The 72089-nt window shown below is 42.5% G+C and overlaps 4 protein-coding genes across 4 annotated transcripts; all 4 read left to right on the top strand.

Annotated features, from left to right (window-relative positions):
* The first annotated feature begins 15173 nt into the window (after window positions 1–15173).
* Window positions 15174–16466, top strand: LOC138802127 (gamma-crystallin-3-like). The gene is made up of 2 exons (XM_069985281.1): window positions 15174–15428; window positions 16191–16466. The coding sequence occupies exons 1-2, from the start codon at window positions 15174–15176 to the stop codon at window positions 16464–16466; spliced, it is 531 nt and encodes a 176-aa protein (XP_069841382.1).
* Window positions 16467–31657: 15191 nt separating this feature from the next.
* LOC138802126 (gamma-crystallin 1-like) lies at window positions 31658–33950 on the top strand. The gene is made up of 3 exons (XM_069985280.1): window positions 31658–31677; window positions 32549–32791; window positions 33667–33950. Exons 1-3 carry the CDS (start codon window positions 31669–31671, stop codon window positions 33940–33942), a joined length of 528 nt encoding a protein of 175 aa, XP_069841381.1. The 5' UTR covers window positions 31658–31668; the 3' UTR covers window positions 33943–33950.
* Window positions 33951–42806: 8856 nt separating this feature from the next.
* Window positions 42807–45046, top strand: LOC138801775 (gamma-crystallin-3-like). The gene is made up of 3 exons (XM_069984873.1): window positions 42807–42815; window positions 44136–44378; window positions 44771–45046. Exons 1-3 carry the CDS (start codon window positions 42807–42809, stop codon window positions 45044–45046), a joined length of 528 nt encoding a protein of 175 aa, XP_069840974.1.
* Window positions 45047–62151: 17105 nt separating this feature from the next.
* LOC138801774 (gamma-crystallin 1-like) lies at window positions 62152–63858 on the top strand. The gene is made up of 3 exons (XM_069984872.1): window positions 62152–62199; window positions 62990–63232; window positions 63583–63858. Exons 1-3 carry the CDS (start codon window positions 62152–62154, stop codon window positions 63856–63858), a joined length of 567 nt encoding a protein of 188 aa, XP_069840973.1.
* Window positions 63859–72089: the final 8231 nt, after the last annotated feature.

Here is a 72089-nt window from a genome sequence, read left to right as displayed (position 1 = left end):
GGATTGTTTTAAAATAATAAACCACACTTCAAGGACTGAAGCTTCCTTATAATATATGTTTCTGTTAGAATATTTATCTTTTTGTGATTGTTCTGGGTGAACCAATGTAATTTTGGTCTTCTTTCAAAATTTGTGTGTTCACAAATCTGATCTCATACCCCCTGGCATGTTATAAATACTATTATCTCAATGATATATTAACCCCTTAACTACCCATGAAGTATCTAAAACACGTCGCGACCCCGCTCTGAACCGCTGTGATCTGCAGCCCAGGACTGCAGCTATTAGCAGGCACGGCTGATCACCACACTTACTAAGTAGGACAATTAAATGCAGCTGTCAAACTGAAATGTCAGAACGTGGCTCAATATTCTATTGATCTGGTCTGCAGCAGCCCAGACCAATAGAGCACTGATCTCATTGATCAGTGCTGTATAATGTATACTACACTGATCCCTATGAGGGACCAGTGTAGCTATATTAGTTACCCGGGGGGACTTCTAATTAATATATAATTTAAAGAAAGTTTTTTTATTAATAAAAAATTCCCTCCCCTAAGAAAAGTTTAAATCACCCCCCTTTTCCCACTTAATAAATACATAAAAATATTTGGTATCGTCACATGCGTTATCACCTGAACTATTAAATTATTATTATAAATTATATTATAAGTAATGTTATTATAAATTATTTTTGATATTGCATGGTAAATGGCATAAGCGCCAACTCGTTTTTTTTTTTTTAAATAAATAAATAATTAAAAAAAAAAACCGCATAGGGTCCCCCCTATTTTCATAACCAGCCAAGATAAAAACCAAGCAACAGCAGCCTGGTAACACCAGGGTGGGAAGAGCCATTGGTTTAGGCCCTCCCCAGCCTAAATATTACCAGCCTGCTGCCGCCCCAGTCCAGGAGCGCCAATTGTGACGCTCCGGGACCACTGGCACCTGGCTCTTCCCAGTACCCCTGGTGGCATTGGGTACTGGGGTAATAATGGGGAGGTTAGTGTTAGCCATTTTATACCGGCTAACAATAAGCCCCGACTTAGTAATGGATTCCGTCTATTAGACGGCTTCCACTACTAAGTCTATAAAGTAAAGAAATAAAGACAAGACACAAGTGAAATTTTTTTTCATTCAAAACACCCCCACACCCCTCATTGACCATTTTATTTTAAAAAATCCAAACAACCGCTGGTCATTGTCGTAGTCCATGGATACCGATATCTGAAAAACAAAAAGGGAGAAACACACAAAAAAACACACAAACAGGAGCACAACACCCATCATTGTGAGTGGTGTTGTGCACCTTACAGTATGCAGCATCTTTACAGATCGCTGCTTACTTTGTCGACATATTGAATCAAAACAACTTAGGGATGCATTTTACTCATGAAATACATAAAAAATCCATCAACTTCCTGGACATAACCATCAGTATTGATGATAATTTCATGATTCAGACAGACATTTACCGCAAACCCACAGCAACTAACAATCTGTTGCACTGGTCCATTTGCATCCTATCCCACTTAAAAGTGGGATAGCGACGGGGCAATATCTCCGTGCCAAACGGAACTGCTCCAGTGAACAGGATTTCCAGTGAGAATGTAAGAACTTATATACTCGCTTCACTACTCGTGGATACCCTAAAAAGTCCCTTAACCCCTTCAAGACCAAGCCTATTTGCACCTAAAAGACCAGGCTCATTTTTCAAAATCTGACCTGTCTCACTTTATGCGCTTATAGCTCAGTGATGCTTTAACGCATGCTAGCGATTCTGAGATTGTTTTTTCGTCACATATGGCACTTTATATTAGTGGCAAAATTTGGTCACTACTTTGTGTGTTTTTTGTGAAAAACATCAAAATATCATGAAAAATTGAAAAAATTTGCATTTTATGAACTTTGAAATTCTCTGCTTCTAAAAAAAGAAAGTTGTATTACATAAATTAGTTACTAAGTCACATTACCAATATGTCCTCTTTATTCTGGCTTCATTTCATAAACATATTTTACTTTTTAGGGTGTTACGGGGCTTAGAAATTTATCAGCAAATTACCACATTTTCGTGAAAGTTTCCAAAACTGATTTTTTTAGGGACCAGTTCTTATTTTAAGTTGATTTAGGAGGTTTGTATACTGGAAACCCCCATAAGTGACCCCATTTTGGAAACTAGACACCTTAAAGAATTAATCTAGGGGTATAATGATCATTTTAACCCTACAGGGGCTGGAGGAAAGTATTCACCATTAGGCCGTAAAAAAATGAAAAATTTAAATTTTCCAATAATATATACATTTAGATTAAAGTTTCTCATTTTCAAAAGGAACATGAGAGAAAAAGCACCCCAAAATTTGTAACACGGGTTCTCTTGAGTACTACGGTACCCCATATGTGGGCGTAAACCACTGCATGGGCACACAGCGGGGCTCAGAAGGGAAGGAGCGCCAATTAGCTTTTCCATTGCAGATTTTGCTGAAGAAGTTTCCGAGCGCCAGGTGCATTTGCAGAGCCCCTGTAGTGTCAGCAGAGAGAAAAAAAACCCATAAGTCACCCCATTTTGGAAAGTACACCCCTCAAAGAATTCATCTTCAGGTAGGATGAGCAATTTGACCCCACAGGTGTTAGAGGAAAGTATTCAAAATTAGATAGTAAAAATGAAAAACTCTAATTTTTTCCAATAATATGTTCGTTTAGTTTGAAATTTTTCAATTTCACGAGGAAAAAGAGAAAAAAAGTACCCCAAAATTTGTAACGCAGGTTCTCCTGAGTAAAAAGGTACCTCATATGTGAGCATAAACCACTGCATGGGCACACAGCAGGGCTCAGAAGGAAAGGAGCGCCAATTAGCTTTTTCAATCCAGATTTTGCTGAAGAAGTTTCTGAGCGCCAGGTGTGTTTGCAGAGCCCCTGTAGTGCCAGCGGAGTAAAATCTCGCCATAAGTCACCCCATTTTGGAAAGTGCACCCCTCAAAGAATTAATTTTGGGGTGTGGTGAGCATTTTGACCCCACAGGTATTAGAGGAAAGTATTCAAAAGTAGACAGTAAAAATGAAAAACTAGAATTTTTCCAATAATATGTTCCTTTAGTTTGAAATTTCTCAATTTCACGAGGAACAAGAGAAAAAAAGTACCCCAAAATTTGTAACGCAGGTTCTCCTGAGTAAAAAGGTACCTCATATGTCGGTATAAACCACTGAATGGGCACACATCAGGGCTCAGAAGGGAAGGAGCGCCAATTAGCTTTTTCAATGCAGATTTTGCTGAAGAAGTTTTTGAGCGCCAGGTAGGTTTGCAGTGCCCCTGTAGTGCCAGCGGAGTAAAATCTCGCCATAAGTCACCCCATTTTGGAAAGTGCACCCCTCAAAGAATTCATCTTGGTGTGTGGTGAGCATTTTGACCCCACAGGTATTAGAGGAAAGTATTCAAAAGTAGACAGTAAAAATGAAAAACTCGAATTTTTCCAATAATATGTTCCTTTAGTTTGAAATTTCTCAATTTCACGAGGAACAGGAGAGAAAATTCACCCCAAAATCTGTAACGCAGGTTCTCCTGAGTAGAACGGTACCCCATATGTGGGCATAAACCACTGTATGGGCACACAGCCGGGCTCAGAAGGGAAGGAGCGCCAATTAGCATTTTCTCTGCAGATTTTTCTGAAGAAGTTTCTGAGCACCAGGTGCGTTTGCAGCGCCCCTGTAATGTCTACAGAATAGAATCCCCCCAAAAGTCACCCCATTTCGGAAAGTACACCCCTCAAAGAATTCATCTTGGGGTAGGATGAGCATTTTGGTCCTACAGGTATTAGAGGAAAGTATTCAAAATTGGCCAGTAAAAATGAAAAACTTGAATTTTTACAAAAATATGTTGGTTTAGTTTTAAATTTCTAAATTTCACAAGGAACAGGAGAAAAAATGTACCCCAAAATCTGTAAAGCAGGTTCTCCTGAGTACAACGGTACCCCATATGTGGGCATAAACCACTGTATGGGCACACAGCAGGGCTCAGAAGGGAAGGAGCGCCAATTTGCTGGAGCAAAACCGCAGCTAGTAACAGTTATTAAAATAGCGCAGTTACTAAAATACAATAAAAAAATTAGATTACAGGTAATGTGTGGTGGTTACGGACAGTCTGGGGTGGTTACGGGTAATCTAGAGGTGGTTACGGGCAGTCTGAGGTGGTTACGGGCAGTCTGAGGTGGTTACGGTCAACATGGGGTGGTCACAGGCAACCTGCTGTGGTTACGACAACCTGGGGTGGTTACAGGCAACCTGGTGTGGTTAGAGGCAACCTGGGGTGGTTAGAGGCAACCTGGGGTGGTTACGGGCAACGTGGGGTGAATACGGACAACATGCTCTGGTTACAGACAATCTGGTATGGTTACAGGCAACCTGCTGTGGTTACGGACAATCTGGGGTGGTTGCGGACAATCTGGTGTGGTTGCGGACAATCTGGGGTGGTTGCGGACAATCTGGGGTGGTTACGGACAATCTGTGGTGGTTACGGACAATCTGGGGTGGTTACGGGCAACCTGCTGTGGTTACAGACAATCTAGGGTGGTTACAGGCAACCTGCTGTGGTTACGGGCAATGTGGGGTGGTTACGGACAATCTGGGGTGGTTACAGACAATCTGGGGTGGTTACAGGCAACCTGCTGTGGTTACGGATAAACTGAAGTGCTAATAGGTAATCTGAGGTGGGTACCTGTAATCTGGCGTGGTTACGGGCAATCTGGAGGGGGTCACTGGCAATTTGGGGTGGTTAAAGGCAAGGTGCAGTGTTCAGAGGCAAGGTGCGGTGGTCAGATGCAAGGTGCTGTGGTCATAGGCGACGTGCGGTGGTCATAGGCGACGTGCGGTGGTCAGAGGCGACGTGCGGTGGTCATAGGCGACGTGCGGTGGTCAGAGGCGACGTGCGGTGGTCATAGGCGACGTGCGGTGGTCAGAGGCGACGTGCGGTGGTCAGAGGCAAGGTGCGGTGGTCAGAGGCAACCTGCGGTGGTTGCGTGCAATCTGGGGGCTTACATGTAATCTGGCATGATTACGGGCAACCTGGGGTGGTTACGGGCAACCTGGGGGGGTTACAGACAATCTAGAATTGTTACGGATAGAGTGAAGTGCTTATAGCTAATCTGGGGTGGTTACATGTAATTTGGGGTGGTTACAGGCAATCTCGGGTGATTACGGACAATCTGGAGGGGGTCACTGGCAACGTGCGGTGGTTGCGGGCAACGTGTGGTGGTTACGGGCAACGTGCGGTGGTTACGGGCAACGTGCGGTGGTTATGGGCAACGTGCGGTGGTTACGGGTAATCTGGGGGGTTACGTGCAATCTGACGTGATTACGGACAACCTGGGGTGGTTATGGGCAACGTGCTTTGGTTACGGGCAACCTGCGGAGGTTACGGGTAATCTGGGGGGGGGGGGGGGGGGGGGTTAGGGGTAATTTGGGAGTAAACTGCAATTATTACTATAATAAAAAGTGTGTGTCTTATTTTTTTGTATGTTTGTCACTTTTTGTACTTTATACATTCATGTTCACTGTATTACTATGATTACTGTGATATTTTCTATCACAGTAATCATAGTTCAGTGACAGAGACCAAATTGGTCTCTGTCACTTTAAATTTTCAGAGCTTGGCTGGTTGTGGAGCGCATGCGCACTTCATAACCAGCCAGGACACGGAAGAGGAAGGAGCTCCAGGAGCAGGTGAGTATATGGGATAGGGGAGGGTGACTCGGGGACGGGGGTGACTGGGGGGGTGGGGGGCGACTTGGGGGGTGGGGGGGACATCACTTTTTATCCCCTGTCACCAATCATTCATGGTGACAGGGGATAAAAATTGCCGGCGGCACATGGCACAAGCGATCAGCGGTATATAGTATATACCGCTGATCGCTTGTACCGGGACCCCACAGGGGGGGTCCCGATGACTGCCCCATGCTCTCCGCTACCTCCGGTGGCGGAGAGCATGGGGCTTTCATTCATTTTTCTTTTTTGATCACTGTGAACAGACATTAGTCCAAGATGGCCGCCGCGGGAGGGGGGGTTAGTGACTGGGGCACTAGGGGGCTGATCTGGGGTCTGATTTTTACTTATTTCATCTGTGATTCACGGTGGGGGGAGATAAAATACAGCGGCGGCACCGGCCCATTAGTGACCGCCGTTTCGGCGGTCACTAAGGGGTTAATGGGGGTCAGCTGCGGAATCGCAGCTGATCCTCATTATCTCCGGTGCTGTACACAGATGAGAGCGGGATCGCTGTCCCTGCAGCGATCCCGTTCTCATCACAAAGCCCCCTCAAGTCAGGAACGTATATGTACATTCCTACTGCACGGAGCATGTGCAATAGGAACGTATATATACAGATGGCTGACGTGAAGGGGTTAAGAAGGCCTATCATAGAGCTTGCTCAAGTGATCGGACGATCCTGCTGGAAGACTCTATAGGTAAGAAAGAGACTAATAAGGTCATTAGATGCATCGGATCTTACGATGCAGATACTGTGGAGGTAAAAAGAATCCTTCAGAAACACTGGAGGATTCTTACATTGGATGAGGACCTGAAGGATGTGGTGGGCCAAAGGCCTAACATCACTTATCGGTGAGATAAGAACCTTAGGGATCTACTCGTCCACAGCCATCTTTCCAATAAGCGGATTGGCATTAATCCATCTATAGTTGGCTCGTTCCCTTGTGGGCATTGTGTCTTTTGTCAGTACATGCCTAAGACTAGTGATTTTGCGAACCCAGTGGATGGAAGAATTTATACCATTAGACAGTTTATAAACTGTTGTTCCAAGGGAGTGATATATGCCATAAAGTGTGGCTGTAATAAACTTTATGTCGGTAAGACGATTCAGGAGCTAAGGAGACGTTTGTCTAAACATCTAAGCTCAATCCGAACATGTCAAGACACACCCCTGTCGAGACATATACAGGCTTTTCATAAAGGTGACTATAGTCACCTAAGAATGTGGGGTATATGTCAGTTGTTTTTGGGTTCCCGTAAAGGTGACTTGGACAAGCTACTACTCCGTGAGGAAGCCAGATGGATCTTTCGGTTGCGTAGTCTTAGTCCTAATGGACTTAACGAAGGTTTTTCTTATGCCGCTTTTTTGTAGATTTATTTTTCAGCATTTAAATTAATTTATCTAATGTGATATCAGTTATACATTAGTAGATTTATGAGTTTTGTCTTTCCCTGGTCTTTTTTAATATTTGATTACTTATATGCTATGTCAGCTAATTTAAAGATTTTAGCGGGTTATTATGTATGAATTGTGTTATTGGTTTCATCATTGGGTTTCATTCTATCATTAGTTATATATATTCACCTACATCGTTTTATTTGTGGTTTACACATACTTACCTTTACTTGTTTATTTTGCCATATATTAAGTCATCCCCTTTTGTATTATTTGTTGTATATTTACTTTGTTTACTGTTCATATTCTTGGTAATTTATATAGCTATGTTCACATATCTATTCCATGTTGGCTTCTGAGTTGACGCGCATGCACGGAGTAACATACTGCTCGTATATCTGTTGTAGCACATGGAATATGGATAAGGCTCTGTTTTTAAGTTTGAGCGCATGAGCCCTTTGCTATTCGGCTAGTGAATTGGATACTTTGCGCAGGCGCATTTGTGTACAATATTGGTGTATTTTTTCCTTCTAAGTTTCGCGCGGTAGTGTTGTGAGAAGTTGTATTACTTCTAAGTTTGTGCGCCTGCGCCGAAAAGGATAGATGCGATAAAGTATTTCTCTTGAGACAAAGGAATGAGATGATGAAGTCTGCTCACCCGGTACTATTGGCCGTAAGTCTGCGCTTATGTCACTGGTTGGATCGGTTGGGAGTCATCTATTTGAGGTTCTTTTGTGGAGGTGGGTCTAGGTGATGATGTCACTACAGGTGTTTTGTATGTGAGTGGTCCCTCAACACGTCATTTATATGGATAGGTGTGTTATTCATCTGAGGATTTTAGGACAGACGTCCCGATAGGACACTATATATCCCCGCTTTTACTTGCTGATTGCTACGTAGCTTATTTAAGACCAAACGATGCCAGGGACACTGCCATTTGCCTTACACCTGAAGACTGTCGGTTTAGGAGTGAAACTAGTTGTGGAGGCGGTGTTCAGTTTTTAATTCTACTACCACAGTCCTATGTAGCTTAGGTAGTCTGCAGCTATCCTGAGTGTTATTTAGTACCACTGGCTAGTGGACTCGTAATAATGTTGTGGGGGTCTGTGGAGTAGTGTTTTTAACATCACAATCTCACAGTCTTTTATACATGATAAAATAAAAGTTACGTTTTACTTTCTATTCGGGGATATTCAGGCTCATTTGGGCTTTTGGCCCTCTGTGTTGCCAAGTTATGTGTTTATAAAAGGCTTAAATCCCCAATCAGTAAGGCACGTTTTCTTTCAGCTGCTTACAGTGTGGCACCCAAGGGGTTAAGGGAGGATGCATTGCATCCCCCTTAACCCTTTGGGTGCCATACTGAACAATCTTAAACCCTTGGGGGCCAGACTGTTGTCAGACTGCACCCATACCAGCAAGGAAGGAGTTAAGTGACCCCCCTTCCTTGCTGGGAGGGGTGCAGTGAAGGGGAGGGGGGGGAGTTACTCACGCTCCCAGGTCTTCTATCTTCTTTCTTCTTCGCCGGAGCCGGCACACTGAGCCCAGTGTGTCGGCTCCGGCAAATTCACACGGGCGGATCCGCAGCGGATACCGCCCCTGTGAATTCCAATATAATTACATACTGGCAGCGGGATTGTCATCCCGCTGCCAGTATGTAATTACCGGCCCCATTAACCCCCCGGGATAATACATTACCGGCAGTGCGATCCGGCTGCATCTGAGGCTCCCGGCTCCCGCGCAGCCAATCAGTGCACGGCCCTGCTGCAGTCACTGATTGGCTGCGCGGGACCTCCGGGAGCCTCAGATGCGGCTGGATCGCGCTGCCAGTAATGTATTATCCCGGGGGAGGTAATGGGGCTGGGAATTACATACTGGCAGCGGGATTGTCATCCCGCTGCCAGTATGTAATTACATTGGAATTCACAGGGGCGGTATCCGCTGCGGATCCGCCCGTGTGAATTTACCCGAGCCGGAGCCGACACACTGAGCTCAGTGTGCCGGCTCCGGCGAAGAAGAAAAAAGATAGAAGACCTGGGAGCGTGAGTGACCCCCCCCCCCCCTCCCCTGCTCCCAGCAAGGAAGGGGGGTCACTTAACCACTTCCTTGCTGGTATGGGTGCAGTCTGACAACAGTCTGGTTCCCAAGGGGTTAAGTGGGGACCCTTACTTAACCCCCTGGGGGCCAGATTGTTCACTATGGCACCCAAAGGGTTAAGGGGGATGCAATGCATCCTCCCTTAACCCCTTGGGTGCCACACTTTAAGCAGCAATCTGTAAAGATGCTGCATACTGTAAGGTGCAAAACACCGCTCACAACGATGGATATTGTGCTCCTGTTTGTGTGTTTTTTGCATGTTTCTCCCTTTTTGTTTTTCAGATATCGGTATCCAGTGGATTACGTTGGATTCGGTGGACTACGTCGATGACCAGCGGTTGTTTGGATTTTTAAAAATAAAATGGTCAATGAGGGGTGTGGGGGTGTTTTTATTTGAATAAAAATTTTTTCACTTGTGTCTTGTCTTTATTTCTTTACTTTATAGACTTAGTAGTGGAAGCCGTCTAATAGACGGAATCCATTACTAAGTCGGGGCTTAGTGTTAGCCGGTATAAAATGGCTAACACTAACCCCCCCATTATTACCCCAGTACCCAATGCCACCAGGGGTACTGGGAAGAGCCAAAATTGGCGATCCTGGACTGGGGCGGCAACAGGCTGGTAATATTTAGGCGTTTTTTTTTTTAATTATTTATTTATTTTAAAAAAAAAACCGAGTAGGGTTCCCCCTATTTTCATAACCAGCTGGGTTAAAAACCAAGCAACAGCAGCCTGGTAACACCAGGGTGGGAAGAGCCATTGGTTTAGGCCCTCCCCAGCCTAAATATTACCAGCCTGCTGCCGCCCCAGTCCAGGAGCGCCAATTTTGATGCTCCGGGACTACTGGCACCCGACTCTTCCCAGTACCCCTGGTGGCATTGGGTACTGGGGTAATAATGGGGGGTTAGTGTTAGCCATTTTATAACGGCTAACACTAGGCCCCGACTTAGTAATGGATTCCGTCTATTAGACAGCTTCCACTACTAAGTCTATAAAGTAAAGAAATAAAGACAAGACACAAGTGACGATTTTATTTAAAAAAAAGAAAATCCAAACAACCGCTGGTCATCATCGTAGTCCATCGAATCCGACGTAATCCACAGGATACCGATATCTGAAAAACAAAAAGGGAGAAACACACAAAAAACAAACAAACAGGAGCACAACACCCATCATTGTGAGCAGTGTTGTGCACCTTACAGTATGCAGCATCTTTACAGATCGCTGCTTACAGTTTGTCCCCAAAGGGGTTAAGGGAGGATGCATTGCATCCCCCTTAACCCCTTGGGGGCCAGACTGATGTCAGACTGCACCCATCCCAGCAAGGAAGGGGTTAAGGGACCCCCCTTCCTTGCTTGGATTGGTGCAGTGCTGGGGAGGGGGTGGGGAGAGCTGTATACTCACCCCCATGTGTCCTATTCGCTGGTCCGCAGCACAATGAAGTCACTGTGCTGCGGACCTGCTAATTATATGTATGCTCAGCCGATCAGCTGATCAGCTGAGCGCACATATGATTCAAAATGTTTCTTCTAATAATGCTATTGTGATAGCATAATTAGAAGAAACATTTGATGTTTCAATTAAAGTAAAGTATTAATTATGACAGAAAATAATGATGGGCGAATACTGTTCGATCGAATAGATATTTGATTGAAGAGTGAGATATTCGAATATACGATATTTGTACGAATATCCCACGAATATTCGATAAATAATCGATAAGCGTTCAAATCCCTCAGCTTCCGGTTTTATCCTCCAAATGGTCGAATAGATGTTTTTCACTAATCGAATACTTCCCATAGACTTTAATGGGATCGAATATTCGTACAAATATCTAATATTCGAATATCTCACTATTCGCTCATCGCTAACAGAAAACTCTATTGCCGGCAATATGAATTAACGGCTTTAATAGAGTTTCCTGTAATAATTAATATTTAATTAATAAAACACATTTTTGTTGTAATAAAATTAGTTTCGTTGTTCAATAATTTAATTTGAACGAATCCATACATTAAATATACTGTAGTAAACAAAATAAATATATATATAAATATACATTTATTTATATATGTATTTATTTTAACAGTATATTTAATTGCACAATGATGGAATCGTTTTAATTAAATTATTGAACAACGAAAGGGACTTTATTACAATGAAAATGTGTTCTATTAATTAAATATATTAACCATTAGAGGAGTCGGCATTATTGTCTATTTGCCGCCTATTTTTATTTTTTTTCACTATTTTTGCACTTTGATTTTTTCCACTTTTTTCATTGTAATAGCAACTGCAACTACACAAAACTATACCCTATCACACTCCCACTATTGTAGCTGCAATTATTCAGCCGTTATTGCAAGGTTCGTTTTCGGTTCGGTTTGTCAGAACCCGAACTTCAGGAAAGTTCGGGGGATCGAACCGAACCGAACTGTTCAAAAGTTCGCTCATCCCTAATTTTAATTTTTTAAATGCTGTCAAATAAAATAAAAGTTATGCAAGTTGTCTATCATTGTAATTATACTGACTTTAGGAACATATATAACATGTCAGTTTTACCATATAGTAAACGGTGTAAACACAAACCTCCCCAAATAAAAATTTTGTCATTGCATTGCAAAGTTGCATTGTAATTGTGGGTCTGTAGGTGAAAAAATACAAGCACTGTGGCCTTTTAAACACGAGGAGGAAAAAAATAAAACACAAAAATGAAAATTGTCTCAGACCTTAAAGGGTTAAAATTCTTGAGGATAAGATTGGATTTGTTATTTTGTTCAGAATGTTTATGTTTGTGTATTTTATTAATAAAAAATTTATAAAATATTTGAAAAATAAAATAAATCACACTTACCTATCACTATCCTGCCACTCTGTCTGATTATTCACCTGCTTCCGGGTCCTGGGCTGTGACATTGCAAGCCTGCACAGACACTGATTGGCTGGTTTGGGCCTGCAATGTCACAGCCCTTGGACTCAGAAGTGGCAAAACAGCTGATATGGCAGGATAGCAGCAGCTGCGCTAGATAGAGCCAGAGAGGTAAGTGTGATTTATTATTTTAAAACAACCCATCCCCGGCATATGCTAAAAAATGTCCCTTGCCCTGAGTACCCCTTTAATAATTTGAAAACAAGGGTATATTTGTGTAAACAAAAGAGGCTCTGCTCAAAACCCTGCCACCATCACAAAGTTTAAAGTGGTTTCCCGATTTAAACTTCACAGGATAGGAGACAAGTATGAGATTTTGGGAGGTGTGACCTTCTTGCCCGCCCCCCCGCAGCTCCATCCATTCTCTATGGAGTGCTGTACTTGGCTCTCTCCGGCAGCTCCATAGAGAACAAATGGAGCTACGGTTCACACGCCAACCCACAGCTCCATTCAAAACAAAGGAGTCGGGATGCAAAACTAGAGATCCCCAGGGGGGCACAGAGGTCAGCCCCCAAGCAATCTAATACTTGGCCCCTATCCTGTGGATGGGGGACATTTAAGCTTAAATAAAAACCCCCCTTTAAGAAATATTGTGATGCGAACACAGCCACATAGTAATATATTATGTAATAAAAATTCATCAGAGAATCATTTTAAATATTGTGTATGGGGAAACAATTTAAAAACAATTGAGAAAATCTGTGGCATAATAGATGTGTTACTGTCCAGCTCAGTTCTATTAGTTCGTATATGACAAACAGACAAAATTCAGAGTAAGCATTTGCAAACAATAGAATGCAAATCAGTCACATGAACTGCACAAAAGACCTATACATTTTCTATAGTGAACACATAAAAGGTCAGCTGGACACGCATTGTGCAGACATCAGCAGTCCACAAATATAAAAGGATTTGCCCTCCAACACAGAAACAGCTTAGAGCTCCTGTACTAGACGCCCAGGCAACATGGTCAAGGTCAGTTATGTTTATTTAAAAATGTGATGAACTAGAGAAATGTATGGGTTTTTTTTTTTTTTTTTTTCATGTCAAGAATAAATGTGTTTTTCTGTTGATACAATAGTTATATTCACTCACAATGAGCAAATGCCTGGATATTTCCAGGTGAAAATTGGTGAACCCTCCTCAGAAGATCACAATTATTGTGATTGATTTGCAGTATCATTAACATGTTGTTGATGATAAATTCTCCCCAATTTATCATTTGATTACTCTCTGCACTGCTATGGAGGAGGGAGAAAGCAGAGTAGAAGAAGTTGCTAAAATTTCATTACAATACAGGGAGGCATTACTGGAAGATGGATTTTCAGCAACCACCTTCTGCAGCCAACAAGGAAGAATGGCCACAGGAGAGTAGACACTAATTTTGCAGAATGTGTCCTCGATTGATCCTCATGGGCTGGTACATGTAGTATGATTGGCGCCCGCTTGTTTGGAGTTGATATTAATTACTACTATCTTAGAGAATGCGCATCTACATCTTTCTTGATGCAAATGCATTAAAGTCTTGTACCTACTTTGCACAACCTGTTCTTTATACTGTATCCTGTTGGTGGTAGAGATCATAAGTAAAAACTGAAAGAGTAACTGTCATTAAAATGTCACTTTTCATAAATAAATAATCAATAGTACAAGCGATTTTAAGAAACTCTGTAATAGGTTTTATTAAGCAAAAGTGTTCCCTTCTGCACTCAAAAAAACACTACACCTTGCAATCTTATCTCACCAAGCTCCTAAATAAGCTCTGACCTCCCTAACCTCTGAATGCAGTGTTTTTTTTGTGCCTAGGCAGTCTCCAAACTGTACAGCTGCTTCTCTGCACTCCCTGCTCACTCATCCCCCTCAGAACCCTCTCCCCCCCATCCATAGGTTAGAATGGACTCAAATCCATCTACACTTTGCTCCTCTGCAATGATGCCGACTTTGGATGATAATGCACAGATAAGAAGTTGCGGTTGGGGGGGGGGGGGGGGGGCAGGGCTGCAAAACAGCTTTTTTTAGTTCAAAAAGAGGCTTTTTTTGCCTAATAAAATCTATAACAGAGTTTCTTAAATCAATTGTCCTATCGATTTCTGCAAAAAAAAAAAAAAAATGACAGTTACACTTGAAGGATAATGGAAAGAGCCAGAGAAGAACAGAGTTGCAGTAAAGATGAGCCATGTAATTGTTTGCTATGGGCAGTTTACATTAGTGAATATTTTACACCATTTGATAAGTTTTCCCCTATAAAATACAATAAAATAATATAAAATTATAAGCATAATTTTTACGTCAAAATTTTTTTTTATGTGAAAATTGACTGACAGTGCATACAAAATATAGAATAAACACATCCCAAGATTCAAAAAGCACTGCCTTTCAATCATCAGACCCTATTAAGCTTCCACTGTCATACGGCATCTGATGTGGTAATAAGGAAAACCCTCAGTGTTGCTCTGCTGCAGATCCATGTACAATCCATGTAATGTGAAATGAAGAGAAAAGACAGCAGCCAAAACATGTAGGTTTATTTTTTTGGTCTGGGACACCAGTTTACAGGCAAACAACATGAGGCGGGTCCGTCCCAATAAGTCAATTGCCATTTCAAGTCTGAAAGCTTTTTCCAGCCAAGTGGTACCCTAGCCTGGAAGAAGGGCGCAAGTGCGAAACAGATCTTACCTCAGTGGAACACATTGACAATCATGCCGCCTAAAGTCGTTTAGAACCAAATCCACTGTGACGGGTGGAGAATTTCTCTGTATTCCAACTTCATCTTATTTCAGAGATGTTGACCCATTGAGCCAATTTTTCCCCAAGTTTTCATAGGAGATATTTGCTTCTAGTAGAGTCAATGGTTTATGTCCCTTCATTAATTAAAGGTCTGACAGAAAATGTGACATGTTTTTTATCTGTATGGCCAACTAAATAAAACTGTGTATTTTATATACATGTGTATTTTTATATATGTACTTTAAAATGTATCCAAGATATTAGTGAGAAAAAATTATGTTTCTACAGATTATCTTTTATGAAGATAGAAATTTCCAGGGTCGCTCTTATGAGTGCAACTCTGACTCCTCTGATCTGTCTTCATACTTCAATCGTTGTAATTCCATCCGAGTGGAGAATGGAAACTGGATTCTGTATGAGCAGCCCAACTACCGTGGGCACCAGTACTTCTTAAGGAAAGGAGAATATCCTGACTTCCAGCAATGGATGGGTTTCAATGATTCCATCAGATCCTGCCGCTTAACTCCACAGGTACATAATATGAATATTTTTAAACCAGTTAATTTAATCATATATTTTTTAAATAACGTTTGTTTCTTTTTGCAACTTTTACATGCAGTGAACAACATGACTTTAAATACAGTAACAACATATTGTGAAACAGAGTGGTGTCTTTCAGCAGTAACTGTCATTTAAAACATCCCTGCAGAAATCCATTATACATAGTAAATATAAGAAACTGTAATAGGTTTGATTAGGCAAAAGGGCTTCTTTCTGTACTCACATTGCTGTTAACTACATTCACACATTTCTTACATGTTCTTTATCAAGAAAAAGCAATCTACATCAAAGAGAAGCAAAGTGAAGATAGGTTTTGCACTGCCTATTGGAGGGTTAAGGGGCCAAATGGAATGAGTGAGCAGGAAGAAGAGAGAGGCAGCCTGTTCAATGTGTAGACCTTGTTTCCACATAAAATATTGGATTCACATGTTGCTCACTGCTGGTCTGGAACCATCTGAAGGTTTGCTACAGTGAAGAAGGATTGCAGGGTATTTTTTGTACTGACTTTATAGTGCATAGGAGGAAGTACAAAGGCTAGTCTGTATCCACACTGTATGCATAGGAAAAGCAGACAGAGGCATACAGGTCAGTAACCAGAGGGAAACATAGTATATACTAGTGATAAAATGGCCAGATAAAGTCCTGCTCCTCATATACATATACAAGACAGCGTATGCTAAAAAGTCATCTGAAATGACAGTTGCATATTTTCATCTGTCGTTTTAATTTCAGCATCGTGGACCATATAGATTGAGGGTGTATGAAAAGGAAGACTTTAAAGGTCAGATGATGGAGTTCACTGAAGATTGTCCTCACGTCTATGAGCAATTCCGCTACAATGATATTCACTCCTGCCAGGTTCATGATGGATACTGGATGTTCTATGAAGAGCCCAACTACAGGGGACGTCAGTATTACCTGAGACCTGGAGAGTACAGAAGATACACTGAGTGGGGAGCCTCTAATCCAAGAATTGGTTCCTTTAGACGAGTACAGCACCTGTACTAAGAATAACATTATTGTAATTACATCCTGTAAAAGACAATAAAATTTATAGTATCAGTAATTTGCGTTTTTTTTATTTATTTAATGTTCAATTTTATTTACATGTATAATATGTTTGCAGTACTGAATAAAAATTGGTGAAACAAAATACTTACCACCCCAATGTGATTAAAGGGCAACTATAATGTTTAGCAGGCGGCAGGATACGCTCTAAAAAATATAACTTAAATTCTATAAAAGTATTCATTTATTTTTACCAAAATCAGGAGAAGATAAGAGTTTAAAAGGGCTATACACCTAAGAGCTAAATAATGAAATGCTAGCCGCTCTTACTCACAAAGTCCTCCTGAGTATTTTGAGCCATCTCCTGTCTTTCTAGATGCTGCAATTCCAGAGTTACAGGTTTTTCTAAAAGCCAATCTATATCCAAGATGGAGCCACCAGGAAACTACATTTCCCATCATGCATCTTCCTCATTGAACCGTTTGTGTACTGACCCCCTTAGCTTTCTTTTCGGCCCACTGCTGTCATTTCTATTGCACAGTAAATGGAGGACTGTTTTTTTTTTTTTTTTTTACAGATTTTGCATCACACCCAGTGTGTATTCCATACTAGCTGATGATGTAGCAGAGCTGACGCGCATGATGTAGCTATGTGCTGCATAATGGGGATCTGTTTACTGGGGTTGGGGGTGTAGTGTAGGTTTACATATCTGCTTGCTGACTGTGAGTGAAAACATTCTAGTTCCATCAAGCCTTTAAAAACATCCATAACACTTACAATATACAGAGCTGTGACATAAAGACAGGTACATATGCCTGCATTCACTGACAGAAAGCAGAGATATAACTATAAATTTTCATATTACAGAGACCTAGGCTCATAGACACATGTAAGTCAATGAAAGCAGCACATTCACTAGCAGTGAACTGGTGCAGATGATGCAGATAATGTCTCCTGGGGGCCAGGTTACCAAGTCAATAGACAGCTAACCCAGCCCCCAGAGAGGAGATCACATGTCCTGTGTTTACAGAGGGAGGGGGAAAGTGGGAGGAGATAAATAAAAAAGACATCCACATCCATTAAGAATGAGAATAAAAAAAAGGGAAAGGGTGCAAGATAAGTTATACATGTATATTACACATAGGGTAATGTTGGGAAGGGGGATGGTTTAGAATATTGTTTTTGTTACCCAGATAACCCCTTTACCAGTTTCAACTATTTGACACTAGTTAGTGTACCATGTACTAAGGATCTTTAAATATATATATATATATATATATATATATATATATATATATATATATACACATATACACTATCGTTCAAAAGTTTGGGGTCACTTAAACAATTTAGTGTTTTCCATGAAAAGTCACACTTATTCACCACCATACGTTGTGAAAGGAATAGAAAATAGAGTCAAGACATTGACAAGGTTAGAAATAATGATTTGTATTTGAAATAACATTGTTTTTACATCAAACTTTGCTTTCGTCAAAGAATCCACCTTTTGCAGCAATTCCAGCATTGCACACCTTTGGCATTCTAGCTATTAATCTGTAGAGGTAAACTAGAGAAATTGCACCCCACGCTTCTAGAAGCAGCTCCCACAAGTTGGATTGGTTGGATGGGCACTTCTGGCGTACCATACGGTCAAGCTGCTGCCACAACAGCTCAATGGGGTTCAGATCTGGTGACTGCGCTGGCCACTCCATTACCGATAGAATACCAGCTGCCTGCTTCTGCTGTAAATAGTTCTTGCACAATTTGGAGGTGTGTTTAGGGTCATTGTCCTGTTGTAGGATGAAATTGGCTCCAATCAAGCGCTGTCCACTGGGTATGGTATGGAGTTGCAAAATTGAGTGATAGCCTTCCTTAGTCAGAATCCCTTTTCACCTTACCAGCACCAAAGCAACCCCAGACTATCACATTACCTCCACCATGCTTAACAGATGGCGTCAGGCATTCTTCCAGCATCTTTTCATTTGTTCTGTGTCTCACAAACATTCGTCTTTGTGATCCAAACACCTCAAACTTGGATTCATCCGCCCACAACACTTTTTTCCAGTCTTCCTCTGTCAAATGTCTGTGTTCTTTTGCCCATCTTAATCTTTTTCTTTTATTGGCCAGTCTCAGATATGGCTTTTTCTTTGCCACTCTGCCCTGAAGGCCAAAATCCTGCATCCGCCTCTTCACTGTAGATGTTGACACTGGTGTTTTGCGGGTATTTAATGAAGATGCCAGTTGGGGACCTGTTTCTCAAACTAGAGACTCTAATGTGCTTATCTTCTTGCTTAGTTGTGCAACGCGGCCTCCCACTTCTTTTTCTACTCTGGTTAGAGCCTGTTTGTGCTGTCCTCTGAAGGGAGTAGTACACACCGTTGTAGGAAATCTTCAATTTCTTAGCAATTTCTCGCATGGAATAGCCTTCATTTCTAAGAACAAGAATAGACTGTCGAGTTTCAGATGAAAGTTCCCCTTTTCTGGCCATTTTGAGTGTTTAATTGACCCCACAAATGTGATGCTTCAGAAACACAATTTGCTCAAAGGAACGTCAGTTTTGTAGCTTCTGTAACGAGCTAGACTTTTTTCAGATGTGTGAACATGATTGCACAAGTGTTTTCTAATCATCAATTAGCCTTCTGAGCCAATGAGCAAACGCATTGTACCATTAGAACACTGGAGTGATAGTTGCTGGAAATGGGCCTCTATACACCTATGTAGATATTGCACCAAAAACCAGACATTTGCAGCTAGAATAGTCATTTACCACATTAGCAATGTATAGAGTGTATTTGTTTAAAGTTAGGACTAGTTAAAAGTTATCTTCATTGATAAGTACAGTGCTTTTCCTTAAAAAATAAGGACATTTCAATATGACCCCAAACTTTTGAACGGTAGTGTGTATATATATATATATATATATATATATATATATATATATATAGTGGTGCCTTTGATTACTAGCATAAATTGTTCTGGTACCATGCTTGTAATCCAAATCCACTCTTAAACCAAAGCAAATTTTACCATAAGAAATGACTGAAATGCAGACAATTGGTTCCACACCCCAAAATTAATGATTTTTTATTCTGAATAACATGTAGAACAGGTGAAACAAACAATGAGAAACAGCTGAATATGTTATATTATAAGTTACTGTACAGTACAGCAATCAGCATATGGAGTATAGTGTATAGTAAGTGCATAAACCTGAAAAAACAGCAGAAGTTTGTAGATACAGGATAGAACTGCAGATCCCCATACTGCAGTAGTGTAGTACAACAGGCTAGCATAAAGAAGCAGGGCTGCTGTCAGAGGTCTGTGTGGTCACATGACAACAATGGGGGAGGGGGGGTGTTCAGCATGGACCAATCAGGAAGTTAAAATCACAGAGCTGTGCAGGAGGACAGTGACAGAAACACACTACTCTATACAGCAGTGTGAATGGCTGAGTGTGAGTGCAGGCACAATATATCAGCAGTGTGTATAGCTGAGTGTAAGTGCAGGCACATTATAGCTGCAGTGTGTATAGCTAAGTGTGAGTGCAGGAACATTATAGCAGGAATGGAAAGGATGGGATACACAAGGTCTGAAAGAGACTGCAGGGAGCATGAAGGAATGAGCAGGGTATATGTGGGCACTGTATAGCAGCACTCTCTGTCCGGGGAGAGAGGGGTTACTGCTATGATGGGATTACCTATACAGCCTTGTCCACTGATGCAAGCCCCAGCCTGAAGTGGATCTGCAATAATTTGGAAGGTGAGGGAGACTTCCTGGGTTAGAATACAGTGCTGTAAACCCCTCTATGCAGACCATGCCTCTCCCCCACTCTCCGTCTTACCTAGTACAGGAAGTTCTTAAACCAAAGCAAAGCTCTTAAACCAAGTCACAATTTTTAAAATCTTTGAGCTCTTCTTGCAAAATGCTTTTAATCCAAGTTACTCTTAAACCAATGTACCACTGTGTATAAGTATATATACATTTGTGAAGTTAATTGAGAAGAAAATGAATTTTTATTTTATATTTTTACAATGGGTAAATGATACATTTTGAGTACCTTCCAAATGACCCATCTCTCTAGAACACAATGAATTAATCATACATCAATGTACACAAATATGTAACACAGGTTCCATGCTAGGCCCAGCCTTAGGGACTTTAGTATACTACAAGTTCCCCCTCTTGAAATAGGCCATCCTCTTTGACTGGCTGGGTCGAGGATGGATCCTGGAACCTAACATATTCGTATAAATAAAATACATTAAAACTAAATACTAATAACAATGGGTGTAACATTATCTCTCAAATGCAACACATACAGTATGCCTCACATACAATATGACAGCAGCATAGGTGAATATTCACAAATATAGTATAATAAGCATATATATCACAATAAAAAGAAATATAACATATAAAGTAGGATGGGCTTTTGCCCCCTGAGAAACACTATTTAAGTTTTTTATAAGGCACTTGTACCAGCATCAATTATAATACAGAGTACCACTTTAACTTTTATTAGTCACTTAACACAGCGTCCATATTACAGTTTTCCTATAAATACTTGTAAACAAAAGAGTCTGGTGACTGCTGTAGTGGTGACGAGATAAAATAAGACTTCTTTCACTGGAAATCTGTACAGTGTCCTTTCAATAACAAGACCCTTTTTCTAAATAGAGATCCTCTAGCACATTGTAAGGGCCCTTTTACACAGAAAGATTATCTGACAGATTATCTGCCAAAGATTTGAAGCCAAAGCCAGGACTGGATTTGAAAAGAGGAGAAATCCCAGGCTTTTATGTATGACCTGATCTCTGTTTATAGTCTGTTCCTGGTTTTGGCTTCAAATCTTTGGCAGATAATCTGTCAGATAATCTTTCTGTGTAAAAGGACCCTTAGTAGCGTCCATTAGAATCGCCACATAAAATAGTCACCAAACATCATCCTTTATAAAAGATTGAAACAAGACTAACCCCCTCCTATAACAATAGGCTGTTTTTTTGGAATGTTACATGTTGCCAACAGAGCACAACTTTGGGCCTACATAACGTAAAACAGAACTGCCCAAAGGGTGCATACAACTGAGGCTCTATGAACGTCCCTAATTAGCAAAATGCTGATACAAGGACAAGGCTAGGATAGGCTCAACCTTTGGCCTCCAATACTCACTTAAAAGACTCTATGGCTTAAAGGTTGAGCTGTTAAGGTGGAAATGTCCACTGTGCGCATGGTTTGTGCTCCTGGGAGTTTGCTTGGCGGGAGTGGTCTCAGGTGCAGGAAATTAGGCATGTCAACCTGGGTTTGAGATGGGTGCTGGGGATCTTCTTCCGACTCCATGGAGAAAGAGGAAGGCTCCGATGGAAACACACCCGGCTGGGTGATTGTGGCAGCCCACCATCAACGCGGCCATCACAAAGGAGTGTACTCCACCTCCTCAACAGGTTCTAGGTTATGCATGAATAGAAGGTAGTCTGTTTTGGTACGGACATGATGGAAATCCCTTAGAAGGTCAAATCTCTTGTACTTGTCGAACTCCTGGGCAGTGGCTAGCCTATGATCAGGAAACGCTTCACCTGGGTCTAGGTTCTCTAGATGTCTCCTGCCTTTAAAAGTTTGCTCATATCCCATTTTTAAAACTACACACTGCAGGTGTTTGACTAACGTTTAAACATTAAGACAAGAAAATGCAAATTTTAATTTAAAATAATAAACTAATTTAACTAAAATAATAAAAAAATGTCCAGTAAAATTCAATTTTGGCTCAACAGTTCTCATTTTCAGAAAAAAACAAAGGGTATACTGAAAATATCCCAAAACTTGTTACAGTGTATAGTAGAGTAAAAATCATATGGTTTTATATCAATACATTATTGAAAATAGTTATCATAAAGGGAATGTATATATAAGGGTTAACTGTGTTCTTACGTTGCTTTTTACTAGTTAGTTTTAAGGGACTATTGTTGTCTGGGTTTCTCTTCTTGTCTAAGCGTCCTATTCCACGGGCCGATGGGGGTCCGAGCAATAATGTAAATGAGCGCAAATGTGCTAGATCGGAGCTCGTTTACTGGGCCTATTCCACGGCCCGATAATCGTTTAGCGAGGGCTGCAGGGACATCGTTGCTGATGTCCTTGCAACCCTTGTTTTAACCCCTTCCCGCATGAGGGTGTAACTGTACATCCTCATGCAGCTGGGGGAGTTAAGAGGGGGGGCGCGCGGCGACCCCGCTCTGAACCGCCGCGATCTCGGGTGCTGCTTATAGCCCCGGACCGCGGCAATTAGCCGACATGCTCAGATCACCGTGCCCGCTAATAAGCATTTGAAATGGAGCTGTCAAAGCCAACAGCTGCATTTAAAATGCTGCTTGGCCACTTCCCTGGTGTCTAGTGGGGGGGATTGCCCCCCCCCCCCCCCCCCCGGAACATGGTCTCAGAGGAGCGATCCGCTCATCTGAGTCCGGCCAGGGTCTGCGCCGTAATGGCGCTGATCCCAGCTCGGCATTCTACTGCTTTCGGCAATAGAGTGCCTATCTCATGGATCTATGCTATCTCCATGAGAGACCAGAGCAGGCATACTAGAAGTCTCCCAGGGGGAGAGTAAATGTTTTTTTTTAAATAAATAAACAGTAAATGTTTTTTTTTTTAAATAAATAAATAAAAAACATGTTTGGTATTGCCGCGTGCATAATTGTCCAAACTATTAAATTATCACATTTTGGATCTCTCACTGTAAACGGCGTAAGCGTAAAAAATTTCCAAAGTGCAAAATTGTGCATTTTTGGTGGCATCAAATCCAGAAAAATTGCAATAAAAAGCGATCAAAAAGTCGCATATGCACATTCAAGGTACCGATAGAAAGTAAACATCATGGCGCAAAAAATGACACCTCACACAGCTCCATAGACCAAAGGATAAAAGCGCTATAAGCATGTTAATAGAGCGATTTTAAAGGAACATTGATTTATTAAAAAGGTTTTAATTTTTTTCAAAAGCCATCAAATAAAATAAAAGTTATGCATGTTACATATCATTGTAATTGTAACAACTTGAGAAACATGATTAACAAGTCAGTTTTACAATAGAGCAAATAGCGTAAATACAAATACTCCCCAAATTTAAAAAACACATTTTTTTTTCTCAATTTCATCACACATTAAATTTTTTTCTGGTTTTGCAGTGTATTTTATGCAAAAGTTAAGCTTGACATTGCAAAGTACAGTTAGTGGCGCAAAAAATAAGAGCACATGTGGATCTGCAGGTGAAAAAATGAGAATGCTATGGCCTTTTAAACACGAGGAGGAAAAAACAAAATACTTACCTAAACATGTTGCAGGGCTTCTCCTGTGCTCCTTCTTCCTCCCGTTCCCGTGCGTAGCAGAAGCTACGGTGCAGCCTGTCTGAGCTGACAGACCGCTCAGCCAATCACTGGCCATGACGGTTCTTGCCAGTGAATGACTGAGAAATCTGTCACAGGCCGCTACGAAGCTGCTGCTGCGCACGGGATCGGGAGGAAGAAGGAATGCAAGAGAAGCCCTGCAACATGCTAGGTAAAGTATGGTGCTTTTCAAATCAAAGATGTCTGCAAAGACTGCACAAAAAGGAGCTAACAAAACTTCCCCTAAACAAAAAATGGAAGGTGCTAAGATTGATAAATATTTAAAAACTACTCGGGTAGGGAAGAGGGGATGCGGGAAGGACAGACTATCCCTTTCGGCTGACGATGGTACTCCGGGCTCCAGAATGATAGCATTTGGGGATACCCTGTCGGGTGAGGAGCTGGAACCACAACCAGAACTGGAGGAAATTCTTAGCGAGGTACAAAAATCCACAAAAGCCATATCTGATTTATCCACCCAGCTTTCCCATCTCGCTGCAGATATATCTTTGATAAGAGACTTAACAAGGTCAGAGACAGGGTAAGGGTTATAGAGAAGCATTTTACTGGGGTGGACCAAGTGGACCATGGGAAACTGGGGGGAGGGAGTGAACTGGTGGGACTACTATTTTTATTTTATTTTTATTTTTTTATTTTTTTCTCTTTTTTTTAAGGTATGGTGGGCATACTGACATGGAACGTAAAAGGACTGGGAGACCCTATTAAGAGAATAAGCATCTTTGATAGGATTAACAAATTTTTGCCGGCAATAGTTTTGCTTACTAGAAACCCACCTTACTACTGATACGTTAAGTAGAATTTCCAGGCGGTGGACTTCCCTCAAGTTCCTCTCAGTATGTTCGGCGTATTCAGCAGGGGTTTCTATTTTGGTACATAGCAAGGTGGATTTGGAGGTATTCCATGTTAAATCGGATGAGGGCGTTTTATTTTTTTATTTTGTAAGTTAGAAGGTAGAGTTATAATTCAAGCCTTTGTGTATATTCCCCCTCCCCTTTCACTAGAAGTTCTTAGAGAATTATGTAAATTCACTCTTAAAAAATAGTACTCCGCACTTTATATATCTGGCGATTTTAATTGCATCATGGAAACCAGAGATAGGAGAGGAACTGGGAATAGTCCCCCTGTTGTTACCACCCAATTAAGTAGATTTTGTGAAGAAGGGGGGTGGTATGATGTTTGGCGATGGAAGAACCCCAATAAGGACTTTTTTTCATGTTTTAGTTCATCATACGATTCGGCCTCTCGCATTGATCTCCTTCTTAGCGATTTAGCAAGATTAAGATCGGTACGCAAGGTGGCATATTCCCCTAAATCTATCTCTGACCACACGCCTATAGTTTGGGAAATAGATGGGATAACAGTAGAAAGGAAGGTTCCAAGACAGTTTGCTCTAAACCCTCAATGGTTAAGTAATGATGAGAGAATCGTTAATATAATCCAGGAGTTCATGAGACTGAATGAGGGTTCAGCAAGCTCCCAGATTGTTTGGGACTTGTTTAAAGAAGCAGTTCACTTTTTATTTTTTTCGTCCCCCCGGGTAGCCGCTGTCAAGTATACTTACAGAAGATGATCGGTGTCCCGTTCCCGTCGGTCAGTTCCGTCCCGCGGTGCCGTTCACATCGGGCGCGCGCTCACTTCCGCCAGCTGCTGCGAGTCCTCTTCTCTGCCCAGTGATTATACGCCGGAAATCACTCGCTTCCATGCATTCTCTATGGAAGCGCGTGACTTCCGGCGTTCAAATGGAGAGAATGGAGAGAAGAGGAGTCACAGCGCCGGCGGAAGTGAGCGCGCGCCCGATGTGAACGGCACCGCGGGACGGAACTGACCGACGGGAACGGGACACCGATCATCTTCTGTAAGTATACTTGACAGCGGCTAACCGGGGGGGCGAAAAAAATAAAAAGTGAACTGCTTCTTTATCAGAGGGGTATATATAAAAGAAATCTGCCAAAAAAAAGAAAGAGTTTAAGCAAAGAGAAACGCAGCTGGAACAGAATATTACTAAGGAAAGAGAGAAATACTCCCCAAGTACCTAAAGTCACTCAAATGGGCTCAGGAGGAGTATAAGACTTATTTAGAGGAAAAAGCACATAATAAAGCATTCTTCTGGGTCCAGAAGAGGCATCGGGAAGGCGACAGGCCTGAGCGAATGCTTGCTAACATAGTGAAATCGCAAAGGGAATGCAATGACATTCGAGCAATTAGAACAGATTCGGGAAAACAGTTAGGAATGAGGAAGAGTTAAGGGAAGAATTCAGAAAGTTCTATTTGTCTCTTTATTCTTCTGGTCCCAGGTCCGGCGATACAAAGGATGATGTGTTAGACAGTGTTTCACTTCCCTGTTTAACAGAGGATCAAAAAGCAGCCCTGGATGCACCTATAGAACTTCATGAACTGGAGGAGGCATTATCCTACATATCAGGAAATTTGGCTCCAGGCCCAAACGGATTGCCATATGAATTCTATAGAAGATTCTCAAAGACGCTGCTGCCCATTCTGTTAGGGGTTCTAAATAAATCCTGTTTAGAGGGGTCATTGCCAAAATCTATAGAAGAAGCTAGAATTATGCTTATTCGGAAGAAGGGTTAAGACCCCATGGAAATAGAAGCGCATCTCCCTATTTCCTTACTTAATACGGATTAAAAAAATTTACTCTAGGTTGCTTGCCCGGTGGTTATCACCTGTACTCCAAGATCTCATCTCATTAGACCAAAGTGGCTTCATGCCGAATAGAACAGTTTTTCATAACATTAAAAGAGCTTTAATTAATCTCCAGGTGGGCGACGGGGAAATAGGGTGATTGTGGCCTTGGATGCTTCCGATGGCCATATCTATGGAGGGCAATGGGTAAGTTTGGTATGGGCCAGCAGTTTCTGGACAAGGTCCAGTTACTTTATAGAAATCCCCGAGCCAGCTTGGTTATCAATGGAACATCATCTGAACCCTTTATTATTGCTAGAGGTACACGAAAGGGTTGCCCCCTCTCTCCTGTTTTGTTTATATGTGGAACCCCTTGTAGAATGGGTATGATCTTGTTGTCAATTTGAGGGCTTTAGCATTAGAGGTCCTAGGGAGAAAATAATGTTATATGCCGACGACTTGCTCCTCTTTGTCTCCAGCCCTGAAACTAAAAATTGCCAATTATAATAGAAGGGTTCCAGAAGTATGATGGACCTATGGGGCTGGAGATAAACTGGACCAAGTCATCTGTATTATTCCTGGATAGGGATTTGGAGGGGTTCGTAGGGAACTTAAAGGTTCTTTCCAAAGAAGGAGCATTAGAATATTTAAGTGTGTTGGTAACATGCGATCCGGTAAAATATATTGAAAAGAATATTCAACCTCTGATTAAAAATTGGAGTGTAAGATAAAAATCAGGGATCAATTGCCTTTATCCATGTCGGGGAGAATCTCCTTAATTAAAATGATAATACTTCCACAATTTTTTTTTTTTTTTATGTGCTTCTCCGACATGGATTGGGGAAAAATGGTTTAAAAGAATAGAACAGATGTTGAATAGACTCATTTGGGGATGCAAAAGTCAGGCAGAAATATTCCCATTTCTGTCCTAATGCTGGAGTGGGTGGTCTCTCCATCCCTGATTTCAGGGTTTACTATCTGGCGGTAAAGCTGGCTTAATTGATTTCCCAAAAGGATTCAGATTGGCAGAAGCTTTCGCCCCTAGGAGAAGGGGAGGAAGATGTATTTGTAAGGTTAGAGTCTGGTGGATGGAAATTTAGGAGCACTCATAAAGACTGTTTGGGATCACATATAGAGATGAGCGAACTTTTCAACAATTCATTCTGACCGTACTTTCGGATTTTTTTTAAAAGTTCGGTCCGACCGAATTTCGGATTTCTTCAGATTTCATAGTTTAAAGCATCTATATGATACGGGGTAGTGTATTTGGTTGAATTTAGGGCTCTACATGTCAGTAACATCGTTATCTTTTCAATATCTCAAAGTAATTTTTTTTTTTTTAGACTTCAATAGTCACCATTACAGGGTCTATGCAGGAAATTCACCATTACAGGCTCTTTGCAGGAAAAAGGTCACAAATGGATAACACGTATGTGATAGACACTATCACAAGGGTCCAACTATAGGAATTGTCTATCTGTATAGCACTTTGTTTTAGAGTTTTATGCTACACACATGCACCAGGTATATTTGTCTCTCAGGATAACACGTATGTGATAGACACTATCGCAAGGATCTATAGGACTTGTCTATCTGCAGAGCACGTTTTTGTTCTGTGCACCCTTTGCTCTCCTATGCCTAATCTATTTATCTTTCGCCCTCTCTATATTTCTCTTTCAATCACTATATGTTTCTCCTATCCGCTTTCCTAATCTTTTGGTCTTTGCTTTTCTACAATATCTTCTCAGTAGTCAGTAGTACAGCAGCACCAGCAGCGTTTTGACAATGACGAGCTCTGTGCACTGCTAGTCTTCTTCCTCTCTCTCTCTCTCTCTGCAGACTGCGTCGTGCGGTCATGTGACCGCTCCTATTAAAGCAATACCTACGTCACAAGGGGGGTGGGCTACTGCAAGATCCCTGCTGATTGGATGTGTTCCGGGCATCATGGGAAAGCGCTTTTCCAGCCCGGAACACTTCCTGCTTTCTAAAATAGTGGCTGCCATTTTAGAAAGCAAGAGAAAAAAAAATCACAGCAAAATTTCAAAGGCCCTCTAACATCCTAAAAAGTAAAAAAGTTCACCAAATGACGTCACCATAAAGTAGACATGTTTTAGATGTTGCAGTAATAATTAGTTCATGTGACATAACTATTTTTCTCAAAAAAAGAGAATTTTGAATATAAAGGATTGTAAATTTTTAAAATTTTTGTGCAAATGTTGTTTTTTTACAAAAAAAACTACTGAGTGTATCAACCAAAGTATACCACAAACATAAAGAGGAATATGTCACAAAAAAACAATCTTAGAATAACCGCGATAGTGAAAAGCATTGCAAAATTATAACTACATAAAGAGAGACAGGTCAGATTTGAAAAATAGGCTGAAGAGGCAAGGGGTTAACAGGAATAGGATGTAGCTTTTGCGGGCTCTCCAACACGGCCATACTTTCTTTTTGAGTATTACCTATGTGAAAAGACACTGCCTCCTGAAGTACTTGCACAATCTTGTACCCAGTGAGGGGGTTGAGTATACCCCTATTTAGAGGCCACACAGGTTGGCTGCTGCAATCACCCACCTTGTTCTTCAGTAACAGAACCAGAAGTGTGGCAGAAAGATACCCAATAGCCTGCGCAGGCCTTGATGGACCCCCCTGAGGGTCTCTCCGTTGCTAGGAGCAGAAGCCGTCAAACCAGTTTCTCCTACTTCTAAGAGAGTCCCAAAGTCTGCAGACACCACCTCATCTTCTGCCTTAGTGAAAAACGTTCCCCTGGACCCAAAGGGGTATCTTCCATCATATTGGATGCCTCTTCTAAATCTACAGGCTCCCAACTGTGTATGCCATCGGGAGTGAGAGAATGCTCAGATAGTTCAGTGGCCAAAGGTCAAGCTTATATCTTGTCCTTTATCAATGACTTGCTAAGTAGGGACAGTTATATAGTCTTTCTTTTACACACCCTTTAGGAAGTTTGGCCTTTATATTATATAGGCCCAATTGGCCAAAGTTTTAAAGTTGTGCCATGTTGGCAATATGTAACGTTTACAAAATGCCTGGTTTTTACACAAAGAAAAGTAATGATTCAGTTCATAACTAAGCTAAGTGTATGGGCCTAGTCATTATGCCACATATCTGACAGTAAAACAGCCTATTGTTATGGGGGGGGGGGGGTAGTTTGGTTCGGGTTTATTATGTTAAAACACACTACTACTGTAATTGCTACTGTTGTCTTTTATAAAGCATGATGTTTGGTGACTATTTTATGTGGATGCTAATTGCCATGTGCTAGAGGATCTGTACATGTGCTAGAGGATATCTACAAAAGAGACTTCATATTCAAAGGACACTATACAGATTTACAGTGCCAGAAGTCCTATTTTATCTTGTCACCTTTTTGGCAGTCACCAGATGCTTTGTTTACAGGTGTTGATAGGAAAACTTTAATATGGACTTTAATATATATATATATATATATATATATATATATATATATATATATATATATATTATTTTTTTTTTTTTTTGTCAAAGGGACTAGAGAATCTACCAAACATGTGGAACCAAAGTTTGATTTGTGCAAACTTGGACCTAGGACAGTTCAGTTTGGCCAAACCTACTAAAATAAAGGAGTACACATGGCAGAAAAAAGAGGAAAGGATCACATGACCTCAAGGTAGTCTCAGTTGAGTAGGCAGCATGGGGGTGATGTCGGAGCCACTATAAAAGCCTATTGCTTCATTTAAGTTAACTAACAGCATTATACAGGGCTTTTAGGGCTCTTTCACAGTGTTAGGGTATGTTCCCACTGAGTAAATCAAGTGGAATTCCTGCCTAAAATTCAAAATTCATGCCGCGGAGAGCGATGGCAGCAGAGACAAGCAAGCCCCCCATAGGCAGGCTATGGCCCACTCAGTGTAAACATACCCTAAGGGTCTAAAAGTTTTAGGGCTATTGGTGACTGAACCAACAGCCCTGAACTAGTTTGGTCTGAACCAAACTTTTTTTCTGAAGCTCAGGAAACTGGACGATCCAAATATTTTAAAAGTTCAGTTATCGCTAGTAGTCACTAATACACATACTCTCTGAGGAGCGTATGGGTGCTCTATACATGTACAGATGTGACAGATTGGACTTTACGACATAAGTACACTTATTTGTTCTACTAATATTGGTCAAGGAGAGGAGCAAGGAGGAGCCATAGTCACACCTGTCTGAGACCTGATTTTGGTGCAAAAGTTAAAGGGGTTGTCCAGCGAAAATATTTTTCTTTCGAATCGACTGGTGTCAGAAAGTTATATAGATTTGTAAATTACTTCTATTAAAAAATCTGCAGTCTTCACATACTTATTAGCTGCTGTTTATCATGCAGGAAATGTTGTTTTATTTTCAGTCTGACCCAGAGCACTGGGTCAGACTGAAAATAAAACAACATTTCCTGCATGATATCTCTGGCCGAGACAGGAACTGTCCAGAGCAGGAGAGGTTTTCTATGGGGATTCATAAAAAACCAAGACACAATTCCTGACATGGACAGAGATGTCAGCAGAGAGCCCTGTCTCAGACTGAAATTAAAACATTTCCTGCAGGACATACAGCAGCTAATAAGTATGGGAAGACTTGCAATTTTTTTAATAGAAGTAAATTACAAATCTATATAACTTTCTGATATAAGTTGATTTTCGCTGGACAACCCCTTTAATAGCAAAAATGGTTAGGGCATTTTTAATGAAACCCTATTACAAATATGTTGTTATTATTACTATTATTATTATTATTATTATTAGTAGTAGTAGTAGTAGTAGAAGTAGTAGTAGTAGTAGTAGTAGTAAAAGTAGTAGTAGTAGTAGTAATAGTAGTAGTAGTAGTATTTTGTTTTCCCAAATATTGGGGCTTTCAATTTGATTTTCACAATTAAGCTTTTTTGAATTTAAAGTGTAAAGACTGATCAACAACATTTTAAGGAAAACATAAGTCATGAAAGGATGGCGTGCTAGTAAACATAAAAGAGAAGCCAGAGTAAAAGAAAAAAATACAAACCACCAGTACATTTTCCATAGGCTAAGGGAAAAGAGGGTCAGCATAGGTCCTTTGTGTGCAGACATCAGCAGCATGAGGTATATAAAAGGCTGTAACTTCAGCACAACTCATTAAGCCTGCAGTACATCTCTGGTCAACATGGTTAAGGTAAGCTATTTTTAATCAAATAATTAAGTCAAATTTTATAGTTTTTCTGTATCATATTCGTAAGGCAGAATCCTGTCTTTAACAAAATTACTGTTCTTGAAAAAGTACAATATTAAGTGTATTGGTCAAGCTTGTATATTTAAACTTTTGCAGAGGATTTTCTGGTAAGTTTATTGCTTAAAAAGATACCTTTATCCCTCCCCAAAAAATCTATAAATTATATTTATACAAATTTTGGTGTATTATTTAAACTCCCTCCATAAAGAGGGATCTTTTTAACACTCTCATTGACCACTAGCACAACTATCGAGAAGTAAACCCACTTCCCCTTTTGATTATTTATCTGAAGAGTGAGCTTCTGTCGTCCTGAGACTTGTGTATACCTTAAGGCTTCCTTCATACACAAATTTTGCATTGTGCTTTTTTGAGCTGAAAAAAAAAATGCCAGGTTATTGGCTTTTTCTCTGGTGTTTTCTCATTTTAGTGATTCTAGGATTGCTGTTGAAGAATTGAGAATAATATGCCAGAAAAAACACCAGTATGCATATAGACATGACATTTTTTCTAGTGTTTTTACCCTGCTTAAGTCTTTAGGAAAAATTGAAAATTATTCTTGAGAAAAAGCCAAAACGCGCAACTGCTGCAATTTTGTAAACTCTTCTCTAAATCCTGGAAGTAAATATGTTTGTGTGTTTCCATAGAATGACTTCAAGCTCATATATTCATGAGGAATTGCTATAGAAATGCTGCAACTATACATTGAGTAATGAATAAATGTTTTTTTGCTGAAACCATAATAGCTTTTAAAATTATATTGTTCTTCTTTTCAAATGCAACTTTTAAAATAATTATAACTATTTTCTATTCATAGATTGTATTCTACGAAGACAAAAACTTCCAGGGTCGCTCTTATGAGTGCAACTCTGATTCCTCTGATTTGTCCTCATATTTTAATCGTTGCAATTCCATCAGAGTGGAGAATGGAAACTGGATCCTGTATGAACATCCCAACTACAGAGGACACCAGTACTTCCTTAGAAAAGGAGAGTATCCTGACTTCCAGCAGTGGTTGGGCTACAATGACTCCATTAGGTCCTGCCGTATAACTCCACAGGTGAATGAATTCATGGTTGTTTTCATGTGACTTTACTAATGAAGGCCATGTTCTCATGTAGTAAGACACTGGCCTTTCCATGACCCGGCCGGGTCAAGGAACGGCCAATGTCAGAGAAGATCATCCTGGCCAGTACTGCAGCTGGATGATCTTCACTGCCACTGAATTCGGATGCAGGTGAATCGATGTGTGCTCGCATCCGAATTCCCCGCTGCACACAATTAAGCTTGTGGCCAGAGCCGCGCTTTCCATTGTGTGCAGTGAAAGGTGATCCCGGCCGTGACATGAGATCCCGGCCTAAGGCTATGTTCACACGCTGTTAAAACAACAACTGTTGTTTGATACGACCTTAGTTTGCAGTGTCGAACAATGGCAACTGTTTTACATGTTCCTGTGGCCGATACTGCCATATCGGCCACAGGAACATTATTTTATTTCTATTTGGATTGCGGGCACCTTTAGGTGTGCCTGCAATGCAATTAGCCTAAGACCTCTGTGCAATGTATGGCCATCAGCATAGCCATACATTGTGTGCACAGAGGGTTAGTTATGGCCACTGTTCACCAAACCGAAAATTGATGAGTTCATTTTTCCCTATGGCTGCAGTGACCAACGGCCGTAGTGCACGCTGTGTGTGAGCACTATGATCATTATTGCACTGACAGCTATGTTCACTGCAGCGCCGGAAAACAACAGCTGTTGTTTTAAGTGAAAACTATTGCCGTAGTTTTCAGATTTTTTTTTTACGCTGTATGAACATAGCTTAAATCAATAAAGTATTGTCTACTGCCTGCTTTATATAAGGATATTAAAATATTAAATAATGTTCATTTTTACAGTAAGTTTAAACTGTTATTAATTTGCATGAAATACAGCATCGTGGACCATTCAGACTGAGAGTCTACGAGAGGGATGATTTTAAAGGTCAGATGATGGAGTTTACAGAAGACTGTCCTCATGTCCATGAGCAATTCCGCTACAATGACATTAACTCCTGCCAGGTGCATGATGGATACTGGATATTCTATGAGGAGCCCAACTACAGGGGACGTCAGTATTACCTGAAACCTGGAGAGTACAGGAGATACAGTGACTGGGGAGCTTCTAACCCCAGAATTGGTTCTTTCAGAAGAGTTCAATATTTACATTAATCATTTAAACAATGATACTACATGTTGTGAAAACAAATAAACATATAATTTATTCAAAAACTTTGGAGGAGTAATTATTATTATTATTATTATTATTATTATTATTATTATTATTATCATTATTATCATTGTACATTGAGTAAATTGTTCAACTTATTTAGAGTGAAATTCTCAAAATTCACATATAATGATGATGGATCGAATTACCTTGTATGGTCCAGCAGGCTTCCCCATAATGTTCTTCCAGTTAGTCCTTCCTGTGTTATAGCCAATCATGAGGAACTATAGGGGTGACAATTACTGATAAGGACAGAGGTGGCAGCAGGGAGCATCGTGTAAGAATGGAAAGAATACACCATTGCTGCAGGGCATAAAGTAGTTTTAGGCAGAAGAGCAGGATATTCTGCTCATTTGTAAGAATGAGATTTCAGGAATAAAATCTCACAATCATTTAGAAATTGTAAGTCAAAGTTTCAGTGTGGTTTTAGTAAAAAGAAGAGAAAAAAAATCATAATTTTTAAAGAAATAGAAATTATTCTATGAGCAAATAAGCTGAAACATGCAGCCATTCATTTGCTATGATTCTGTAAATAATTACAGCAGAAGGAATAGGTAATATCTTAATTTGGTTTATAGTATGCTGCAACAAGGAAGCATTTATATATCAGCCTGTGTCCGAGAAAAGATATAACTGTTCCAAATATTGAAACTTTGTGTTTCAATCACATAGCACCACCAAAAATTGTATTGTTCTGCATCAACTATGTATTTAGACAAAGCTCTGCCAACCCATCTCTAAGTGCCAAAGTAATGGTTGTTGTTAAAAGGACTGTGCAATGGTAATTTTAATCTTTGTAGAAGCACCACCAAGTTATACATAAGTCTGTCTCCAAGTAGCAATTTTATAGTGAAAATTGTTTATCCATTTTAAAAGCACCACCAAACATTTTATTGTTCAGTGTCTAGCAAATATACTTACATATTCCTATGTACAAGTGATTTGGAAAGATTATTTTAAAGATTATTGTAAATAGTTAACCCACATAGTTACATTGTGAAAAAAGACAGTCCATCAAGTTCCACCTCTAACCCTGCTGTGCAGATCTAGATGAAGGCAAAGACACAATAAGGCAAAGACCCGAATATAACATCCCAGGAAGAAAAATTCCTTATTGAATTCAGTATGGCAATACAAATATATATCCCTGGATCAATGCTCTATCAAATTAAATCTAGAACACATTGTAATATTGTATTTTTTGAGAAAAGCATCCCTTAATTTTTTTTTAACTCATTACAAAGAAATACAACACAAAATGCATACATGGTGATCCAAAAAGTTAGAATAATGCAGCACTAAGTGTGTGTGTGTGTGGGGGAATGAAAGTGCCAAAAAACATAATAAATACAACTGTATGGGGAATCATATGATATTTGGTCATATCAAGGACAAATGATTGATACTTGTTAATGCTTTTCGGGTACGTTCACATGTTCAGAATCTGTAACATTACAGGATCTGTAATGCATTTTTTCTACATAATCTGGAAGTGCAGTCCAATTCATGCTTGTTTTACTTTGTTGTTTTTTTAGCGCACTCCAATTTCAGATATTTTATTTATTAATAATTTTTTTAATTTTTAGACTACACTTGGCCCATACAAATGAATAGGTCTGCGGGTACACACTGTGACATATGCCTCTATCCTATTCTCCTTGGCTGCTAGTGTATGCAGCAAAAAATTGTGGTGAATAGTTGCTAATTTCACAGCTATTAAAGTTAATGTCAATGTTACTGTAACCTGTATAGCTTTGAGCAAACAAAGAGCATCCGTTGGTAACCAAAAATGTGTTCAAAAACACATTGCACTAATACATTTTTGTATTGTTTTTAAATTTGAAAAACAAAGTCCAAAAATAATTTCTTTTTTTTTTTTGGTGGCAAATACCTGCCAGTATTTATACACACAATGGTTCTGTATCACACAAAGCAATGGCTTTTTTCGAACAGCCTTATGCCCATTTGGAAGCAATGAAGAAAGCAGCAATAGGATTGCTGGTAGATCTGTGGTTTTGTAGGCCTAGTAGTAGCAGCAGAGGTGGCGGTAGGAATACTCAAGCTGCTTTAGCAGTGGCACAGTGCACAGTATAGAAATATGATCAGAAAAGGAGATCTATGTGTGCATAGGCCTGGTAGGAGCAGATGGCAGCAGGGGTGGTGAACTGGTGGGGGTAGTAGTAGCGAGGTGACAAAGTGGTGGTGGTATTAAGGGCTGTATTTGAGATTTTGAAATTAGGCACCCATGGGCCAATATGCAGGATAACAGAAACAGTTATATCAGCTCACCACTAGTGTGTGTGTGTGTGTGTGTGTGTGTGTCTGTGAAACACCACTCCACTCATACACGGTAGGCATAGCCAGATCGACTCCAGGTGTTGAACGTAGCAATGATTAGGGTATGAGCACACTACAGAATTCCGACGGTACACCCATTCCAGATACCGCAGCTCGCACCCACTGGCGGACTCTGGTGGCCGCGCACATCTTCACTGCTCCCATAGGCTTCATTATATGATTTGGGGTTTTCTTCTGTTGTCATACCCATGGGCCAGCAGGGGGGGTGGGGTACTAGTGAGTTCACAGCAGGGCTGGTGGACTGATAGTGGTAGTAGCAAGTTAACTGCAAGGGTAGTAATAGCGAGTTGACAGTAAGGGCAGTGGTAGTAGTAGTCCATTGATTGCAGCAATGTCCTAACTAAACAGTGGCATCAGTCACAGACTGCTATAAAATCCTCACAGATCTATGCATGATTTATTTTCACAGATGTTCACAAATTTTCACAAATGATAGTTAATGTACTACGAAAAAAAATAAAAACCTGACACACTTAACTTGCAGTGAAGCAAACTATAGGCCAGACACTTACCACTAATCCATTTAGACATTCTGCCTCCTGCAATTGATATTATGGGATAGTGATTGTTAGGAATGTGACTTTGCGCTCCTCAGTCCGTGCCGGGCGGCCGAGGAAGCGCTGAATTTCTGTCTGTGTTTGCACTGAATGAACTGTGTTTTACTTTCCAGCCACACCTGCCTTGCCTGTCAGACTTCTGGCAGTGCAGGGGTTACTGCACTGCTAGATCTGTTCAGCTGAGCTTGGTGCTGGGATCAGGGCTGCTCCAATCAGCTGCTGGACCTAGTCTCTGATCCTGGATAAAAAGCAGTCAGATCCTCAGTTCCCTGCTGGCTATTAGTTGTTTCTAGTCCCAGCTCCCCTGCTCCTTTCCCAGCGTTCCCTGTCCTAATCCCCTTGCTATTGCTCTGCCCGTGTTCTGACCTCTTGCTTGACATTTGACTATCCGCTCTCCTTCTGATTTTGTACTGTGTTGTCTGTTTGGTTTTGACCCTGCTAGTTGACTATCCTCCATTGTGTTTTGTTTGTCTGTCTACGTTTTGTGTATTCACCTACGCAGTGTAGGGACCGACTCCGTGGTTGTCCGCGACCGTTTAGGGTGGACTGAGGCAAGTAGGCAGGTGACAGTGGGTGGGTTCAGATCTAGGGCCCACTGTCTCTTGTCTTGTCTACGCCTGCCAGTCCTGACAGTGATCTTGTAAGTCTGGAAAACAGCAGAGAAGCATTTCCACTAAATGTAAAGAACGCTTTTTATGAGGATGTGTATTTCTATTTTATTTTACTCAATCTCCGGTATATTCATGGATTGAAAGATATGTGATTTTAGCCAAATGTTTGTTAGTATCAGTGTAATGTGGGATGATGATATCAGAGGTCACCAGAGAGCAGCAAGCACTTCCGGGTCATCCATTACTGCTTTTTGTTGCCTGATGAAAAGGGGATTGCCCCTTTGAAATGCGTTGCATCAAATAAAAGCCTTATTTTGACTTCACACCAGTGCCAGGAGTTCTCTTCATTCAGAGAAGGAACAAGGGAACGTGGCCGGTGTTCCAAAAAGGGGGGTTTGCGCCAGACAAATCCCACCAACCTTTTCCTTTTACCACTATAATGAAGCAAACTATGCACAGAAGTGGGAGACAACCTTCTATGCACCGCTTTTTTACAATAGGTGTACTCCCTCCAAAAAAAAAATGGCACACTTAAATTTGTGATTAAACAGACTATCTTCAATAGTTCAACAAAGAATTCTGGCTCATTTGACAGATTTTGCACTCAAGTCCTCCTCCCCCGTAGCAGGATCACTAAGCCAGGTTTTCCTCCCCAGTGGCGGAATCACCCAACCGTGTCGTCCTCCCTTGCAGCAGGGTCCCCCAGCCAGGTTTTTCCTGGCTGTGTGAATACCCAGCCTACTCTTCCTACCCAGTGGTGGGTACTGTCATTGAACCAGGTCCAGAAAAGGGGCAGAATACTCTGTGCTGTGCTGCTTTAACCCCATAGCATACCGTAATGTTAATGTATGTCATGGTTAGCAGAGCTTGCATCAGTTTCAGCAACTGATAACTACTGACCTCTGCCTCTATAATGTTGATCGGAGGGGGGACTCATCTGGCCTCAGTAGAAAATAGAGATTCTGATCGATCCTGTTTATCAAGAAGCACTATGGGACTGCTCAAAATGGGGGGGGTAATCTGTTATTTTATCTGCTATCTTTGTGGCAGTGCACATACACCTGCAAACTCAGAATCCACATTCTTGGTATAGGTTAGGTTCCAGTATTGAACTGCTACCAATCAAATATAATCTGTCCTGTAGGTGCGTGATAAGTTGTGGTCTTGGGATAACCCACTTAAGTATTTTTATTTTGAGGTATTAATAAAACATGTACATTTTAATTTTTATGGTCCAGTGCTTAAAAATTGTTCTCAAATACCTGTGGGGTCTAAATGGGGCAGTGTTCACTGTATTAATACCATAAGGGCACTGGAAATATACATGGTGGCCTAAAACCGTTCCAGCAAATTCGTACTAAATATGGCGCTCATTCCCTCCTGAGCCATACTGTATTCCTAACTAGCAGTTTATTTTCAGATACTGGGTACCACCATAAACTGGAGACATCACGTGAACATTTTGGGGTGCATATTTTCCTATTTTTTTTGTGAAAATTGGTAATTGTGAGGTATTATTAGGAAAAAAATTATCTTTATGGCCCAATGCTAAAACCAATTCCTTAAGAGCCCTGCTGTGTTCTTAAACACACTCCCACAAAATGAGAAATGTTAAGCCAAAAAAAGAATTTTACTGGAAACAATATCATTTTCATAGCCCAGTGCTAAAAACTTTCCTTCAAAACCTGTGTGGTCCAAATGCTTACCACACCACTAGATGAAATCTTTGAGAGGTTAAGTTTATAAAATGAGTAACACAGGGTCACTAGAATGGCACATGGTGCCCAAGAAATGGGTTCAGCTAAATCTGTGCAATGTAGGAAAAATTGCACTCCTACCTTGTGAGCACTTCTATATACCTAAACAGAAGCTTATAATTACATATGAGGATACAAATTTTTGGTGCTTATTCTCCAGTGTGTTTTGTCAAAATGTGAGAATTTCATTTGTGAATACATGATATTTCAAAAATAATTAGTAACTTTTTCACATTTTTAGTATATGCTTTTAATATATAGACCCCTAAAATGCCTTTAAAGGGGCGTTGTCACAAAAAAAACCTAGGTCTACTGTATATTGATTCATTATGTAAAATGAAACATGTTCCAAATCTACAAGCATTTCTTAAAATGTATCACACACACCGGATCTGCAGCAGATCCGCAACAGATTTGATAGTGCAGATTTGATGCTGTGTTCAGTTATTTAGATCAAATCAGCTGCGGATCTGCTGCGGACCCACTGCGGATCCGCAGCGGAAAATCCGCTGCGATACGGTGTGTGTGAAGAGATATAGACTCACTAATCCCCCATGTGCTGCCTAGTTTCATAACATGTTGTTCTTGGTAATGGCCGGGCCGGGCATCTTTCTTGAGATGCTCATGCTCAGTTCAATCCCAATCACATGATCTGTCTAATTAGTACTGGCAGTTGGTTTTCACTTCAGGTGCTTCAAGGGGAATTGTGGGAAAGTGTCTACACTGTATTATGTGTGTGTGTGTTTTAGTGACTTAATCTCATGCAAATCTATGCATCTTTGCACTGCTAGGCACAGAAAATATACTTACTGTATCATAGCAACACATTTTTAGCAGGACTGTACATTGTGGAGTATGGTGGATGTAACATAATCAACATGGAAAGGTACAAGTTTTACGTATGTCTTAATTGCTTCTATTGATAGGCAACTTATTAATCACCCTGTCTTTCCCAGAACTGTAATGGGTAGAGTGTGTGTTTTATTGGCTGTTCAGTGTTTTAGATACAGTGGTGCCTTGGATTACGAGAATAATTCGTTCGGGACCATACTTGTAATCCAAATCTTAAATCAAAGCAAATTTTCCCATAAAAAATGATTGAAATGCAGAAAATTTGTTCCCCACCGCAAAAATAATAATTTTTTATTCTAAATAACATGTAAAACAAATGAAAAAAACATTAAGAAACAGCTGAATGTGTCATATTACTGTTAAAGGTTACTGTACAATATAGAAATCAGCAGTGTGTATGTCAGGAACCGGACGGCAGGGTTAAGACAAGACAGTGAGCCCTGACGCTGAACCCACCAACTGTCCCTACCTACTTGCCTCAAACGGCCCAAGGTAGCCACGGACAATCACAAAGGCGGTCCCTGCACTAGTATAGGTGCACACAGAACAAGACAGACAAACAAACACAATAAAGAATAGTTAACAGTCCGGGTCACAACAATGGGCAGAACAAGTACAAAATCAGAATCCAAAAGGCATAGTCAAAGTACAAGCAATATGGTTTGGGGCAGGTGGCAAACAAGGGAGCTTAAAAGATACAAGGCATAGATAAGGAGAAGCAAATAAACAGAAGACACAAGCAGGCAGAGACAAAGTCAATAACCAGCAATGAGAACACAGACTGGGTTTAGTTATATAGGAGGCCAGGGCTCTGATCCAGAATGTAATTGGACCATCCCCCTGATCTCCAAGCACAGACACCTAAGAACAAAACAGATCCACTGGAAGGAAAACCTGTCAGCCACCCCAGAACCAAAACATAGATTAACCATGACATGGCCAGACAGAACTCAGCAGGTGAAGATGGGTGTGTCTATTTAATCAAGTGAGCAGATAAACCAAAGTTTAGACACTGCAAAAAAAACAAAACAGAAACAGAATACAAGAAAATCAGCGCCTTCTAGGCCGCATAGCACGAGCCGAGGAGTGCATCACGCTCTGCAAAGATACAATCCTGACAGTGTATAGCTGAGTGTGAGCGCAGGCACATTATAGCAGCAGTGTGTATTGCTGAGTGTGAGTGCTGGCACATTATAGCAGCAGCAGTGTGTATAGCTGAGTGTGAGTGCAGGCACATTATAGCAAGAATAAAGAGGATGGAAAACACAAGGGCTGACAAACACTGTAGGGAACATTGAGGAATGAGTGGGGCAGATGTGGGCACATACATGCAGCACTCTCTGGGGAGAGAGGGGTTACCTCCACAGTCTTGTCCCCTGATGCAAGCCCCAACCTGAAGTGGATCTGCAATGATTTGAAAGGTCAGAGTACAGGGCTGTAGACCACCCTTTGCAGACCATGCCCCTCCCCCACTCGCCCTCCTACCCAGTACAGGAAGATCTTAAACCAAAGCAATGCCCTTAAACCAAGTTACAATTTTGAAAAACTGTGAGCTCTTCTTGCAAAACGCTCTTAATCCAAGTTACTTTTAAACCAAGGTACCACTGTATTTTAAAACTACTTGGAAAAAAAGGCTTGCACAGGCTCTGTGAGCCTGGTAGTTAAGGGCATGAGAATAAACAGACAAAAGATGCAATAACACTAACATCAGCATGGTGCATCTTAAAGGACAACTCCCGCGGGACCCCAAAAAAAAAAAAAACACAGACACACACAGACACCATACTCACCATCTCTCCGGTGACGATCGCCACTCGATTCGCCCGCCGTCCGCCTCTCCGTCGCCGCCTTCCGCCATCCAGCGATGTCTCCAACTTCCGGGTCCAGGGGATGGAAAAAGCTGCCAGTGCGCTTGCGCACCGGCAGCCTTTTCATTGGCTGGAGCGCATCACATGGCTTCCAGCAAGCTCAGCCAATCAGGGCTGAGCAAGCTGGAAGCCATGTGATGCGCTCCAGCCAATGAAAAGGCTGCTGGTGCGCATGTGCACCAGCAGCCTTTTCATCCCCATTCACTTTGCATGAAGACGCCGAGGAGGAAGAAGACCCGGACCGCCCCTCGGCTCTGACGTCGTCGTCACCAGATGCCGCCCCGGAGAAGAGGACCGTGACGATCGTAATAGGTAATGTATAAATTCCTTAACTTCCGGGGTGGGGGGTCGGGGTCCGAAAGTGGGGGAAGGGGGCCAGGCCGGGTATTTAACCACATTACAAAGTTATATAACTTTGTAATGTGTGTTAAATGAGCAAAAAAAAATTTTTGTGGGAGTTGTCCTTTAAGAGCCATTTTAGAAGCTTTTTTGTCTCATTTTGCCTAGTAAATTAGCCCTGTTGTGTTCTATATGGTTGACATACAATTTTGCATGCAATGACCAACAAATGAGTCAACATTGATAAACCTAGAAAAAGATGCTTGTAGCTGTATTGAAGGGTTTCAAGAACAAATGATCACATGAGCAGAAGAAGACAAAAGAACTATGCATGCTATATAACAAAGAAAAGCTCAGCGTCATTTGCACTGTATGAGCCTACATCAGCAGTACAACATACATAAAAGGTTTTCCACTCATACCATGATACAGAGCACATCTTCTCCATCACAGATACAGCAAACATGGTTAAGGTAAGTGGCATTTCAATAACATTTTAACGCATGCACCTAATATGGTAAATGTGTGCCAGTAGATATGCAAATATGAATGAAAACATGAGATGACCTGCCAGCGGACATGTCCCATTTATTTTCATGCAGACATTTTATGTTATACAGTTTATATACTGTACATGAAAAAGACTGAAAGTATGGGTATTCAATAAGAGCTGTCATCATATAATTTACATTGATCTTATCTTGAGTCCCAGTAACACCAGCAGCATTTGTAATGAAGCCTACAACTTGCCACCATTTTGACTAAGGGTTAGAGATGAGCCTCCTGAACCCAGATTTGTTTCGAACTTTGCATAAAGTTTGGTGCGCTACCAAACTGAACATTTTGCAAAGTTCAGAACAAGTTCGGTAACATGGCAGCTGAAAATCTAAATAATAAATAAAAAATATATTCTCATCTTTCCGCACCCCCCTGGTGTCCTCTTCTGGGTCTCCGGTGTCTTTAGCCACCTGTAGAGTGACGGCCCACTCAGTCAATCACTTGATGACTGGGATTTGACAGCTCCATAGCCAGTGACAGGCTGTGCAGGCTGTCACTCTAGTGACAAGAGTGACAGCCCGCTCAGCCAATTACTGGCTGCGGTCCTGTCCTGTCCCACTCAGCCTATGATTGGTTGAGTGGGCTGTCACTTCTGAGACAAGCATGACAGCCTGTTCAGCCTATCACTGGCTGCGGTGCTGTCCCATCCCAGTCAGCCTGTGATTAGCTGAATGGGCTGTCACTCCTGACATAAGAGTGGCAGCCCGCTCAGTCAGTGATTGGGTGAGCGGGCTGCCACTCTTATGTCAGGAATGACAGTCTAATCAGCTAATCACAGGCTGACTGAGATAAGACAGCACCCGCGGCCAGTGATAGGCTGAGCAGGCTGTCATGCTTGTCTCAGAAGTGACAGCTGGCAAAGCCAATCACTGGCCATGGTCTTGTCCTTTCTCAGTCAGCCTCTGATTAACTCCTGAGGCAAGGACACCATCATGCCCAGTAATTGGCTGAGCAGGCTGTCCCCAGAGAAGACAGGAAGGGACCGGAGAAAATGGACACCCGGGGAGCGCTTACAGATGGATAAGATAAACTAATTTTTGGAGCCGCAGTAAAACAGCTTAACGTCTGCAATCATTTAGCTGTTTTAGTGTGGTTCATTTAAACTTTGTTTCAGTTTCAGATGAACCTGAACGTTACATTCAAGTTCGGCGAACTTTAGTTAGTTAGTTAGTTTGTAAAACTTTATTTGTATCAGGCTTCAGATATACTAAGTCTAAAAATTGTTCTTTCTGCAGATATTCTTCTACGAAGGCAGAAATTTTCAGGGTCGCTCTTACGAGTGCAACTCTGATTCCTCTGATTTGTCTCCATACTTCAACCATTGTAATTCCATCAGAGTGGAAAATGGAAATTGGATCTTGTATGAATATCCCAACTACAGAGGACATCAGTACTTCCTTAGAAAGGGAGAATATCCTGACTTCCAGCAATGGATGGGCTACAATGACTCCATCAAATCTTGTCGTTTGACTCCACAGGTAAATATATTTATAAATATTGTTAATGTCACTGTACTGTATGTCATACAATAATATGAAATACATTTGGGCTTACTTGTAATCCCTTATTTTTTCCATACTCCTGACACTTTTTGTATCCTATATTCAAATAAAATCTAATAAGACAGACCAGACTAAACACAATATAGATGATGAATGGTCATTTCATTAAAGGTAAAAACAACCGACACCAGTCAAGCAAGAAGTGTGCAAATATTTTTCTGCTGTATTGCATCTGGATTTTATTATTCCTAAATTAAATGTACATATTCAGGGTAAATTAAATATTTCTTTTGTTTTATTGCTACTTATTTTATGTTCCATCACATGAGCGTTATTAATTTTAAATACAGTGTTTGCTTTTATAACAGCATCAAGGATCATTCCGACTTAGAGTTTGTGAGAAAGAAGACTTCAGAGGTCAGATGATGGAGTTCACTGAAGATTGTCCTCATGTCTATGAGCAATTCCATCACAATGCCATTAATTCCTGCCATGTCCATGATGGATACTGGATGTTCTATGAGGAGCCCAACTACAGGGGACGACAGTATTTTCTGAGACCTGGAGAATACAAAAGATACAGTGACTGGGGAGCTTCTAGTCCCAGAATTGGTTCTTTCAGAAGAGTTCAGACTATGTATTGATGTATTATGACTGATGCAGAAATGTAATGATAAATAAATAGCTACATAAGACAAAATTATTTGTGTTATGTAACATTACAACATAAAGATAGCCTACATATTTTTTTAATGTCACACCAATATAATAAAATGAATGCTAAAAAAATATATATATTTTATAGACAGTGAATTAGGGACTAAAATAGATTGCAAAATGTTTCATGGTTAATTTTTACTGGTTATAATTACAGCTAGTTAATACAAGAGTAGTGTGCAATGTAGAGTACACAAAACATGGCTTTGGTCCATATCTGCCTTAACTTACTACGGCCAGTTCACATTAAAGTTTCATTATTCTTCCTTATGTACAATACTTCCAAGTGCAGTGGATTTCCCAGGTTCCATATTGCAGGCAAATTAGTTTGATGATGGTGCGATGTATAAGAAGAAAAGAGAACCTTATGGGGCTCTAGCTCTAAAAGTCACAAAACCTATAGTTTTGGTCAGGAATATAATGAATGCAGAATATTTTATTAATTCTTATGGTAACAAATGTTAGGGTATCTGCTTATTATTCAGACAACATAATATATATCATAAACTTTTAAACAGAATGTTTGTAAAAAAAAATGCTATTTAATGGTGGGAGTTATCAAAGGCAATTGAGTGACAACATAAACAAGTATCTCACATACCAACCAGCAGGTTACTAGCAACAAAAAACAGAGAGCTCTAAACTAGTATTGGTATGTACTGGTGAGATGCAAAGATCAAAATGTAGGTGCATAGAATAATTACTATTTGGTTGTACAAATAAGTATGCATGTATGGGGAAAAGTGAGACAGAGAAAGAGTGGCCAACAATGCAGTTTTCAGATTGGCTCCTTGAAGGGTTTGGCCATTTTATAGTAAAATAGTTCAGTGTAAAGTATTAGTAAGTGTACTCACTGAATATACTGACAGCAGCTCCCTGTGTGCCTCATAGAGATAACATCAGGTTCCCTTTTCTCCAGGCTGTGCTGCCCTGCTTTGTGGTGAGTCTGTCCATAAGATGGCTGGCATAGAAGAACATGTGACCATACTGCACCCCAAGTATTCTCCATTGGCAAGTACAAGCTCAGTGGTGGACACTGGGGTGCGGGGCATGGTCACATACTTCTCCATGTCAGTCATCTTATGGACAGACTCACAACAGAACAGGACAGCACAGCCTGAAGGAGGGGAGTCTGATATTAGCTCTATGAGGTACACAGAGAGCTGCAGTCATTAAGTGCAGTGAGTACGCTTACTAATACTGTACACTAAACTATTTTACTTTAAAGTGGCCAACCCTTTTAATCAGGCATCCGAACCGACAAGTCCTGTGGGATCCATGCCTGGTTTATTTTTATGAATGTCAGCTTGTCCATGTTTGCTGTAAATAGGCAGATCCACTTGTGAGTGATGACACCATCTGTGGTGCTAAACACCCTTTCAGAGAGCACACTTGCTGCAGGGCAGGCCAGCGACTTTAAAGGGAATCTGTCAGCTCCTGGGCCCTACCTGAGGAGCATGGTGCCTTTTTGGTAATTTTCCGTGCAGCGGATTATGTACAATCTTATGTCTCCTACTGTACTAAAGAGTCACAGAGCTGTTGCTCGTGCCACACTCTGGCATGCATCCTCCCTCCTCCCTCTTCATGAATAATCAATGCTACCGGGCCTCCTGTTCGCTCAGCTGTCAGATTGCAGATCAGTTTATGGCTGAAAGAAACACTCTGGTATAAATGAATCTCTTCTCCCTAATGGGTTGGAGCTGTGGTCTAGGGATAACTCACCTTTCTAGACACTCGCCAGCAGTACATTCGCTGGTTCAAATCCCGTCATGGAAATTAAATAGATGTTTTTTTTTCTCATTATTGTATCATTTTTAAGGCAGTATTTTTGCTCAGTATTTTGGTCAGTAATTTGCAACCAAAACCAGAAGTAGATTGAAAACACAGAAAGGCTATGTTCACACACTGTTGAAATTGAGTGGATGGCCATCATTTAATAACAAATAATTACTGTTATTTTAAAACAACGTCCAATATTTGCCATTAAATGAGCCATTCGCTCAATTTCAACAGTGTGAGAACATAGCCTTTTCTGTTCTTAATCCACTGGTTTTGGTTGCAAAATACTGACCAAAATACTGAGCAAAAATACTGTGTATGAACATAGCCTTAAAAATGATGAAATAATGAGAAAAAAAAGACATCTATTCAATTTTCATCAGGGGATATGAACCAGAGAATGAACTGCTGGCAGGTCTCTAGACAGGTGAGTTACCCCTAGACCACAGCTCTAACACATTAAGGAGAAGAGATTGTTTCACACATAAACTTCCTACAGAGGACTGATCTGCAATCTGACAGCTGAGCGAGCACAGTTGTACAGTTGGAGACATAAGATTGTACATAATCCGCTGCACAGAAAATTTCAAACAAGGCACCATGCTCACTGAGGGTTACCAGCTACAGCACACTGTCAGCAATTTAGGTAGTGCCCAGGAGCTGACAGATTCCCTTTAAGGTATAGCTGGCAAGTTCTAGCCAGATGTCCAATTTGGAAACCCAGAAATTGAATAGGGAGGTGCCATCAATCCGCCAGAAGACGTGTTTTCAAATACTCATCCACCATTTAGTTATAATTCTACCTTTGGATGATATGTAATATGTGAGGAAGGTGTTCCAAATTACAGCCATGCTTACGACCTCTTCCTAAGCAGTGCTTGTCCTCCAGCTACATTTGCAACTTCCAGCAGATGGAAACAACAACAGTAGTACCAATTTGTATTCCTGCATTTTTCTCCTGGCATTACCCTTACAACACCTCCTGGAATTACTTCTGCAACACCTCCTGGAATTACTCCTGCAACACCTTCTGGAATTACTCCAACACCTCCTAGCATTATCCTTACAACATCTCCTGGAATTACTCCGGCAACACCTCCTGGCATTACCCTTACAACACCTCTTGGAATTACTCCAACACTTCCTGGCATTACACCTACAACATTTCCTGGTATTATTCCTACAAAACCTCCTGGCTATACTTCTGAACTTCTCCTGGTATTAGGGGGGGTTCACACTGAGGAATTTTCGTGGATAAATTCTGCGGAATTCCGCCAGCTGTATGCGCGCACACCCAAGCGCCTTTCCGCCGGCTCCATAGACACCATACTTTGGGCCAGCTGATTCCGCATTCCGCCGAAAGAATTGACGTGTCAATTCTTTCGGCGGAAAGCGGAATCCGCCCGTGCATACAATGGTGCCTATGGCACTGGGCGGAGAGGCGCGTGGCCGTGAGCGCGTACAGCCAACGGAATTCCGCGGAATTTATCCCCGAGAATTCCTCAGAGTGAACCCACACTTTCTCCTATAACACCTCCTGGTTGTACTCCTGAACACCTCCTGATGTTATACTCTGGCAACACCTCCTGACATTACACCTGCAATACCTCCTGGCTTTACTCCTGCAATACCTCCTGGCATGGCATCTACTGTACACTAAAGACATAGCACATACTATATGTTGGAATACCTTTCTATACTGACATATATCCCCTGTGAGTAAACCACTGGTTTCCATAAGTTCTAATAAAACAGGAGGGGGAGCCCTGATCATACATTTTGCAGTATTGGAGCCAGTATTGGAACCAAGCACAGGAAAGGATTGGATTACTGACTATTACAAGCTGTATACCAGTATCACTATTCCCTATAATTCTGGTATATTGTATGGAATATGTTTGTTTGTTTTTAACAGGGCTCTGGAGTCGGAATCGGAGTCGTGGAGTCGCAGTCAGATCTAGTTCTGGCTGGAGTCAAGAGTCGGAGCTAGTTTTGGCTGGAGTCGGAGTCGGAAAAAAATGGACCGACTCTGACTCCAGCTTTAAAAAAAAATCTTTAAAAAATGTAGAATTGAATTTTGAGTTTTGCTCATGAATATTTATTATAAGCAACATTCTAGGACACTGGCCCTATTACATAAGGGTGGTCATGGAAAAGTTGTCGGTCACTATTTGGCAGTTTGTTTCTGAGCTGGAAGAGTCCATTGTGTGGGGAGAGATCTGTGCTGTTCTCTTCTTGGATGCTGGATGACTGTATATGAGCAGTAGTGTAATATGAAGATATCCTGTGTAATATAGAGGTGGAGGAGAAGAAGACATAAGTAGTGCAGCAGTAACCTCTGTCCTCAGTGTGGTGTTTTCTCTCTGGGAGAAAATTGTGTGTTTTTCTTCAGTGTTCTATGGCTGCAGCTGTGTGTGTGTGTGTGTGTGTGTGTGTGTGCGTGCTATGACTGCAGTAGGTTGTGTGTGTGCTATGGCTGCAACAGGCTGTGTGTGTATGCTATGGCTGCAGGAGGGTGTGTGTGTGTGTGTGTGTGTGTGTGCTATGGCTGCAGCAGGCTGTGTGTGTATGCTATGGCTGCAGGAGGGTGTGTGTGTGAGTGTGTGTGCTATGGCTGCAGCAGGCTGTGTGTTTGTGTGCTATGGCTGCAGCAAGCTGTGTGTGTGTGAGTGTGCATTATGGCTGCAGCAGGTAATGTGTATGTGTGTGTGTGGTGTGCTCTAGGGCTGCAGCAAGCTCTGTGTGTGTGTGTGTGTGTGTGTGTGTGTGTGTGTGTGTGTGTGTGCTATGGCTGCAGCAGGCTGTGTGTGTGTTTATGCTATGGCTGCAGCAGGCTGTGTGTGTGTGTGTGCATGCTATTGCGTGCCCCCACAGTGACCTTCTATATCATAGTGTGACCTCCATATCACTATGTGTGACCCCTCTCTATATCACTATGTGTGACCCCTCTCTATACGACTATGTGTGACTCCCTGTATATCACTATGGCTGACCTCTATATTACAGGTATCTGGCATTGTTAGCAGTGTTTCTTTAGGTATGGTGAATATTTAGTTAGAAACATAGAAGACTGTCAGCAGGAAAAGACCACCTGCTCCATCTAGTCTAGTTGTGAGTAGTTCAGGAAATGGAGGCTGGAGACTGGCTGCATCCACTGCACACACAGGAGAATCTGCTTTATATACAGTATTCCTTTATTCACTCAGACGTCGCCCCAGGATCATATAGGACATTAGGGAGATGCTGCTGAGCTAGTGTGATAAATAACTCCCCTGGTATATGACTGGCCATTTATGAAGGAGCAGGAGTCGGAGTCGGAGTTGGAGTCGGAGCTGAGGCTTGCCGACTCCACAGCCCTGTTTTTTAAGATAATAACCAGTATCTAGATAAACACATTAAGCCCTCCACTTGCTCTGCCCTTCTCCAGCAGCTTTCACTATCAGCTAACAGACCACAAGTATATGGAAAATAATTTTTTTAGTCACACTGACAGACTACTAGTCCTGCAAAGGATTTTTGGGTGTTTTTGTAAGCAAATTGCCTATCTAACTACCCACACTAAGCCTTCCACTACCTTTGTCCCTGTTAAGCAGCTCTCCCTGTCAGCTAACAGACCACAAGTTAATGGAGCATCAGGAGACCTGGGTTTATTTACACCCAGGTCACCTGATGCAGTCAGCTAATCACTGCTATGCTTGCAGCCAACATGGCATATTTATTGGCTAACTAAAGCTGCTAAACATGTTAGGAGGAGACTATAATTTTTAGTCTAGAATCACGTGGTACTCGATCGAGAACTGAGTACTTTCAAGTAACCTGATACTCAATTGAATAGTAAGCTTGAATAAGCATGTTCGCTCATCTCACATATGAGGTAGTAGTAGGGAAGGCCAAAGTTTCGCTGCAGCCCAGATGGGTGAGCCGCAGCAGGATGAGAATTCTTAAAGTGCGCATACATGGACTGCACCTTTTGTAGCAGATCTGGTATATCAGGGTAATGTGCAGGAAACTCAGCACCACCAAGTTTAGCACATGCGTGCCAGGCAAGGGGTATGCATCAATTTTACTTGGCCCAAATCTGCAACCAGATTTCGCCCTTTGTCAAACACCATCTTTCCAGGCTTCAGGTTTTGTGGCAACAACTATTCATCTGTCTGCTGCTCTATGCCCACCAATAGCTCCTGTATGGTTTGGGGTTTATCCTTCGAAGGAGATCAATTTTAGGAGAGCCTGCTCTTGCTTCCCCCTAGCTGTGCTTAAATTGGTGGTGTGTGGGCTCCCCTGGCTATATAAAGAGGTGGCAGAGGAGGAAGCACAGTAAGGGGAGGAGGAGGCAACAAGGGAAAAGGATTGCTGTACAGCAATTCCTGGGTGGTGATAGTACATGTGCCAAGACTGTTTCCATGTCAGGCTCAGCCACTACTAGATTACCTAGTGAGCAGTTGGGGAGATGCAATGTCCCTGACCATGCTTACGGTCCACATAATCAGTACACACCTTATCTTATCAGTAACTTGTTGATGCAGGTGAGGGATGGCCCACCTAGAAAAGTAGTGGCAGCTGGGAATGTCATTCTACGGGACAACCACCACTATCGGTTGCTAGAAACCATAACTTTCCACCTGCCTTAATGGGAGCACTTCAAATAAGAGCAATTTTATGTATTTATGTTTTCTCTCCAGGGTTTGGGGTTTGGACCATACTTCCTTTGAGGGGAGACAGGTGGGACTATCACTAGTAATGGGGATGAAGAGGCTAAGACAACAGAAGCAGAAGAGGAAGCAGAGGAAGCTGGCTTTTCTTGTGTCTCATCCATTGTAGCTCATTATTGGCATTTAGGTGTCTTATCATGCATTGTGTTCTGAGGTAATTTATATTTACACCTCAATTGAGACCCTAGTGGCACAGCATGCAAACCACTTGTGTCTAGTCGTCGTGGGGCAGTGGGCAGTACCAGCAGTACTGAGATATCAGACACAGGCCGTTCACTATGCCCTCTGCTCCCCATTTTGCCCTGTTGGGTGACCACCACTTCTTCCTCCAGACTGTCATTGCCTAAAGTCCATGTGGGGGTCTCTTCCCTGCCCTTTACAACTGTCTTCACGCTGCTTAAAGTCTCAGAAATTGGCAGATGGGTTTCATCATCGTCAGAGATGGCCAGTGATGGTCCCCTGCTCATTTGTACTACCTTTACCAAATCCTCATCCTCAAAAGTGGTTGGGCATCTGTGCATTCAAGGTCTTCAACTGGGGCAGGTGGATGGACCACTGGATGAATGGGAGCAGAGTCATCAAAGAGCAATAGCTCCTGGGGCTCATACCAATCAACCATTAAGCAGAGGCGTAGCTAGCCTTTCCTGCATTAGGGGCAAAGATTCAGGGTGCCCCCCTCCCAAAGCTCTTACCGAACACACACACTCCTCTGTGTTGAGAGCTGTATAAGCAGACAGGACTGAAGGCCACTATACGACACCTGCTGAGTATTGTGTGTGGATCTGATTCCTATTAATGAAATGGCGCAATAGTCAGCAGGCTTAGCAACTTTATTCTCACCTCATGTCAGCTCAGTACTGTCACCAACACAGCACCAACACTGTACCTCCTAAATATAATGCTGCCATATACTGCACCCAGTGACTAAAATACAGCCATGGGCCATGTTCACATGGCGTAAGACACCTGACGTTCTGTGACCAGGCCGGGTCACAGAATGTCTGGTATCAGAGAAGAACGGCAGGTGTCAGAGAGAAGATCTGGCAGTACCGCCCGCATGATCTTCATTTCTGCGGATCTGGGATGCGGGCGCATCCCAATTCACTGCTTCACACAATGAATAGTGGCCACAGAAAACTGACATATCAGTTTCTTGCGGCGCCACTTGTGATCCCAGCCACAGTGTATACTATGTGTATATGCTCTAGACGGATTGCAACAACAGCCGTGATTTATACAACATGTACGTTGTGTGAACATGGCCTTACATTCAGGGGCGTAACTAGGATTCATGGGGCCCCATAGCAAAAAACTGTATGGGGCCCCCTCCCATAATATATATACATATATACTGTATATATACTGTATATATATTGAAAAAATTCTCTTGTGGCCCGAAGCAGAATCCTGCGTGCAGCCACAACAGTGACTGGCTGGGGCAGATCACACTATATAGTAATATAGTATAGTATAATAAAGTATATACTACTATACAGAGGATTGCTGGGGCAGATCACACTGTATAGTAATCTACAGCCTGCATGACATTATAGCACTACTATACAGAGGATTGCTTGGGCAGATCACACTGTATAGTAATATACAGCCTTTAGGACATTATAGCACTACTATACAGAGGACTGCTGGGTTAGATCCCACTGTATAGTAATATACAGTCTGCAGGACATTATAGCACTACTATACAGAGGATTGCTGGGGCAGATCCCACTATATAGTAATATACAGCCTGCATGACATTATAGCACTACTATACAGAGGATTGCTGGGGGCAGATCACACTACATAGTAATATCATACCTCCCAACTTTTGCAAAGAGGGACATGTGCGCTGCGGTCCCCATAGCCACGCCCCCATAGCGACCCTCCATAGCCACGCCCCATAGCGACCCTCCATAGCCACACCCCCATAGCAACCCTCCATAGCCACTCCCCTACAGTGACCACATGCTGCTGCTGACTGAATAGTGCCCTATACAGTATCCAATCCCCCAAAAATGCCCTATATAATATCCAATCCCCCATTATAGTGCCCCACATAGTATCCAATCCCCCCAATAGTGCCCCACATAGTATCCAATCCCCCATATAGTGCCCCACATAGTATCCAATGCCTCATATAGTGCCCCACATAGTATCCAATCCCCCACATAGTGCCCCACATAGTATCCAATGCCCCCATATATGCCCCACATAGTATGCAATGCCCCATTTAGAGCCCCACATAAAAGCCAATGCCCCCATATAGTGCCCCACATAGTAGCTTATGCCCCCATATATACTGCCCCACATAGTAGCCAATCCCCCATATAGTGCCCCACATAGTAGCCAATGCCCCCATATAGTGCCCACATAGTAGCCAATCCCTCCATATAGTGCCCCACATAGTAGCCCATGCCCCCATATAGTGCCCCACATAGTAGCCAATGCCCCCATATAGTGCCCCACATAGTAGCCAATGCTCCCATATAGTGCCCCACATATTATCCAATCCCCCATATAGTGCCCACATAGTAGCCAATCCCCCCATATAGTAACCAATCCCCCATATAGCGCCCCACATAGTAGCCAATCCTCCCATTTGTGTGGCCTGACCAGAAAAACAATAAACCAGTAACTCACCTGTCCGCTGGTCCCAGCAGCTCCTCTTCCGGCAGAGCGCGCACTCCCGTCATCCTCCGGGGCGGGCAGCGGGGTATATAGACACTGACTGTGCCGGAAGTAATTCATGATAGAGTCTGCAGGTCACTTCCGGCACAGTCAGTGTCTGTATACCCCGCTGCCCGCCCCGAAGGATGATGGGAGTGCGCGCTCTGCCGGGAGAGGAGCTGCTGGGACCGGCGGACAGGTGAGTTACTGGTTTATTGTTTTTTTCGGTGGGGCCACATATAATGCGGGACACTGGGTGCCGTTCCAAGACCGCGGGACAGCACCCCGAAAACGGGACTGTCCCGCGGAATCCGGGACAGTTTGGAGCTGTTAGACCATCTGACTGCAGGAGCGAAGCTTCCTGTATACAGCCAGCACTAGGCCCAGGGCTCCCCTCAGCTCTGTGCTTAGTGATGGATGTGACAGGCAGCCATGCTCCCAGCTCCTTGCACTATAGGAAGGTCAGACAGACACACTAACAGCCCAGCCTCTGTAATGACAGAACACACTGCAGAGTGATTTCCCATTATAGCTACTGCTGTATATATACCCTGGCTGCACAAAGCATCAGCAGCTAGGGCATAAATACACAAGAACTAAGGGGGAAATGTTGCACATACCTGGTCTTCCTAATGGTGCCCCGATGTCCCCACCCCCTGCTGCTTTCTGTGTATGCACGTGTTGCCCTGCAGAGGCTGATGGGGACGGCCCCTGGTCTCACTGATAGGGCCAGTTCACACTGAGTAAACACTGAATTTGGACAGTATCGGGTACTGTCAGGGACAGGGCTAGCAGTAGGGACCCTTACAACACGACATAATTCCCCAGCGGAGCTCTCCGCCACTGAATCCCGTGGAATCCCGTGTGCCGGAATCAGTGTGCTGATTTGAGCGAATGGGAGAGCGCGTGCTTGTCCGCATCCTCTCATCTCCGCTCAAAGAACTAACATGTTAGCTCTCTGAGCGGAGAGCGCCGGCAGCGAACAAGCGCGCACCCTCTCATTCACTTAAAGCAGCACACTGAGCATGGCGGGATTCCGCGGCGGAGAGCTTCGCCGCGGAATTACGCCGTGTTTACTCAGTGTGAACTGGCCCATAGGTGGGAAGTTGTAAGGGTCCCTACTGCTAGCCCTGTCCATGACAGCAGTACCCGATACTGTCCTAATGCCTGCCCTGCATACAGGGAACACAGAGCAGAACCCCATACTACACCACAGTCTTCCTGCACACACAGCATCAGTAGCTTTGAAAATGACAAGGGCTGTGTGTGCGGGAGTCTGGCGCCCCCCCCCCTAGGCTTGCGCCTGGGGCATTTTACCTCTTTGGTTTGGTCAAAAAAACATGTCTTTAATTATTCCATGGATGACCTATCTCCTCCAAGGCCCAAGGTTTACCTATCCCCACCCCACACACATTCTTAATGCCCTTAAAGAGTCACTGTCGTATTTATTTTTTTTTGCAGAAATCAATAGTCCAGGCGATTTTAAGAAACTTTGTAATTGGGTTTATTAGCCAAATCTGCCATTATCTGCATGTAAAAAGCCTTTTCCCAGGTCCCCCCCTCCTTCCTCTTTTTCATCCACTCTGAAAAATCTGAAAATTGTGACTTGTTGCATCAGACGTACCCTGTCTGCTCTAGGGAGAGGGGAGGGGGGAGGAGGAAGGAGGGAGTTAGCCGGCAGCAGAAAGCAGATAACAGAGGATTACAGGCACGGAGCTGGGTGACAGCTGTAATCCGAGCTCAGACAGGTCACTGGTGACTGTCACAGGAGATATCCCATGAGGGATTTGTAGATTAACTCTTTGTTGTCCTGTTTTGGTCTTTTCTTTAGCTCTCTCCATAGGAGAACAATGAAGACAGGGGGGAGAGCTTCAAACTGCTTTTTCATGATAAAATGCATTTTTCGGATAATAAACCCAATTACAAAGTTTCTTAAAATCGCCTGGACTATTGATTTCTGCAAAAAAAAAATTCACGACAGTGACACTTTAACCCTTTAACCCTTTAAGGACATGGCCCATTTTCGTTTTTACGTTTTCGGTTTTTCCTCCTTGTGTTTAAAAGGTCATAGCACTTGCATTTTTCCACCTAGAAACCCACATGACCCCTTATTTTTTGCGTCACTAATTGTACTTTGCAATTACAGGCTGAATTTTTGCATAAAGTACACTGCGAAACCAGAAAAAAATTCAAAGTGTGGTGAAATTGAAAAAAAAAACCGCATTTCTTTTATTTGGGGGAAATGTGTTTTTACGCCATTCGCCCTGGGGTAAAACTGACTTGTTATGCATGTTCCTCAAGTTGTTACGATTAAAACGATATATAACATGTATAACTTATATTGTATCTGATGGCCTGTAAAAAATTCAAACCGTTGTTAACCAATATACGTTCCTTAAAATCGCTCCATTCCCAGGCTTATAGCGCTTTTATCCTTTGGTCTATGGGGCTGTGCGAGGTGTCATTTTTTGCGCCATGATGTGATCTTTCTATCGCTACCTTGATTGCCCATATACGTCTTTTTGATCGCTTTTTATTACATTTTTTCTGGATTTGATGCGACCAAAAATGCGCAATTTTGCACTTTGGGATTTTTTTGCGCTGACGCAGTTTACCGTACGAGATCAGGAATGTGATTAATTAATAGTTCGGGCGATTACGCACGCGGCGATACCAAACATGTTTATTTATTTATTTATTTGTTTACTTATATTTAAAACCTGGGAAAAGGGGGGTGATTCAGACTTTTATTAGGGGAGGGGGCTTTTTACTATTAACAACACTTTATTTTAATTTTTTACACTTATACTAGAAGCCCCCCTGGGGGACTTCTAGTATATACACTGTGATCTCTCATTGAGATCTCTGCAGCATAGATATGCTGCAGAGATCCATGAGATCGGCACTCGTTTGCTTTCGGCTGCTGCAGCCGAAAACGAACGAGTGCCGAGCCGAGGACGGCGCCATCTTGGACGCGTCCCCGGCCAGCATCAGTAACGGAGATCGCTCCTCCGGGACAAGGTCCCAGAGGAGCGATCTCCCCCACTAGACACCAGGGAAACGTTGCCTCCGGTAATCGGAGGCAGCTGTCAACTTTGACAGCTGCCTCCGATTAGCTAATTAGCGGGCACGGCGATCAGACCGTGCCCGCTAATAGCAGCGGTCCCGGGCTACTCGCGGCACCTGGGATCGCGGCACTTCAAAGCGGGGCCGCCGCGCGGCCCCGCTTTGAAGTGCAAGTGCGGACATATGACGTACCGGTACGTCATATGTCCTTAAGAGGTTAAGGACATGGCCCATTTTCGTTTTTACGTTTTCGGTTTTTCCTCCTTGTGTTTAAAAGGTCATAGCACTTGCATTTTTCCACCTAGAAACCCACATGACCCCTTATTTTTTGCGTCACTAATTGTACTTTGCAATTACAGGCTGAATTTTTGCATAAAGTACACTGCGAAACCAGAAAAAAATTCGAAGTGTGGTGAAATTGAAAAAAAAAATGCATTTCTTTTATTTGGGGGAAATGTGTTTTTACGCCATTCACCCTGGGGTAAAACTGACTTGTTATGCATGTTCCTCAAGTCGTTACGATTAAAACGATATATAACATGTATAACTTATATTGTATCTGATGGCCTGTAAAAAATTCAAACCGTTGTTAACCAATATACGTTCCTTAAAATCGCTCCATTCCCAGGGTTATAGCACTTTTATCCTTTGGTCTATGGGGCTGTGTAAGGTGTCATTTTTTGCGCCATGATGTGATCTTTCTATCGGTACCTTGATTGCCCATATACGTCTTTTTGATCGCTTTTTATTACATTTTTTCTGGATTTGATGCGACCAAAAATGCGCAATTTTGCACTTTGGGATTTTTTTGCGCTGACGCCGTTTACCGTACGAGATCAGGAATGTGATTAATTAATAGTTCGGGCGATTACGCACGCGGCGATAGAAAACATGTTTATTTATTTATTTATTTGTTTACTTTTATTTAAAACCTGGGAAAAGGGGGGTGATTCAGACTTTTATTAGGGGAGGGGGCTTTTTACTATTAACAACACTTTTTTTTTTTTTTTTACACATATACTAGAAGCCCCCCTAGGGGACTTCTAGTATATACACTTGGATCTCTCATTGAGATCTCTGCAGCATAGATATGCTGCAGAGATCCATGAGATCGGCACTCGTTTGCTTTCGGCTGCTGCAGCCGAATACAAACGAGTGCCGAGCCGAGGACGGCGCCATCTTGGACGCGTCCCCGGCCGGCATCAGTAACGGAGATCGCTCCTCCGGGACAAGGTCCCGGAGGAGCGATCTCCCCCACTAGACACCAGGGAAACGTTGCCTCCGGTAATCGGAGGCAGCTGTCAACTTTGACAGCTGCCTCCGATTAGCTAATTAGCGGGCACGGCGATCAGACCGTGCCCGCTAATAGCGGCGGTCCCGGGCTACACGCGGCACCCGGGATCGCGGCACTTCAAAGCGGGGCCGCCGCGCGACCCCGCTTTGAAGTGCAAGTGAGGACATAGGACGTACCGGTACGTCCTATGTCCTTAAGAGGTTAAATAAATTACTCATGCTATGTATTTTGGCAGGGAAAGCAAGCATGTGACAAAGTACATCTTGACCTGTAAAAAGCAATTTGGAAAATTATTGTATAGCTATGTAAGTGGCCTGTGTTTTAGATTCTACATTCTATGGTTCTATGCCCCTCCACATACGTTTTGGATAGACATAGAGGACTTACCCCAATGCTCTTGGATTCTAATTCCAAATCCTAAAATATCCTATCTCAGGCTTTCCAAACATCATCCTGAACTTCTGCATTAAATAGCCAAGGTAGATCAACATAGGTTAGAAGACATTTCCCCATCCCGCATTAGAACCTATGTATGTTCTGATGCGTTTGAGGCTGTTCAGAGAGAGGTAGCGTGGCGACCCCCGTCTGAACGTCCACAATCCCAGCTGCTATCTGAAGCTAGGGACCGCGGCTATTAGGGGGTGCGGTCCAACAATAATAAAAGTCCCCCAGGACTAAAAGTGAATGTGTACAGTAAAAAAAAAAAAAAAAAAAAGTATTTTTGATTAAAAAAATCCCTTCCCCTAATAAAAGTTTAAATCAACCCCCTTGTCCCATTTTATATATAAAAATATGCAAACATATTTGATATTGCCGTGTGTGTAATCTCCCTCAAACTATTAAATTATCACATGACAATTATCACTTGATCTCGCATGATATACAGAGTAAGCACAAAAACCTGTCAAAGTGCAAAATTGTAGATTTTTTTTGTCACATTGAATCCAGAAAAAATTTAATAAAAAGTCAACAAAAAGTCGCATATAAGCAAGCAAGGCACTGATAGAAAGAAAAGATCATGGTGCTAAAAGTGACTTCTCACGCAGCCCCATAGACCAAAGGATAAAAGCATTATAAGGATGGGAATAGGGCAAATTTAAAGCAAATGTACCACGGAGCTGTGGTCCTGTTTTTGAACCACGTCCCGGTTCCCGTGTACCGTGCCGTTCTATTCCTGGGCACTGTGATACAAATGCTAAAATGACTGCTGCCGCATATAAAATGGCGGTCGGAGTCCGCCAAACCATACAAAATGGCGCTGAACCATACAAAGATGGCTGTTGGGAAACAACATGGCCGGTCATAAGCCAGCTCATGTAACCTTGTTTTTTTCTCTTGTTTTTCACTTTATTTTTAGTCTTATGTAAGTGAACCATATTTTGGATCACTCTGCCAGACTTGATAAGTTATGGGAAGCAGTCAGCAAAATTTGGCCAGTCTTGTTGACAACATTCTAGTAAGATAAGTACAGTGGTACCTCGAACTTAATTGGTTCCGGAAGGCAGTTTGAGAACCAAGCAGTTTGAAAACCGAGCAGTGTCTTCCCATAGGAAATAATGTAAATGTGATGAATTGGTTCCAGCAGCCACCAATAATTACCTACAATACTCATTTATTACACTGATAAGTGCTCAGTATAATCACTACAGTACAGTACAGAACATCACTATACTGTACAGGACATTAAACATAAGAAATGTTCATCAGAACCAGCAATTATAGTACAGTAGTCACCAACTCTTAACCCATCCTTTACTGTATAGCGTTCCCCCCATCTAAACACTGTAATGTATGGGAGATGGTGGTGCACTGCCTTTACTACTACTGCACTGTAAATGCACTTCAGCAGTCTTATACAGCATTGTACTGTATGTGAAGCCTCAACACTGCTTAACTCGCCAGGTACAACCCACCATCTACGATTGCAAAAACGTTCGAAAAACGTTCGAAAACTGAGCAAAGTTCGAATTCCAAACACTACTTCTGGGTAAATTTTTGTTAGAATACCAAGCAGTTCGAGTTCCAAAGCGTTTGAAAACCGAGGTATTACTGTAATGCCTTACAGATGTGGGAACTCATCTGCAACTGCCTACTTTATTGACGCAAAAATGGGTATATAACATGTTAGATATGACCACACCTTTGTGATCATCAATTGACAGCAGTGATTGGGGACGCCTAAAGCTGCTTGAAGTGACCTATCGCTAAGGCTTGGTGATATTTTCCTGACGATACCCATTTCGGAACTCATCAATGAAGTTTGACAGTGGTTAGTGATTTATTATATTTTCAATAAACTATGTTTAACTATTGCTGATTTGTCTGACTTTCTTTTCATGTTCAATAACAGAATCCAAAGAACCTAACTCTAAGCAGAACAGGCACCGACTGGGGGTGAAGCACTGGAGGCGGGCCAGCCAGCCCCCAGTGTGACAAAACCCCCTTTACGACACGGCTTCTTTAGAATCAAAGGAGCTGCATCATAGAGGGCTGGGGAAGCCCGCCTTCAGTGCTTTACCCCGGCCAGTGCCTGGGAATAAAATCGCACCATTCCCCGGAACCAGGGCGTGGTTCAAAAAAGGGACCATGGCACCAGCTTCTCCACACCATTGCTGTTCTATCCATGTGGAACTCTTAAAGCGAATGTACCTACATTCGCTTTAAACAATTTTTTTTTTTTTTTAAGGTTTAAATTTTTTAAAAGTAGAATAGAAAAAGTAGAAAAGTAAAATTTATATAATTTACATATCGTTGTAATCATACTGACTTGGGGAACATAGAATACATGTCAGTTTTACTATAGGACGAATGGCGTAAACACGAAACCCCCCAAAATGTAAACAAATTCCTTTTTTTTTTTCAATTTCACTGTACAAATAATCTTTTTCCGTTTAACAGCATAATTTATGGAAAAATTAAGCCTGTCATTGGTGTCAGAAAAAATAAGGGCTCATGTGGGTCTCTAGGTGAAAAAATGCAAGCGCATTTTTTTAATTGAAATATTATTATAAACATATATCAATATACTATACTACTATACTGTACTATATTTTAGTTGCTTACTTTTCACTGTTGTTTTGCTCCAGTATTGTAGTGCTTTTCATTAATAAATCTGGTGCATTTTAGAAGTCCTCTAACTAGAACCCCACATTTACAGTGAGCAGTATTAAAAAGGCCTAATAAATGGGAAAAATTGCATGTTTACCAATTCTGTAACACAATTTGTACCAGAATTTTGGTGCATTTTACTTAGTAAAAATGGCCTTATTGTGTTACATATAGTTAACATACAACTACACATACAAAGAGATGATTGCACTTTGTGTCACAATTGTTGAATCTGGACAAATAAGCATGTAGTTGTACTGAAGAGTTTCGGGAATGAATGAAATTGATCACATGAGCAAAAGAAAACAAAAGAACTAAGCATGCTACAGTATATAGTAAAGAATAGCTGTGTAATTTGCCCCTACATCAGCAGTACTACACATACAGTATAAAAGGTCTTCCACTCATGACAGAGTACAGCTCCAATAACACTCCTACGTCTAAGATGGTTAAGGTAAGTGGTGCGTCATTCACATCACAATTTAATCATGCAATTAATATGGTGAATGTGTGCCAGTATTGTAGATATGCTAATGTAAACCAAAACCCAGGATTACCTGTGAATGGGCATCATATATTAATCTGTCATGCTCTAGTGTAACATTTACATAATCTTCAGATACATGAAGAAGACTACTTGAGGTCAAATAATGAATGCTGATTTTTTATCGAAATTCTATAACATAGTATAGAAAGTATAGAATTTTAAATGTCACATTTACATGTATTGTTATAAGACCAGATCATATAAAACAGAATCAAACTTGTTTTGAACATGAATCAGAGTCTTTGGACAGTAGTAAAAGGGCACAGAACTTTACACTGGCCTTACACAGCAAACTGTAGAACAGCAAGTACCAGCCATGTAATCCTTAATAGAAACAGTGTTCAGAATTAGCAAAGATTGTACTGAGCTAACACTCGAGACAAGTTTGGGAGAAGATTTATAGTTTTATAGCAGTTACTTATAAGCCATTAGAAACAGCCTAAGAAGAAGGAGTACCTAATAAGTTAGAAACCTTTGCCTTGCTGAAGTAACGGGGTGTGGAAAAAAAGAACAGAAGCAATTTGAAGAAACAACTGACATGTTATCAGCAGCGGTGAGGTGATCAAAACTGCAGTTCATAACATTAATTAAGTAGAAACCAGACAATTTGTAATTATTGACAGTACAAACTTTTGTATGTGAGCTTTAAAATCTGAATTTATATACAGTATACTGAGATTTTTCTTGAAAATTGCAGATAATCTTCTACGAAGGCAAAAATTTTCAGGGACGCTCTCATGAGTGCAACTCTGACTCCTCTGATCTTTCCTCATACTTCAATCGTTGTAATTCTATCCGAGTTGAGAATGGAAACTGGATCCTGTATGAACATCCCAACTTCAGAGGACACCAATACTTCCTTAGGAAAGGAGAATACCCTGACTTCCAGCAATGGATGGGCTACAATGACTCCATCAGATCCTGCCGTATAACTCCACAGGTATATAATTTCTTAATTAATATCACTGAAATGTATGTCATGTATTTTTGGATATTTCTGTAACTTTATTGTTTTAAATCTTTAAAGTAGACTAGCCTAGGCACAAAAAACTCTTATAAATGGTTCTTTAATCTATTGAAGAGAAATGGTTAGTTAACAACCATCAGGAAAGAAGGGTAGCTTCACACATACAGGATCCATAGCAGATTTGACTAAATAACTAAACACAGCATCAAATCTGCTGCAAATCCTGTACGTGTGACAGGCACCCTAAAAGGGATTATTCTTCATCCCATGAAATGCACTTTTCCTGGATAAATTAAACTTTTTCTTTTTAATTTATAACACAGCATCGTGGACCATTCAGGATTAGAGTGTATGAGAAAGATGATTTCAGAGGTCAAATGATGGAGTTTACTGAGGATTGTCCTCATGTCTATGAACAATTCCACTACAATAACATTCACTCCTGCCACGTAGATGATGGATATTGGATGTTCTATGAGGAGCCCAACTACAGGGGACGCCAGTATTACCTGAGACCTGGAGAATACAGGAGATACAGTGACTGGGGAGCTGCTAATCCCAGAATTGGTTCTTTCAGACGAGTTCAGCATCTGTATTGATATATTATGTCTCATCCAGAAAAGTAATAATAAATAACTACTCAAGGCAAAATCACTGCATTTTTACTTTGTATATCATTAGCCCATACACAGATGGCATATACATTGTAAAGGTCATCCTGTTGCATAATGGAAGGAATCCAGAATCCTATTTTCCAAGGACCTGAAAATTGGCTATAAATAGAGAAGAGTGAATCGAGTTGTTTAGAATCAATTTCCTTCTAAATTTGGGGGGATTTATTTGGAGCCAGTCATGTACAGGAAAGGCAGAAGTCCCTGCTCCTGTACTCTGAGTAGTGAGGTAAACACTCTGTGGCCCGAAGCTTAGTTTACGTTTGCTGGGCCAAACTCTGCTCTCTGCCTAACGAAGTAAGCAGCAATGCTGTATGCATCACTGCTTACTCCCATTTGGCTGGATGCTTAGCCCCAAGAAAAGCATGTGCAAGAGCAGTCACTACTCCAATACACTGAGCAGCAGGGCATCCGCATCAAATCTCTCTGTGCCTGACCAAAGGAATGCATGCTGGGGCTGCCTAGAGCATGTTTTAAATCTAGCACTGTGCTAAGATGTTTGTCCTTACAATATGTGCACTGATTAGCAGCTAATTATTACATTAAAAATACATCTGTATCTTTTATAGCTGTATACTGTATAGTATACTGTATATAGTATATACTGTATGTACTTTTATGTCTCCAGAAGTATGGGGAGATCTAGTATGGGACTGTGCTCACACTGCTCTCGCCTTTTGTATATATGGCTCAGCATTTAAATGCCTCACTGACCTCTCTGCCTGGTGTCCAGTGTTACTGTTTACTTTGGCTACTATAGTAATTGGAGGCATTTACTAGGTCTCCGTACTAGCCAAAGTATCTGTTACGTCTGCCATAGTCAGGTTTTACCAGCAGGTAACAAATCTAACTGATCAATGCTATGCAGTAGTTAGCATTGATCAGTATAGGAAATCTAAATATTGCTTATAATATTGTCCTAGTCTAAAAAGAATAATTAAAAAAAAAACTAATATATATATATATATATATATATATATATATAGGTGTTTCTGTGTGCAGAATAATGTTGTTGACACCCTCACATCCACAATACACACACATGTAATGTATACATACGTGTAATGTATACATACGTTCCTGACTGTGAAGGGGTTTTAATATGTGCAGGGCAGCCCCACTCACATTAGTGTCCTAGAAGCAGTGCCTGATGACAGGTAGCCATGATCGTGCAGCTGCCTGTCATTAACTCCTTTAATGCTGCTTAAGAGCAATCAAAGCATTTAAGGGATTGAGTGTAAGAAGTACCTGTCACTGACTGATAATATAATACTTACCTTAGTCCTGTTGGATCGACGCTCTTCTCATAGAGCTTGCCCACTGGCAGACTCTATGTGCAGACTGGCGATAATTCTGATGAATACTATACAATGGCATAGCATTGATCAGTAAATGCAAGCTAATAATTTAATATATGTCTTTTAATAGGGCTTATAAAATGTAAAAAGTTTTATCTATCTATAATTTTTTATCTGTAAAATGGAAAAAGGGTTGATTTAAAATTTTGTTGGGGAATGGGCATTGCCATGGTTAAAAAAAATAAATATATATATATATTATTTTAAAAAAAATATACTGTAGCATACTGAATTATCCAACCTTTGAGATATAGCAATATTATTCCCACATGGTTAACAGTGTAAATGGCAACCAGAACAATCCCTGGATCAACGTATCACAAGAAATCTAATGCTCATAACTTGTAATATTATATTGTTCAGGAAAAGCATCCAGGCCTCCCTTGAACTTATTTAATGAATCGGCCATGACAACATCATGTGGCAGAGAGTTCCACAGTCTTACCGCTTGTACAGTAAAGAACCTGCGTCGATGCTGATGATAAAATCTTCTTTCCTCTAGACGTAGAGGATGCCCCCTTGTCATGGTTACAGACCTAGGAGTAAAAAGACCACTACAAAGATCACGGCAACCGTGATCAAGGGGTTTCGCCCCGAAACATGTAGGCCTACGTTTTTATCCTCCCTTTTTGTAATTTTTATATGCCCTAAATAAAGAATCTACTTTGTTGGAAGCTGTGAACTCTCTACATTCTATTTCCATTATTCACCGGGCGCGGCCCGCTTCGCATCCACTTGCTTCAACTGGGATTAACACCAACCCTGCACAAGTTTCCTTATGGTGAGCTGACTTACCCCTGTATTTATCAAAATAATATAAGACCATTAGTATTTGGGTCACAATATGGAAGTTTGTGAGAGAGTTCTATCATAGAAGGGTGTTAGGACTTGGTGGCTCCCATGTTATTATTAAGCCATGTGCAGCGGACTACCAGGGTATGGAAGAGAGTAAGAGGGTGATAAAACAATGATGGTGGTAGTAGTTTTAAAGTCTGTAGGTGTTTAGATCTCTGTGTATAGTGCTGAGCTCTGGAATGAGGAGACACACTGAGAGCTGCAGTGTGAGTATAGTGCTGTTACCTGCAGGATGGCTGGGCCTTGTGGTGCAAAGCAGCCTTACTCATGGACTTGTCACGATTTCAGGTAGGCACAAGGGCTTCCACAGAAACAAGTTACAAGTTACTCTCTGTGTTCTCTCTCTCTTCTGGGGCGCTGTAGAGGTTTTAGGGAGGCTGCACCAGTGTGTAAGATGATTGGTGGTGTGGACCTGTAATTCCCCCAGGCAGAGGTGTAGCTAGGGTCTCCTGCACCCAGGGCAAAGATTAAATTTTGCGCCCCCCCCCCCCCCCCCTGTGGGCACAGTAAGCACAGGGGGTCCCATGTCGTCCTTTCACTGCTGGTATATAACATATACAGTATATGTGGGGGAGTTATGAAGTTTAGATGAGCTATTCGTGTGGTATTCACAATATGGGATAAATAATGTCATATTTACTGTGTACCTGGAATGTTTCTATGAAGAATGATTTTTAGGAAGCTCTGGGCTCTATCACCATTTTTTAAATTAATTCCATTTTTCCCATTTAAAATTTGGTCCCCAAGTACCTTAACGGAGGCGCCGTTGTCTCCGCTCCCTGCTGTCTGCACCTGAGGAGGAGCCGTTGTCTCCACTCCCTGCTGTCTATACCTTAACGGAGGCGCCATTGTCTCCACTCCCTGCTGTCTGTACCTGTGAATTAGGAGGCGAAGCTTCCTGATTTATCTCCAGTGTGACACCCAGTGTAATGTGATTCTATGGTGCCATCTACTAATGCAAAGGTACGCTCAGCAGTAGAGTCGATCAAACCTCGGGAAATCCTAGGATCAATTGAACTCGAACACTCACGAACCTGCCGCATTAGATTGCTGATGTCTTCCCGGTCCGTGGGAAAGGAGGAGAGTGCCCGGGTACGTACTGACTGGAATTCCAGGATTCAGCCTATTACCTAGGCTGAATCCCGGAATTCCAGGCGGGTTGCTGGGCAGTCTCCTCCTTTCCCACGGACCGGGAAGACATCAGCAATCAAATGCGGCAGGTTCATGAATGTTCGAGTTCTATAGAACGTAGGATTTCCCGATGTTCGATCACCTCCACTCAGCAACGGAGACAACAGCACCAGCAATACCTCCAGTAAGGTACTCCGTCACCTCCAGTACAGTATTTCATCACCAAATTCAAAATAGAAGTAATCTAGAAAAATGACTCTTGTATCATGGTCACTGTATATACAAATACAGGTGCTTTATAGATTGGCGTAGGGAACCATGGCTCCCCAGCTGTTGCAAAACTACAACTCCCATCATACATGGACAGTCAAAGCTAAAACTTTGGCTGTCCAGACATGATGGGAGTTGTAGTTCTGCAACAGCTGGAGAGCCAAGGTTCCCAACCCCTGCAGATAGTAGGTGAGGTTTATATATATGTGATATATATTTGGAGAGGGCAGTTATTAAGGGGTTAAGTATAGAATAATGTACAACCAGACCAGCCCCCTAAATAAACACTGGACCCCAACTCTCTTATGTGTCTCCCCCCATCCCAGATTGGTGTCACCCTGTCCCCCCCTGTCCCCCTCCCCACTCCAGACTGTGCACCCCTGATTGTCCTCCCCTTCCCACACTGTATCTTCTTTCTTCCTCCTCCATAGTGCAGTGTACATACAGGACCTGCGGTGACATCATAGTCACATGCCAAGGTCCTTCACTATCTCTTTCCTGTACTATGGTAGATGCTATTTCCAAGTGACTCTATGTACCCTTGATGACATCACGGTCATGTGACTTGTGTGGGAGGAGCTCATGGTTTCCCGGCCTTTCCTAGCAGTAGGGTAGTGTCTAAATCCCATACAGCAAAGGGACCTCACTGGGTGCGCGCACACAGCTCCCAGGCAAGCCCCGCCCGGACGGATTTCATTGGCTGCTCCACTCCGGGCTTCCTATCAGTTAAAATCAGACCCTGCCGGTCCCCCGACCCTAATTAGTGTTAGGGTTAGGGTTGGGGGTCGGATTAGGGTTACGTCCCACTGATTCTCATGTCTAACCCTCCCCACAGCCCCAACCCTAACCCTAACCCTCCTGATTAGCACCAACCCCGAGGGTTAGGGTTAGGGTTGTTGTGTGGGAAGGGGATAGTTAGATGATTTTAGTAACCCTAATCCGACCCCCAACCCTAACCCTAACACTAAACGCTCGGATTAGGGTCGGGGGTCCGGCAGGGTCTGATTTTAACTGATAGGAAGCGCGGAGTGGAGCAGCCAATGAAATCCGGCCGGGGCGGGGCTTGCCTGGGAGCTGTGTGCGCGCACCCAGTGAGGTCCCTTTGCGGTATGGGATTTAGTCACTACCCTAGCAGTAGTGAGGAAGCAGCCGGTCAGGGTCAGTCAGGACTGTGTTGCTGCAGGGTCTGTCTGTGTCCCCGGGATTTCTGTGAGGTAGAAGATGACAGAAATGGCCGTGTGAGGAGTTTCTGGACATTGGAATTGGTAAGCTTCTCTCTGGGGACATTTTTTATGAAGTTTTGCAGGGTCAGGGGTCTGTAGTACCGTACGTGTAATGCGATGGTCTGCAGCAGGGGTCTGTAGGAGTGATGGTCTGCAGGGCAGATGGGGGTCAGGGCTCTGTAGGAGCGATGGTCTGCAGGGCAGATGGGGGTCAGGGCTTTGTAGGAGTTATGGTCTGCAGGACAGATGGGGGTCAGGGGCCTGTAGGAGTGATGGTCTGCAGGGCACATGGGGGTCAGGGGCCTGTAGGAGTGATGGTCTGCAGGGCAGATGGGGGTCAGGGCTCTGTAGGAGTTATGGTCTGCAGGGCAGATGGGGGTCAGGGCTCTGTAGGAGTTATGGTCTGCAGGGCAGATGGGGGTCAGTGGCCTGTAGGAGTGATGGTCTGCAGGGCAGATGGGGGTCAGGGGCCTGTAGGAGTGATGGTCTGCAGGGCACATGGGGGTCAGGGGCCTGTAGGAGTGATGGTCTGCGGGGCAGATGGGGGTCAGGGCTCTGTAGGAGTGATGGTCTGCAGGGCACATGGGGGTTAGGGCTCTGTAGGAGTGATGGTCTGCAGGGCACATGGGGGTCAGGGCTCTGTAGGAGCGATGGTCTGCAGGGCAGATGGGGGTCAGGGCTCTGTAGGAGTGATGGTCTGCAGGGCACATGGGGGTCAGGGCTCTGTAGGAGCGATGGTCTGCAGGGCAGATGGGGGTCAGGGCTCTGTAGGAGTGATGGTCTGCAGGGCAGATGGGGGCCTGTAGGAGTGATGGTCTGCAGGCCAGATGGGGGTCAGGGCTCTGTAGGAGTGATGGTCTTCAGGGCACATGGGGGTCAGGGGCCTGTAGGAGTGATGGTCTGCAGGGCAGATGGGGGTCAGGGCTCTGTAGGAGTGATGGTCTGCAGGGCACATGGGGGTCAGGGCTCTGTAGGAGCGATGGTCTGCAGGGCAGATGGGGGTCAGGGCTCTGTAGGAGTGATGGTCTGCAGGGCACATGGGGGTCAGGGCTCTGTAGGAGCGATGGTCTGCAGGGCAGATGGGGGTCAGGGCTCTGTAGGAGTGATGGTCTGCAGGGCAGATGGGGGCCTGTAGGAGTGATGGTCTGCAGGCCAGATGGGGGTCAGGGCTCTGTAGGAGTGATGGTCTTCAGGGCACATGGGGGTCAGGGGCCTGTAGGAGTGATGGTCTGCAGGGCACATGGGGGTCAGGGGCCTGTAGGAGTGATGGTCTGCAGGGCACATGGGGGTCAGGGGCCTGTAGGAGTGATGGTCTGCAGAGCACATGGGGGCCTGTAGGAGTGATGGTCTGCAGGGCACATGGGGGCCTGTAGGAGTGATGGTCTGCAGGGCACATGGGGGCCTGTAGGAGTGATGGTCTGCAGGGCACATGGGGGCCTGTAGGAGTGATGGTCTGCAGGGCACATGGGGGCCTGTAGGAGTGATGGTCTGCAGGGCACATGGGGGCCTGTAGGAGTGATGGTCTGCAGGGCACATGGGGGCCTGTAGGAGTGATGGTCTGCCGGGCACATGGGGGTCAGGGGCCTGTAGGAGTGATGGTCTGCAGGGCACATGGGGGCCTGTAGGAGTGATGGTCTGCAGGGCACATGGGGGCCTGTAGGAGTGATGGTCTGCAGGGCACATGGGGGCCTGTAGGAGTGATGGTCTGCAGGGCACATGGGGGCCTGTAGGAGTGATGGTCTGCAGGGCACATGGGGGCCTGTAGGAGTGATGGTCTGCAGGGCACATGGGGGCCTGTAGGAGTGATGGTCTGCAGGGCACATGGGGGCCTGTAGGAGTGATGGTCTGCCGGGCACATGGGGGTCAGGGGCCTGTAGGAGTGATGGTCTGCAGGGCACATGGGGGCCTGTAGGAGTGATGGTCTGCAGGGAACATGGGGGTCAGGGGCCTGTTGGAGTGATGGTCTGCAGGGCACATGGGGGCCTGTAGGAGTGATGGTCTGCAGGGCACATGGGGGTCAGGGGCCTGTAGGAGTGATGGTCTGCAGGGCACATGGGGGCCTGTAGGAGTGATTTTATTCCTTTGGTCCTACTTTACAGGCTTAGTAGTGGAAGCAATCCCCCGTACCTGGTACTGTGAGGAACCGGGTGCCAGCAGTCCCACAACTAGGCTGCTGCTTTTTTTTTTCTTTTAACCTGGCTGGTCATGGAAATGGGAGGGGGACCCTAAACTTTTCATTTTAATAAAAAAAAAGGTGTGTAGGGTTCCCCCATTTCCATAAGCAGCCAGTTAAAAAAAAAAACAGCAGCCACCTAACTACAGAATAGTAGTAGCTGGCTTCGTGATTCATATTTGCTATGAATCATGAAGTGTATCGGATCATGTTTTAGTGAGGATGGATATTGATACCGGGGCCAAGGGAAGCTGGCGGACTCGGTCATTTAGATGTAACCCACACTGGTTGAACCTGATTAACATGTCTTTAGTTGGAGAAGAACTGGAAAAATTTTATAATGATAATGTTGGGTCCGTAGAAGATTACATTGTGTGGGATACCTCAAAGGCCTATTTGAGAGGGCTCTTGATAGGGAAGGTGAGTGGAGCGAGAAAGAAGTTTAAGGAGCAGGAGGAATGTCTCAGGAAGGAGGTAGTGAGATCCGAAAAAGATTATATTGATACTGAAACTGTAGAAGCTAAAAAAAAATGGCAAGGGGCCACGGAAGATCTTAAGTGTTATTTACGAGAAAAAGTCCTTAATCAACTCAGATTTAGGGGGATGTATCAGTACTCTCATGGTGGGAAACCGGGTAAGCTATTGGCTAGCCTTATAAAAGGGAAAGATCCAAAGAGGATAGTAACAGAGATTAAAAATCAAGAAGGGACGATAGTGAGAGACCCTGATGGAATATTGGAAGTATTTGCTACATTTCATGAGGGAGTGTATAGATCCAAATGGCAGAATGAAGTAGACTTGGATGAATACTTTGCCTCCCTGGAGATGCCAAGATTATTGGAAGATCAGAAAAGTTGGTTAGATCGCCCTATTGAAACGGAAGAGTTGCTGCAGACCTTGAGAGGTATGTCTTTGGGGAAAACACCTGGTCTTGATGGTCTACCGACAGCTCTTTTAAACTGTGGATCTATGTACCCGGTACATTTAATTACTTGAATTTAGCATCCTCACACTGAATAAACTATTTCCAAGTTGATCTACGTACCTGGTGAATCTACGTACCCTGTCCATCCCCTCACTTGGAAAGAGCTTATTCAGTGTGAATAGATGGACCAGGTACGTAGATTCACTTGGATTTAGCACTCTCAG

Source organism: Dendropsophus ebraccatus, chromosome 9 (genome assembly GCF_027789765.1).
Source record: "Dendropsophus ebraccatus isolate aDenEbr1 chromosome 9, aDenEbr1.pat, whole genome shotgun sequence".
Lineage (NCBI taxonomy): Eukaryota > Metazoa > Chordata > Amphibia > Anura > Hylidae > Dendropsophus > Dendropsophus ebraccatus.
The sequence above is the reverse complement of the archived record's forward strand: the minus strand, read 5'-3'. Positions and strand labels throughout refer to the sequence as shown.

Bases quoted from the DNA above. Each gene is read 5' to 3' on its own strand.
- LOC138802127 (XM_069985281.1), top strand. From the start codon at position 15,174: ATGTTTCTACAGATTATCTTTTATGAAGATAGAAATTTCCAGGGTCGC. The intron at 15,429-16,190 runs GTACATAATATG...TTTTAATTTCAG, and splicing joins CCTGCCGCTTAACTCCACAG to CATCGTGGACCATATAGATT.
- LOC138801774 (XM_069984872.1), top strand. From the start codon at position 62,152: ATGACAGAGTACAGCTCCAATAACACTCCTACGTCTAAGATGGTTAAG. The intron at 62,200-62,989 runs GTAAGTGGTGCG...TGAAAATTGCAG, and splicing joins CTACGTCTAAGATGGTTAAG to ATAATCTTCTACGAAGGCAA. The intron at 63,233-63,582 runs GTATATAATTTC...TTTATAACACAG, and splicing joins CCTGCCGTATAACTCCACAG to CATCGTGGACCATTCAGGAT.
- LOC138802126 (XM_069985280.1), top strand. The intron at 32,792-33,666 runs GTGAATGAATTC...CATGAAATACAG, and splicing joins CCTGCCGTATAACTCCACAG to CATCGTGGACCATTCAGACT.
- LOC138801775 (XM_069984873.1), top strand. The intron at 44,379-44,770 runs GTAAATATATTT...CTTTTATAACAG, and splicing joins CTTGTCGTTTGACTCCACAG to CATCAAGGATCATTCCGACT.